General features: G+C 34.1%; 7 protein-coding genes and 1 long non-coding RNA gene across 9 annotated transcripts; 6 read left to right on the top strand and 2 right to left on the bottom strand.

Moving 5' to 3' along the window:
- Positions 1-14,317: 14,317 nt before the first annotated feature.
- LOC120206543 lies at positions 14,318-21,217 on the top strand. The gene is made up of 7 exons (XM_039206168.1): positions 14,318-14,874; positions 18,682-18,781; positions 18,917-18,982; positions 19,667-19,781; positions 20,050-20,132; positions 20,568-20,629; positions 20,808-21,217. Exons 1-7 carry the CDS (start codon positions 14,690-14,692, stop codon positions 20,911-20,913), a joined length of 717 nt encoding a protein of 238 aa, XP_039062099.1. The 5' UTR covers positions 14,318-14,689; the 3' UTR covers positions 20,914-21,217.
- A 688-nt stretch (positions 21,218-21,905) lies between these two features.
- Positions 21,906-23,278, top strand: LOC120206759. Its single transcript, XR_005524139.1, has 2 exons — positions 21,906-21,979; positions 23,061-23,278. It is a non-coding gene; the product is annotated as an uncharacterized LOC120206759 (long non-coding RNA).
- Positions 23,279-23,350: 72 nt separating this feature from the next.
- On the bottom strand, positions 23,351-27,534 carry LOC120206756 (probable dolichyl pyrophosphate Man9GlcNAc2 alpha-1,3-glucosyltransferase). Its single transcript, XM_039206345.1, has 6 exons — positions 26,930-27,534; positions 26,646-26,829; positions 26,450-26,557; positions 25,130-25,291; positions 24,231-24,483; positions 23,351-24,139 (listed from the first exon to the last, which is right to left on the bottom strand). The coding sequence occupies exons 1-6, from the start codon at positions 27,343-27,345 to the stop codon at positions 23,643-23,645; spliced, it is 1,620 nt and encodes a 539-aa protein (XP_039062276.1). The 5' UTR covers positions 27,346-27,534; the 3' UTR covers positions 23,351-23,642.
- A 7,208-nt stretch (positions 27,535-34,742) lies between these two features.
- Positions 34,743-35,964, top strand: LOC120206757 (B-box zinc finger protein 24-like). Its single transcript, XM_039206346.1, has 3 exons — positions 34,743-35,032; positions 35,256-35,555; positions 35,647-35,964. Exons 1-3 carry the CDS (start codon positions 34,850-34,852, stop codon positions 35,875-35,877), a joined length of 714 nt encoding a protein of 237 aa, XP_039062277.1. The 5' UTR covers positions 34,743-34,849; the 3' UTR covers positions 35,878-35,964.
- A 338-nt stretch (positions 35,965-36,302) lies between these two features.
- LOC120206614 (receptor-like protein kinase) lies at positions 36,303-37,535 on the top strand. Its single transcript, XM_039206212.1, has one exon. The coding sequence runs from the start codon at positions 36,303-36,305 to the stop codon at positions 37,533-37,535; it is 1,233 nt and encodes a 410-aa protein (XP_039062143.1).
- Positions 37,536-37,739: 204 nt separating this feature from the next.
- On the bottom strand, positions 37,740-39,605 carry LOC120206613 (fructokinase-2). The gene is given in 4 exon segments (XM_039206211.1): positions 37,740-37,905; positions 37,988-38,104; positions 38,187-38,474; positions 39,552-39,605. Coding segments are annotated over 4 exon segments (588 nt in total). The 3' UTR covers positions 37,740-37,776.
- A 3,117-nt stretch (positions 39,606-42,722) lies between these two features.
- LOC120206758 (defensin-like protein 1) lies at positions 42,723-43,116 on the top strand. Of its 2 annotated transcripts, none has more exons than XM_039206347.1 (2): positions 42,723-42,808; positions 42,901-43,116. In XM_039206347.1, the coding sequence occupies exons 1-2, from the start codon at positions 42,754-42,756 to the stop codon at positions 43,071-43,073; spliced, it is 228 nt and encodes a 75-aa protein (XP_039062278.1). In that variant the 5' UTR covers positions 42,723-42,753; the 3' UTR covers positions 43,074-43,116. The 2 variants fall into 2 exon arrangements, with proteins under 2 accessions (XP_039062278.1, XP_039062279.1); XM_039206348.1 differs by having other exon boundaries at positions 42,748-42,807; positions 42,912-43,116.
- Positions 43,117-51,226: 8,110 nt separating this feature from the next.
- Positions 51,227-52,840, top strand: LOC120206755 (flavonol 7-O-rhamnosyltransferase-like). Its single transcript, XM_039206344.1, has one exon. The coding sequence runs from the start codon at positions 51,256-51,258 to the stop codon at positions 52,651-52,653; it is 1,398 nt and encodes a 465-aa protein (XP_039062275.1). The 5' UTR covers positions 51,227-51,255; the 3' UTR covers positions 52,654-52,840.
- Positions 52,841-53,101: the final 261 nt, after the last annotated feature.

Below are 53,101 nucleotides of genomic sequence, written 5' to 3'. Positions count from 1 at the left end.
CGCCCTGCCTCAACGCATGAAGTCGCTGAAATAAGGTTTGCGTGTAGCCGAAGGGAAGGAAGTGGCCCTTCATCTTCTTTTTCATCTTCTCCCAATCAGTGATCTTGGCTTTGCCCTGTCTTTCTCGTGAACGTCGTAACTGTTCCCACCACGCAGATGCTCTGCCCTTGAGTTTGATGGCGATCAGTTTCACTTTCACACGATCGGGGACTTCCTTATATTCAAAAATACGCTCCACTTCATTAATCCAATCCACGAATCCCTCGGCCTGTAATGTACCAGAAAACTCAGGGAGATCGACCCGAAAACCGAGGTCTCCATGACGCTCCTCCCGACCACGGTGCTCCCGGAATCCTGCGCCCCGGAATCCTGCGCGATTGTGATATGGGTTTTCGAAAGTGGAATTGGTATCGTGATCAGAGGCCTCACGATCCTCTAAATCCTGCGCCGCCAGGCGCTGGGTTAATTCTGCGACTTGCCTCTGCAAATCCGCAATCATCACATCCTGAACGCTGCGATCACGGCGTTGGGCTTCCTCATTCGGAACCTGCTCACGACGACCACGACCTCCAGCCATTGAAACTGGTGAAATTTCCCAAGAAGATGTTGAAGCTCTGACACCAACTGACGCCAGACAGAATAGTGATTATCCTGTAGGCTAGCTCCGACAGACGATTCACAAGAGAAAATTCGCCCAAAAACCAGAGAAAAAAAAGTCTCTAGGGTTTAATAAAATATTATAAAATCAATAACCATCTCAAAAGCAGTCCACAAGCCGGACTGTTATAGCAAAAAAATCGTCTTTATTCGAATTTTGCCGAAAATAGCAAAAATCGTCTTTATTCGAATTTTGCCAAAAATAGCAAAATCCCGAAAATCACTCTAAATTGAAATTCGAAATAAAATAAGCAATCTCCCAAAAATCCGGTCTAAATCGGATTTAAATTGACTTCCTAATTAACAATCGAAATATTACCATAAATAGTAAAAGCAACCGGACGACCTGCCTGACTCAGAACACCACCAATGCCAACGCCAGATGCATCACAATTTACCTCGAACACTTTGTCAAAATCTGGAAGTGCCAAAACTGGAGCCTCGGTCATCTTCTGCTTGACCAGTTGAAAATTGGCCTCTGCCTCCTCAGACCACTGGAAATCACGCCCCTTGAGGCACTCTGTGATAGGGGCGATCAGAGTACTGAAATTTCTAATGAATCGACGGTAAAAAGACGCCAAGCCATGGAAACTTCGGATGTCATGTAAGGTTCTTGGTCTGGGCCACTCCAAGACTGCATCTATCTTTGACTGATCTGCATGAACACCATCAGTAGACACAACAAAACCAAGAAAAGTCACAGAAGTAGTGAAGAAAGAACACTTCTTTTGATTGACAAACAAGCACTTCGTTTTCAGCATCTCAAAAACAGCACGGAGGTGATCGAAGTGTGAAGTCCATGTCGGACTATAAACGAGGATATCATCGAAGTAAACTACAACAAATTTCCCCATAAAAGGCCGCAAGACCTGATGCATAAATCTCATGAATGTACTGGGTGCATTGGATAACCCAAAAGGCATGACCATCCACTCATACAACCCTTGTGGCGTTTTAAACGCCGTCTTCCACTCATCTCCAGGCCTTATTCTGATTTGGTGGTAACCGCTCTTAAGGTCAATTTTTGAGAAGATCTTAGAACCAGATAGCTGATCCAACATATAATCTAGACGGGGAATTGGAAACCGGTACTTCACTGTAATTCTGTTGATCGCTCGGCTGTCAACACACATACGCCAAGAACCATCTTTCTTTGGCACTAACAGAGCAGGGACTGCACATGGGCTCATACTCTCTCGGATATAGCCCCTCTCCAACAACTCTTCCACCTGTCGCTGCATTTCTTCGGCCTCCTTGGGACTGAGGCGATATGCTGGTCGATTTGGCAAACTTGACCCAGGAACAAGGTCAATTTGATGCTGAATATCCCTCATAGGTGGTAGTCCAGGAGGAAGATCCTCTGGCATCAAGTTAGAGAATTCTGCTAGCAACCGCTGCACCTCTACTGGTAAATCTGTATCCACGTCTACTGCATTGTTCTCGCAAGGTAGCAAGGCATAGACCACGTCGCCATGCTCAATCTCATCTAAAAACCTGGACATAGAAAGCAGATTAGTATTATGGGTTACTGGGGTAGGAGTAAGTCCTTCCCGCTGGGGTGCCAACACAATCTTTTTTCCCTTGATGCTAAGGGAATATGTATTCTTCCGTCCATCATGAATGACACTGCGATCATACTGCCAAGGTCGACCCAACAATATATGACACGCATCCATAGACACAACATCACACCAGGCATTATCAAAATATTTTCTACCAATTGAAAAAGACACGAGGCATCGCCTATCAACTGTTACCTCACTGTCTTTATTTAGCCATGACAACTTGTATGGCTTAGGATGACGGTCCGTCTTCAACTGCAATTTCTGGACAACCTCCTCGGACACTACATTCTCACAACTGCCGCTGTCAATGATCATTTTGTAGACTTTATCTGCAACTGTGCAACTCGTGTGGAAAATATTGTTTCTCAACCAATCGTCCCCTGAATCGCCCTTCGGGGTAAGTAGACTCTTACGAACGACCAGAGTCTCATGACCATCTCCATACAGCACATCATCAGTCTCATCATCGTCATACACGGGCTCGTCAATCTCCTCAGTCTCGTCTTCCACGTTTTCCTCAATCAACAAATTTTTGCCCTTTTGACTAGCAGGCTTCCTGCAATCAGTCGCCCTATGCCCTTGTTCACCACAACGAAAACATCTAATAGTAGGGTTAGAATTACCCTGCGGTGGCTGCTAAGCAGGACGGGACTCTTGAGGGCGAACTGGTCGACTGTTGTGATCGCTCCTGATCACTGGTCTCCTGTTTTGCTGTTTTTCAACAGCAAGTGCACGCTGGTATGCTTCCGAAACACTCCACAATGAATGAAGGCTGAGGACATCTTGCAAGGGCTGGCGTAAACCCCCCAAATATCGCACCACCATCTGCTCCTCCGTCTCAGATAAATCGTTCCGGGCGACCAATTGGTAAAACTCCTCCGTGTAATCATCGACTGATCGCGCGCCCTGCCTCAACGCATGAAGTCGCTGAAATAAGGTTTGCGTGTAGCCGAAGGGAAGGAAGTGGCCCTTCATCTTCTTTTTCATCTTCTCCCAATCAGTGATCTTGGCTTTGCCCTGTCTTTCTCGTGAACGTCGTAACTGTTCCCACCACGCAGATGCTCTGCCCTTGAGTTTGATGGCGATCAGTTTCACTTTCACACGATCGGGGACTTCCTTATATTCAAAAATACGCTCCACTTCATTAATCCAATCCACGATTCCCTCGGCCTGTAATGTACCAGAAAACTCAGGGAGATCGACCCGAAAACCGAGGTCTCCATGACGCTCCTCCCGACCACGGTGCTCCCGGAATCCTGCGCCTCGGAATCCTACGCGATTGTGATATGGGTTTTCGAAAGTGGAATTGGTATCGTGATCAGAGGCCTCACGATCCTCTAAATCCTGCGCCGCCAGGCGCTGGGTTAATTCTGCGACTTGCCTCTGCAAATCCGCAATCATCACATCCTGAACGCTGCGATCACGGCGTTGGGCTTCCTCATTCGGAACCTGCTCACGACGACCACGACCACGACCTCCAGCCATTGAAACTGGTGAAATTTCCCAAGAAGATGTTGAAGCTCTGACACCAATTGACGCCAGACAGAATAGTGATTATCCTGTAGGCTAGCTCCGACAGACGATTCACAAGAGAAAATTCGCCCAAAAACTAGAGAAAAAAAAGTCTCTAGGGTTTAATAAAATATTATAAAATCAATAACCATCTCAAAAGCAGTCCACAAGCCGGACTGTTATAGCAAAAAAATCGTCTTTATTCGAATTTTGCCAAAAATAGCAAAAATCGTCTTTATTCGAATTTTGCCAAAAATAGCAAAATCCCGAAAATCACTCTAAATTGAAATTCGAAATAAAATAAGCAATCTCCCAAAAATCCGGTCTAAATCGGATTTAAATTGACTTCCTAATTAACAATCGAAATATTACCATAAATAGTAAAAGCAACCGGACGACCTGCCTGACTCAGAACACCACCAATGCCAACGCCAGATGCATCACAATTTACCTCGAACACTTTGTCAAAATCTGGAAGTGCCAAAACTGGAGCCTCGGTCATCTTCTGCTTGACCAGTTGAAAACTGGCCTCTGCCTCCTCAGACCACTGGAAATCACGCCCCTTGAGGCACTCTGTGATAGGGGCGATCAGAGTACTGAAATTTCTAATGAATCGACGGTAAAAAGACGCTAAGCCATGGAAACTTCGGATGTCATGTAAGGTTCTTGGTCTGGGCCACTCCAAGACTGCATCTATCTTTGACTGATCTGCATGAACACCATCAGTAGACACAACAAAACCAAGAAAAGTCACAGAAGTAGTGAAGAAAGAACACTTCTTTTGATTGACAAACAAGCACTTCGTTTTCAGCATCTCAAAAACAGCACGGAGGTGATCGAAGTGTGAAGTCCATGTCGGACTATAAACGAGGATATCATCGAAGTAAACTACAACAAATTTCCCCATAAAAGGCCGCAAGACCTGATGCATAAATCTCATGAATGTACTGGGTGCATTGGATAACCCAAAAGGCATGACCATCCACTCATACAACCCTTGTGGCGTTTTAAACGCCGTCTTCCACTCATCTCCAGGCCTTATTCTGATTTGGTGGTAACCGCTCTTAAGGTCAATTTTTGAGAAGATCTTAGAACCAGATAGCTGATCCAACATATCATCTAGACGGGGAATTGGAAACCGGTACTTCACTGTAATTCTGTTGATCGCTCGGCTGTCAACAGACATACGCCAAGAACCATCTTTCTTTGGCACTAACAGAGCAGGGACTGCACATGGGCTCATACTCTCTCGGATATAGCCCCTCTCCAACAACTCTTCCACCTGTCGCTGCAACTCTTCGGCCTCCTTGGGACTGAGGCGATATGCTGGTCGATTTGGAAAACTTGACCCAGGAACAAGGTCAATTTGATGCTGAATATCCCTCATAGGTGGTAGTCCAGGAGGAAGATCCTCTGGCATCAAGTTAGAGAATTCTGCTAGCAACCGCTGCACCTCTACTGGTAAATCTGTATCCACGTCTACTGCATTGTTCTCGCAAGGTAGCAAGGCATAGACCACGTCGCCATGCTCAATCTCATCTAAAAACCTGGACATAGAAAGCAGATTAGTATTATGGGTTACTGGGGTAGGAGTAAGTCCTTCCCGCCGGGGTGCCAACACAATCTTTTTTCCCTTGATGCTAAGGGAATATGTATTCTTCCGTCCATCATGAATGACACTGCGATCATACTGCCAAGGTCGACCCAACAATATATGACACGCATCCATAGACACAACATCACACCAGGCATTATCAAAATATTTTCTACCAATTGAAAAAGACACGAGGCATCGCCTATCAACTGTTACCTCACTGTTTATTTAGCCATGACAACTTGTATGGCTTAGGATGACGGTCCGTCTTCAACTGCAATTTCTGGACAACCTCCTCGGACACTACATTCTCACAACTGTCGCTGTCAATGATCATTTTGCAGACTTTATCTGCAACTGTGAAAGTCGTGTGGAAAATATTGGTTCTCAACCAATCGTCCCCTGAATCGCCCTTGGGGGTAAGTAGACTCTTGCGAACGACCAGAGTCTCATGACCATCTCCATACAGCACATCATCAGTCTCATCATCGTCATACACGGGCTCGTCAATCTCCTCAGTCTCGTCTTCCACGTTTTCCTCAATCAACAAATTTTTGCCCTTTTGACTAGCAGGCTTCCTGCAATCAGTCGCCCTATGCCCTTGTTCACCACAACGAAAACATCTAATAGTAGGGTTAGAATTACCCTGCGGTGGCTGCAAAGCAGGACGGGACTCTTGAGGGCGAACTGGTCGACTGTTGTGATCGCTCCTGATCACTGGTCTCCTGTTTTGCTGTTTTTCAACAGCAAGTGCACGCTGGTATGCTTCCGAAACACTCCACAATGAATGAAGGCTGAGGACATCTTGCAAGGGCTGGCGTAAACCCCCCAAATATCGCACCACCATCTGCTCCTCCGTCTCAGATAAATCGTTCCGGGCGACCAATTGGTAAAACTCCTCCGTGTAATCATCGACTGATCGCGCGCCCTGCCTCAACGCATGAAGTCGCTGAAATAAGGTTTGCGTGTAGCCGAAGGGAAGGAAGTGGCCCTTCATCTTCTTTTTCATCTTCTCCCAATCAGTGATCTTGGCTTTGCCCTGTCTTTCTCGTGAACGTCGTAACTGTTCCCACCATGCAGATGCTCTGCCCTTGAGTTTGATGGCGATCAGTTTCACTTTCACACGATCGGGGACTTCCTTATATTCAAAAATACGCTCCACTTCATTAATCCAATCCACGAATCCCTCGGCCTATAATGTACCAGAAAACTCGGGGAGATCGACCCGAAAACCGAGGTCTCCATGACGCTCCTCCCGACCACGGTGCTCCCGGAATCCTGCGCCCCGGAATCCTGCGCGATTGTGATATGGGTTTTCGAAAGTGGAATTGGTATCGTGATCAGAGGCCTCACGATCCTCTAAATCCTGCGCCGTCAGGCGCTGGGTTAATTCTGCGACTTGCCTCTGCAAATCCGCAATCATCACATCCTAAACGCTGCGATCACGGCGTTGGGCTTCCTCATTCGGAACCTGCTCACGACGACCACGACCACGACCTCCAGCCATTGAAACTGGTGAAATTTCCCAAGAAGATGTTGAAGCTCTGACACCAACTGACACCAGACAGAATAGTGATTATCCTGTAGGCTAGCTCCGACAGACGATTCACAAGAGAAAATTCGCCCAAAAACCAGAGAAAAAAAAGTCTCTAGGGTTTAATAAAATATTATAAAATCAATAACCATCTCAAAAGCAGTCCACAAGCCGGACTGTTATAGCAAAAAAATCGTCTTTATTCGAATTTTGCCAAAAATAGCAAAAATCGTCTTTATTCGAATTTTGCCAAAAATAGCAAAATCCCGAAAATCACTCTAAATTGAAATTCGAAATAAAATAAGCAATCTCCCAAAAATCCGGTCTCAATCGGATTTAAATTGACTTCCTAATTAACAATCAAAATATTACCATAAATAGTAAAAAATAACTAAATCTAGTGATTCGGAGGGGAAAACGGCAGAATTTGAGGTTGAAAAAAAGGCCACATGGCTCCATGTGGAGAGCGTGCGCGTCGAAAAGAGCTTTCCGGATTGGGGTCTTATGCGCGATTCTGACACCTGTAGCCAAAGTTATGGCCAAAAGACTGAAACATACTCAAAACGACCCCAATGAGGAACATGTCACAATCAATTCCCGCCTTTGCGCTGATCTGCCAACTCATGGTATCTCAGCGCCATCAACGTGCAATCTGACAGCTCAGCATCATCTGTCTCGGATCCCCCTGCATCAGAAATGCATATTATTATAGTTTAGCAGTTGATTATGATCAATGAGAAAGAACATAGGAAAGATTCAGTTGATGATTGAAAAGTTAAACCCTTACAACCTCCCTAGAAGTAGATTGACTCACCAAAACTCATAATAACCCGAATCAGATGCAAATACCCAGCTAATATATATATATATATATATATGATGTTCATGCTATAGTTATGATTTGGGTTGTCTAAATTCGGGTTGATATTTGTATCTTTCAACGTTCTGAATCTTGATTTTTCCATACAACAACGAAATCTTCTCATAGGAGAATGAAATGTTAAGAATTATGCTTGATTGATCGGAAATATGGAGAGATATACAGTCAAGAATCACAATTTGGTGTCAGCCTAGATTTAGTTATTTGATTGAAATTAAAGAATATAGCTAGAAATAGTGAGTTCTTTCACAAAAAGCAAATTCTTGGTATAACAATTCTAGTGTAATTTCGGCCAGAGATTTAAATTGCGGTTGTGTTTTCAATTGTCTCAATTTTATCGCTATTGCAGATATAATAGATGCTATTACGGTCATTGCGCGTATTGCGGCCGTGCAACAACGGTTTTAGATGGCACCACTATTATGATAGCATACCACTATTTAAATCCCTGGTTTAGGCATGTAATGGGAAAGTCAAAACAGGAGCCTTTGTCTGTTTGGTTTTAACTTGGTCGGGATTGCGTTGAATTTTTGTCTTAACATCCGAAAGCTTAGAGATTTTTGTGGATCAAAGGGGTTTTTATGTTGAGTTAGTTGAAGCTTTCAATCAGTTGCAGCTCCTTTATTTCGAAAGCATGATTATGATGCACTGTTTGAGCTTTGAACTCTATGTTACTCAGACTCGGGTGTTAGTGTTGAATATTGATAGGCCTTCATGTTTGCCTCAACTTGTATTTGTGTGTGCTTTACGCGTTCTACGTACCATATGGCATATGTTCTTGTCTCTTTTGATGTCAGAATTCCATCAACTAGAGTTGATCTTGCCGTGGCACAAGGATGACGACTACAACTTGTTTTATCATCATTAGCCGAGATGGCATCCCGATATATGAAGCTGAAGTGGGTTCTACTGCTAAAGTATGATGTTCTTTCACATCCTTTTTTAGATATGTTTTTCCTTTTAACGGATTTCTTATGTATACCTCATTTTTCTTTCACCTGTTGATTATCCAAGAGTGATACTTCTGTTATGCTGACGAAAGAAATGAAGCTCATCGGCTGAAGAAAGAACGATCAAAAATTAATTATGTATCAGATTTCCTTAGTATTATCAGAACTTTAAATTGATAAAAACTGTTCAGTTCAACTAGGAAATATATCTTTAGGCCATCTTGTTGTTTTGTGTTTTTAATTAGCAATCTTTTTATATTTTGTATGTTCGGTTCGGTTCGATTCGGTTCGGTTCGATTCGATTCGATTCGGTTTTATTTTATTTTTTTTTTATTTTTTTTTTGAACCGAGCTTTCCCTTAAGAGAGGGTAAAGAAATGAAAAATGAGGGACAAAAGATGCTTTTCAAAAGTAATGTGTAGAAAGAAAGGTACTTTTCCAAAGCAAAAGTATATATAAAAGGCCTATCATTTTCATGTGAATCAGTCCATCAGATCGTTCGTGGGTTGGGTTAAGTTTAGGGGAGATTAAAACTCGATTCGACTCGAAAATTCGATTTCCCACAAGAAAAAACTCAATTCAAATTGACTTCGAGTTGTAATTTCATCAACTCGACTCGAAAAATTTTAATATCAAATCGAGTTGTAAAATACAGCTCGAATAACTTAAAATTTATAGTAATTAGTAGATATATATTCAAGTTTGAGTCAAAATTTGAGCCGACTCCTTTGACTTTATATGGTATGTAAATTACATATGAAAAAATACGAAAATTTATATATGTATTGTATATGGTTGTAAAATCTCATTTAAATTAGAATCAAATAATGTTATAATATTGTAAATATTTACAATTAAATTTAAATAGAAACTTCAAAATTTTGACTTTACTCTAATTTTATAAACTCGATTCGACTCGAAAAAATTTCAAGTCAACTCCCAATTATAAAATATAACTTGTCAACTCAAATAATAGACTTGTAAATGAACTGAACGTTCAGCGAACCGTTCATGAACCGTGCGGCAGAAAGTTCGTTTATATGCGTTTATTTATTAAATGAACGAACATGAACAAGATTTTGTGTTCGTTTAATTAAATGAACGAACATGAACATAGGTCTCGTTCGTTCATTTACGTTAATGAACGTTCGGTTATGTTCGTTCAATTATGTTCATTCGGTTATGTTCGTTTATGTTCATTCATTTATGTTTAACTCAATCTTCTTAAATCAATTTTGGTGACCAATTTGTAAGTATCTTAAAAATATTAATTCATCTGATATTCTGATGACCAACTCCATAATTAACCCAATTTTATTTGGAAAACCCAACAATATTAACATGGTTTAGTTCTTTTTGAACGATCCATAAGCTGCATACCCAGCACCGTCAACATCCACTGCGTCGGAACCCTATGTGATTGCGCCACCAGCTGGTTATCCGATGAGCAAAGAGAAGTCTCAATTTTCAACTTCTACATAGCACGAAGCTAAGGACATGTTTGTTTGATCCCCAAGGATTAAGGTCGGCAATCACATGAAACACAATCTGTGTTCATCTCGACTGTTGTTAAAGGAAGAGATGAAGAAAGAAAGTGGAGGAACGTTATGCAATCTCACATCAGTAGCAAACAAGTAGCTCGGGGTTGGTAACTTATGTAAAAGAAGATGGGGGAGAATAGGTTTAAGCATCTTTGCGCTTGGGGCAATGTCGAGCTTGAATCGAGCTCAGAATCGAGCTCGAGTCTCGAGTTTTAATTAAGCTCTTAATTTTTTTTGAGTTCGAGCCTTTTCGAGTTCGAGTCGAGTTTCAATATTATATTTCGAGTTCGAGTCGAACTTGATAATTTTAAGCTCGCGAGTTTTCGAGTCGAGCTGACTTTGAAAGTTTTAGAGTTTGAGTCGAGCTCAGCAATACTCGAGCTTGACTCGGCTCGTTTACACCCCTAGGTAGGGTCTCCAACGTTTATGTTCATGTTCATTTATGTTCGTGTTCGTTTATTTATTAAATGAACGAACATGAACAAGTTATATTCCTTAATAAACGAATATGAACAAAAAATAATTTTGTTCGTTTATGTTCGTGTTCGTTTATTTATTAAATGAACAAACATGAACATACATCCGTTCGTTTGCGTTCGGTTCGTTTACAGGCCTATCGAATAACTCTAAATTTTTTAACTCGATTTGATCGAATGTTCACTCCTAGTTAAGTTAAAGGATTAAACCTGATCTATAATAAATTTACACGAAAATGAAGGAATTCGAACATATTATTTTTCTCTGAAGACATGTTTAATAAGACTAGTAATAATATCATTCCTAAATTTTAAGTTTTTTTAACTATTTCTTTATTGTGTGATGTTCTCTCTCTTTTAATTTTGGGATGAATAGGTGTTTAATTTTTTTTTTGAATGATACTGATCTTTAATGTTATAAACGTTAACACTTTAGGTGTTAGGTGCTCAGTCCGTCAACGGCATTAATTTTATCCGTTAACTGACATGTTTTATAATCTTATAATTTTAAAATTTATTTTTTAAAAAATATTAAAAATATTATTATATTTTATAAAAAAAAACTTAATTTCTCTTAAATTATAAAAAAAAATCTCAAAATCCTTAAAATCTCAAAATCCTGACCCTAACCTACCACCACCTTTTCCGACCACTATCTTCGTCATCGACGTAATCTCTGCCATCCTCATACTCATACGTAACTCTTTTTCTGGGTTGAAATGAATGTTTTTGAACTTTTGGGGTTATTTTAAAATTTATGTTTTTTAAATATAATTTTTTTTTAAAATTTTAAATAAAAATTTTAAAATTATCATATTGTGAAACGTGTCACTTAACGGGTGAAATTAAAGCTATTGGTGGTCGGAACACATAAAATGGTAACAATTGTAACATTAGAAACCGAAATCATTCCCAAAATAATTTAAACACCTATTCATGAAAAGCGTTATATTTTATGCACTTATTTTATATTTAAACCTCAATTTTTGCAACGCTCTTATTACAAGTTTTTATCATGTTTAATCAATCTATTAGGGTAATACGATTAAAGAATCACTCTGATATTCGTGAAATCAAATAGTCAAAAATAATTTCGATACCATTTATACCGAGATCATTACTCTCTTCTCAAGAAATATTATAATAGGACTTTTAGTACCATCACTTTTACAATTTAAGATTTTTCTTTTTCTTTTTAATATAAATATTGACATTAATAAAATATAAATTTATATTGTTATTATATCAAATAATAACTTTTTTAAATTATCTAAAATCAAAACTAAAAATGAATGTGAAACAAAATTAAAATATGTTCCATATTAATAATTATAAATTTAGTTGACAAAAATATGTTTAATAACAATTAATTAAATATGTATATATTTTATTATTTTCAGAGGAGCAAAACAGTCATTTGGACTTAGCTTAGGTAAGTTCCTAAAGTCGGCTAATATGAAAACATCAATAGCTACCAAATGAATATATCAAATGAAAAATAAAATAAAATAACTAAGGGTCTGATTGTTTCTTTATTATAATTGGTTTTTTTTAGAAAAAAAAGATTTTATTTATTTTCTAACGTTTGTTCGGAAGAAAACAGATGATCAATGTAATTCATTTTCTTGTTCAACTAAATTTCCTTTAATTTTTTTAAAAATAATTTACGGTCTGATTTTTTGTAAGTCATCCTGTGAACTTTTCACTTTAAAGATTAAGAACTCAAAACATTATTATTTAATATTTATATATTATTTAATAAAAATTAAATATTAAATTATATTTATTGATAATTTTTATAATATTTTCTATTTTATTATTATATTATTATAATATATGGTATTATATTTTGTTTTAATAATATATAATAAATTATTAATAGAATATTATGTGTTAATTTCATAAAAATAAAATTATTAAATTATTAAATATTTAAAATATAATATAACATTTTACTTTACTATTATAATTTTTAATATTTTAATAATATTATTATTTTAATATATAATTAATAATCTATTATTTCTATTTCAATAAATAATTAATATAATAATAAATAATTTTATTTTATTTTAAAGCGTAAGAACTCAAAACATTATTATTTAATATTTTTATTTATAAAATTATAAATGTAATATTTTAATATAAATATTTACTTAAATAATATTAAATAAATTATTCTAAAATTTTAAAAATAATATTATTATTTTGTTAATGAACAATATTATATATTGTATTTGATATTTATAATAAAGAATTTTAAAAAATTTACTAGCTAATAGAAAATAAAATACTAATCAATTTACCTCAGTGATTAAAAAAATCGTAGTTATTACTAGATGTTATAAGTTCGAGCAGTATGAATTGCAGCAAGATAATTAGACATTTATAATTAAATAATTAAAAGTTTTTAAAATATATAATATTTTATAATTATCTTAACTTAGGGTCTGTTTGTTTCCCGTAATTGAAATTACGGAATTGGTTTTCCCCGAATTCATGTGTTTGTTTCACGTAATTCATTTTCCCGGAAAATGTTTTCCCGTGTTTGTTTCACGTAATTCGTTTTCCGGAAAACGTTTTCCTGTGTTTGTTTCACGTAATTCGTTTTCCGGAAAACGTTTTCCCGTGTTTGTTTCACGTAATTCGTTTTCTGGAAAACGTTTTCCCGTGTTTGTTTCACGTAATTCGTTTTTCGGAATGTAATTCATTTTCCTAGTAACAGAATTTCCTTTGTGTTTTCTGTAAAATGACTTATGGATTCATTTTCCGTAAGTCATTTTCCGAACTTTACACTTCAAAGCAAAAATACTCAAAATAATTTTATTTTATGAATTTAATATTAATAAAATATTTTAATATCATTTTCATCAAAATATTAATTATTAAAATATTTAAAATATATTTATTAATATTTATAATAATATAATATTATATTTTTAATATTATATAAAATAATCAATTATATTATAATAATATAATATATTATATTTTTATTTTAATAATATATAATAAATTTTTTTATATATTTAATAATGAATAATTTTATTTATATATTTCAATAATATTTTAGTAAAGATTAAAATATACTAATTAATATTTTTATAATATAATATAGTACTATTACTTTAATAAATAATTAATATAATTTATAAAATTTTATTTCACTAAAATATACCGAAAAAATGTTTAAATAACATCTTCCAAACATCATAAAAACGTTTTCCAGATGTTTTCCAGAAATGTAATTCATTTTCCAGAAATGTAATTCATTTTACAGAAATGTAATTCATTTTCCAGAATTCAAATTCCAGTAATTCATTTTCCAGTAATTCAAATTCCAGTAATTCAAATTCCAATAATTCATTTTCTGGAAAACCAATTACAGCTAAACAAACAGACCCTTAATAAAAATAATAATAAATAATATTCAGAAAATGTTTTTATGAAATATGATCCATTTCACTAAAATATATTTCCAGAATCTGTTTTTCGAAACGGATCTTAAATGTGCTTTTTGAACTATGTAACTTCAAATCAGAAAGCAACCTTTTGATTTTTGTCTCACAATTCAAATTCGATTATGATTTGATTTCACCTATGTTCCTACACTTTTCCGGTACAAGAATCTCTATTTGTCTCTCTCTGTCTCTCGAATTCTTAGTTTTTTTCTCCCTTTTCTTTTGTGCTGATTCAATTTCGAGTTAGAACAGCTCCCTTTAATCTAATATTTTCCCATATTTGAATTCTGATTTAGCTTTGATAATCTTTGATAGCTATTTCCCCTTGTGTGTGTTTTTTTTAATCTGGGTGTTGTTTCTTTAATGGCGGGAACGCTTCAGCTGATGGGAAGTAACCGATTCTCTTATCTCTGAAGGGTTGTTATCTTTTATTGTTTGATTCCCACTCTGATTTATGTAAAACCTAAAAAAAGTGGGGCGGGGTTGAAAATCGGAGATTCTTCTTTTGAAGCTAAATTTGATGGCGAACCCACCGGGGAACCATCAACAAGAAGCGAATCGCCCGTCCCCCTCTTTTAATGGAGCACACTTGAACAACGGGAATCCGGCACCCGACACCTTGGGTTCGGGTTTGAAGCATAACCCTGGTATTTCGATGGATTGGACATTAGAAGAGCAAGTTATACTCGAAGACTGGTTAAAAACGTGAGTACTCTTTTGTCTTTTGTTTTTCTTCTTTTAGTTTCGTAGAGTTTAGGTGGAATTATCTTTTGTAGATCTTTGTAGTTTTTAACGTAGATTTTTTTTTATTTTTTTATGCTAGAAATGCAAATTTTTTAGTTGGGTTCTTGTTTGAATTGTGGTTTCTTAGAACTGTTTGCAAATGATAAATAAGCCAATAGTCTGTAAATATTGCAGTGCATAAGTTTTTTAGAGGCCAGGGAAAAGTTGGTAGCCGATATGTATGGGAGCAACGTATTTAATTATATCCATCACTGTTCCATTCAATGGTTTGAGATGTTTTATGTATTCTCAACTTGTTTATCATAGTTGCAATCTGAGTATTTAAATTGCTGTAAGCTAAGTTACTCGAATGTGTCTGTTTCTGACATGGTTATGGTTAGACCTTTTTATATGGTTTTTCATGTATTCTGAGGACCTTGGATGTCATATCCCATATCTGTGTGTTGGACACAGGTATCGGACATGAGTATTTCAAGAAAAATGAAAAGCCAGAGCAACATAGGTCATAAACTAGGTGTTTTAAATGCTGTTTAGAAATCTTATGTTTGTCATTGTAGCTTTTTTGGTGCCAAAATACTGAAGGTAAAATGAAATATTGTGCTTGGAAGTGGATAGCGCTGACCTCAGATATTATATTTCCATTAGGAGGCATTTGAATAATGTCTGTTCTCTAACATTTGGGTTACTTTTGGCTTGAATTATATTGAAACTTATTGAATCACGATCACCTGTCTTTAAAAGGTGCAACGTGGTGGTTCCATAATTGAAAGTATAACTTTTTTTGTATGTTTTGCATCTTTCTTAGTGTCTGGACATCTAATCAAGTGGCTTACATATCTAAAGCATCTTACTTCCTCCGACTATTGTTCTTGTATTTGGAAATCATGGTATTCAAACTTTATCTGATCTGCTCATAAGAATGTGGTTCTCTTAAACTTCCTTTGTTTTCTGCATTTCTTTTCTTAATGGGACTAAATTTAGTTACATTTAGTTAGGTCAATAACTTCACTACACTAATTTAGACTTTTTTATATATAAATATTATAAAAATCAAATTTTCTCTTGTGATTTTCCATCCTTCTCAATTTTCATTCATTTTGCCTATCATGTCTCCTTTAATTTTTTGCTTGCTTCTTCCATTTTGCGTTCTTTTCCTATATCGTATCCCCAATCCATGTTTTTTCAATACCCATTGTCTTCTTCACAACACCCTTCCCAGTTCCCACAACCCACCTTGTTTCCCTTCTTGGAATCTCCAATCTTTACCTGTTAGCAATGGGGAAGAAGGAAAAGAAAATAAAAAGAATTTTGATCTTCTATATCTTACTGGCGCTTACCATTGGTAACCTGGAGACAAGCAAAAGTTTTTGATATTGGATCTTAAAGTTTCAAGAGTGAAATTTTCTATTTCTGTTGATGATTGAACCATTCATTATTTCGTTATATGTTTTTGTGTTTGCTCGATATGGTTTTGTTTTTAATCTTTTCTGTGGATAAAACCTTTATTTGGGCTAAGCTTCCCCATGTTTAGTAGTTACCGTGTGGTTTGGCAAAATAATATGTTATTTCTTTTGTGTCAAAAGAAGTAAAAGAAACATCAGGTGACTTATCTTGGTAAGTAATCTAAAAGTTAGGCGCACTATATGTAATGGATGATACTCATGCTCTAATTGGTATCATTGTCTTATTTCTAGTTTTCCTCCTGTATCGTGCTTAATTCAGAGGTAACTGAGAGTTTCGTTCCTAGCTGGTAGGCTTGTGAGGTAGAAGATTAGTTATCATATCCTAATGAATTATGACATGCTAGTATGTACCTCTTTTTGGAAAGAAATTAAATGATTTCCTTATTAAGGGTTCTTTATTCAGTATTTTATCCCTCATAAGACTAGATAAATGATATCATGATCTTTTATTCTCTTTAAACTGGCATTTGAGTAAAAAGCACTCGAGCCTATATCGATAAATCATTTTATTGAGTTAAACTCGTTCCTTCCTCCAAGCCACAATAGTATGAGAAGTTCTCTTGACTGATTTTCATTAATCAAACATGTAACTAGAAGAGGAAAAAAATTAGATTCGTCTAAAACAGAAAGAGAAGAAGCTGAAAAGTTCATTTTTAGAAATGTTTCTTAATAATTTGGTAGGCAATTAATGAGGTGAACAAACAAGAACAAGCAAGAAGAGCATTTCATAAATGTAAAGAAAGAAGAATAAAAGATACTTCTTTAGATATAGTTAAGGAGGTAGAGGGCAATGATCTTGGGCCTTGCATTATAGAAGGGTAGTTTTGGAGTTGGTGGGCTATGGCTTCATCCTTTATTTAGTAATAAGAGAGATATATTACAAATATGCATCTGGAAGCTTAAACAATAACTGGATTGGGTCCAAAGTGAAGCCTCCTACCCATTTTATTAGTAATAAATTTTAGATATTGTTGCTGCAGATAACATTTATTTCTCAAGTAACACATAAGAAGCGATACCTCACCTTGAGTCATCTGCTGAAGTTCTTAATTGAGTATCTGGAAAATGTTCATCCAGTTCGTTACACTTGTTAGGAAATGATGGCAAAGAACTGGTTGGACCCTTATATTGCGTTACTTGTCAGGAAAATGTCCATCCAGTTCATTACACTTGTTAGGAAATTGAAATCTGATTCCTCATTTATATATGTATAGTTTGTTGCACAAAAAACGTTTATTTTATGTAACTCATAAGGGGTAGCATGCATTGAGACTTCTGCTGGAGTTCATAAGAAGGGGAAGGGAATAGAGGTTGTCCAAGCATTGAACCCGGTACTGGTATCAGTTGATGACTTGAAAACAAGTCTTTTGCCACTTTTCTTGTGGTCCAGTCAACATAAAAGTCTTAGTGCAGGTAGTCTGTTGCGAGAAAGAACATTTACTGTTTTTAGTAACGCATAAGAAGGGGTATCGCTTAAGAACATTTATTTCTTAAGTAACGCATAAGAGGGGGCGTCATGCATCAAGGCATCTGCTGAAGTTCTTAATTAGGTAGTTGGCAATTGCCCATCCAGTTTGTTGCACTTGTTAGGCAATGACTGCAAAGAACAGATTCTCTCTTTCAACTGTTTCTTTTGGGTACTATAAAACGCTGATATTTGGTGTTGAGAATCACATTGGGTTCGCTGTTTATATGCATGTAGTTTCTTCTATTCCATACTTGGAGTCTCCAATTGTTTTTTATAATTTGGCAAGTAATTAGGATTGGTATGGTAGGATTTCTTTGAGTCAATTATTAGACAGAAATTGGTGAGTGATTTAATATGTTTAGATGTCACTTATGTTTTTCATTTTACAATATGTATTCTTTATAATCTAACTATTTTCCTTTTCTGTTTATTTTCATGAATGAGTTGATTATATTCCTTAACTTCGGTTAATTATAGAATCAAAGAAACAATTTTACCAAGTTTTTCAAACAACCATTCTTGGAGGAGGTATTACTGGTGAGATGGGTATCTAAGTTTCTCGAGGGAGAAAAACAAATGGAGAGACAATCGTCCCTTTCTTCTGTTTGCTCCCCTCCCTTTCATTTTTTTCATATTCCGTGGCTATTAACGAATACTGGATGATCATTTTTACTTCTGTTATTCAATTTGTCTTGTATTTTGTTTCTTTTATGCCAATTAATTGAACTACTTCACTTTCATGGTTAATTAGCTGAATTGTTTTTCTCCCCCCCCCCCGCGGGCGGAATTTAGTTCGTCAATTTAATTTTCTCAGTGGTGCCTTGGTATTTCTTGCAGATTTGCACTAGATCTGAGCATAACTCGTTACGCGAAGATAGCCATGAACTTGCAAAATAAGACAGTACGGGATGTGGCTTTGCGTTGCAGATGGATGAATGCAAGTTTTTTTCTCTTTTGATGAAGCATTTATGATTGGTCCAGAGGATATTTGCTCTGCTTTTACATAGTAAAATGTTGTTTATGCATGTATTTGTTTATTATAAGTGCATGACTTAATTTATGCTTTATGCAGAAGAAGGAAACTAGCAAGAGAAAGAAGGAAGAGCACTGTCATGCCAGGAAAAGTAAAGACAAAAAGGTATGGTTTCTTGTTTTTTTTTCTCTTTATGTGAGCAAAGTTGCACTAATTTGTTTTCCGATTGCTCCTAACAGCCTTCTTAGTTACTTCTTAGAATTCATAAAATTAGACATAAACTAAAAGTAAATTATCTCTCAGTGGAACTGTCCTGCAGAAGTTCTCTGTTTAACCATCTAACTCCTCTTCCAACCATGCACATCTGAAGAGATGTGAATGAATGCTTTCATTCACGATCGAAAACTCTCTTATACATGTGAGGTAGTCGAAGGAAACTTCTTGAACTCAAGAGAGTTATGGAGTAATAGTTTAATTTTTCTTAGTATAGATGTTGGATGAGGATTGAATTTCTTCCTTCTGCTAAGCAGTTATTTCTTTGGTGGAATTTTGCTCGGTTACCTTAGGTTCATACTTCATAGGAATCGCTTATCCTTGATAAACTTGCTTTGGGTCCATTGTTATCCGCGGTCATTCATATCTCTTCAGATGTGCCTCTTTGGTATGGTCATTTGTCTGATGATAAGTTTACCACTTTGGCTGATATTTAGACTTACCAGAAAGTTTTCTTTCATAGTTTCCAGTTCATGATAATATTGTCTATATGATGTGAAATAAGGCAATATTTTTATTTTAAGATCATATTTTGGGCCAATAGACACTTGACAATAATTTTTGTTTTTCTTTCAGGAAAGAGTAGTTGACCCTTCAGCAAAGCCTACTCATTTTGCTGGTCAATCTAGTAATCCCCCATATCCAACTCCAATGATTCCTGTGGACTACAATGATGGCATTCCACTCGGAGGTTGGATTTTATCTTTGACAATTTTTAAGTCGCTCGTAATATCCAAGTCTTTGTTGATTCTTACTAGCAAGTTTTATACTTTATTAAAAATACACCTTAATTGGTTTATCAAATGCCTTTTCTGTTCTTGATTATTGGTTTCGCAAACGAGGAACATGAATTTAGTGTTCTGGTTGCCGAAGTTTTCTAAGCATGAAAAACCCCTTGTCTTCCATGCCGTTATTGTTGGAAAATTTAATCTAAAAACTGCATTAATGCCATTTCACAGCCATCGGCGGGGTGGCAGGAGAACTTCTGGAGCAGAACGCTCAAGCCTTGAATCAAATATCTGAAAATCTTGCGTCATTTAAGGTAAGTAATTATGCTATTAGTAGATGAATTCTACCAAGTTAATCTCACTCTTCATTTTTCTTGAAGTACTCGTGTTTACACCAATGTCCCGATGTATATTCAGACATGAGTATGGGGTCGGACCTCCCAAATATCTGTTAGATACATGGAAAAACTGAGAATTTTGAACATGCCGGAGTCCTAGTAGTATAGCTTCAATTCTCTATCTATCTATTATAAAAACTATTTGGAGTCTCTCGTGTCGCCTGATATCTGCCATTACCAGGATTAAATGTTTTAAGTTAGCATATATTATGAGCATAGTTGCAATACGGAAAATGTAAAAGCGAATAGAGGAAGTGCGTTGGTGTTGGTGAAGCCAAATTTCCGTGTTGTTCAGTCGGTCTTGGCGGGTGCTAATGGAACATATCTCTACTCTCCTTTACCCTTTTCCAGATACAGGAAAATATCGGCCTCCTCTGCCAAACTCGGGACAATCTTCTCAAGCTCATGAACGAGTAAGTTCCGGTTTTTGTTAAACATCCCTTTCTATGGTACTCGAACTCTTAATTCGTTTGTCATAAAAGAAGAATCAAGTTCCTTTACAACTACCCTTGTTCATCATTGTGTTCGATGTACATCCGAACATGGGTATCGGTAGGATCCTTACATGCTTCTATTGATTTCCATTTGCAGGATGAATAACAACGTGCCGGATATAATGAAGCAGATGCCACAACTTATGAAACTGAACCTAGATCTCGCCAACACCATCCTCCCTCCTCCGCCCCCTCCCATGTAGCCGTGATCCTCCTTCCATCCCGTCAAGCTCGTCTATTCAGTTTCCCCTTTAATACAGTGCGGCTCCGCTGAACGGGAAAATAACTGCCCGTCGACGTGATCGTCGCGTTTAAGAAATGTAGAAGGCTTAGTGTTTTGTTTTTTATTTTGCTTCTGAACCCTCAGTAGATTTGTTTCTCGGTTTCATGCAGTACCTAAGGGCTTGTATAGGGTGGTTTGTGCATAAAGCAAGAGTTGAAATATAAATTTTATCTCTTTGCTTTAAATATAGTTTTTAAATATCTCATCATAATATCATAATGTACTATATATTATTAACAAGTGGTTGAGATTCAAGAATTAAAATCTGTACTTGTAAGGTTAAGTTCGAATCTTACCACCGTCACTCTTGGTGGACAATATGTAAATTCTTATTTAAATCTCAATTAGGTTTTAGATATCATATGCTTTGATCCTAGACTAAGAGAGTCATCGTTGACCTGAATTTATTTTTATAAAAAAAACTAAATATAAAGAAATATTAAATTTAAACGTCAATGTTTATCAAAATAATGAAATTTTAAGTAAACGAACTTAAATTAGTAAATATATTTAGAGTTCCTAATAAATTTTAGGATAAATTATGTGTTTAGTACTTAAACTATCACTTTTGATTCGTTTTAGTATCTAAATTTTTATTTTTTTCAAAAATTATACCTAAAGTTTAGTTTTTATTTCATTTTAGTACTCCGATCAAAATTTAATGTTGATTTGTGAAAAAATTAAAAATTTAGTTAATAAACGTGTTAAATTTTTTTAACGACGAATACTAAAATAAAATGAAAAACTAAACGTATTTAAATTCTCTGGATAATGTCTTGTGCTTACTAAAATTTAAAGTTATCTTTTAACCTATGTTGACTTGTAATTACATTAGATTAATAATACAAATAATAAAGCAATATAAACAAAGGAAATTCGCCCCGTAGGGCTTTGTAGCGAGCGTATTTAAATGATCGAATATCGCAAAAATTAGGGTTTGGAGCGGTCTTTCCTGTCTGGATTTCAAGCAGCTTCCATAGAAAATGGTTAAAACCATTTCTATCTTCAATTATCTCTTTAGATTTCTGAAAATTTTATTGATTTCATGTTCATTTCCTCCCCCTTGCGTGTATCTCTTTGCTAGCATTCTTTTCTTTAGATGGACAACGGATTACCTTTATTTATGTATTTTGAAATGAGAAAAAATTGAAGAATGTGAGCTTTGTCTTAAAGAGTTCTAGATACTGTACAATTATGATAATTAGTGCTTTCAATTGATGGGTTTGTCTTGTTTAGCAACATTGGTTTGGTTTGCTTAATATTGGTTCCATCTGTGAAAGATTTAGTATCATCAGTTAAACATAGATGTTTAGTTCAGTTGGAGTGAAATGCGGGTGCTTGATGTGATAATGAAGATGTTTGTGTATTGTAAGTGCCCATTGATTCAAGATTCTGAATGTGTTAGGTAGATTTTTGTAGTGGAAAACTTCAATAATTTGGGATCAATGATGTTTGAATGCCACCTACCTCATCATATTTGTTATTGTTGAAGAATGTGTTAAATTTTCTGGTCTTTTAGCATTGATTTGTGCTTTTTGCACTCTTGTTTGAGTTGTTTATTTGCTAATTAGCATCTCCTTATGTTTTACCTGGACCCGGATGGATTCAATTTTTCTTCAGAGTTTCATGTATTTACTCATATTTCCATGCATGTGATTGGATACATAGAATACGCTGATACTTTTAGGAAATGAGGAGTCGGTGTCACCGTTCTGCCTTTATGGTTATGATCTCTTCCTCCGGGTAGGTTTGTTATGCATGAATTAGAGTATCCTCTTATTTTCTTTGTTTTGAATGAACCAGCATGTTATAGAATTGTAGATAAAAAAAAATTAGTTTTCTATTTCCCGCAACATTACAATAGATCCTTTCGTTATTCCTTGTGTGTTAGTAACTTCTCAATGTTCTTGGCCAGCAGAAACATTATAGAATCGTACATGCGCAGCAGAAACGTGTCGTACTTTCCATTGCTGTCTGTATATGTGTGTTTCTTATCATATTGGTAACATTGAAATGTTCTCAGACGCCTTTTTTTACCATACAAATCATTATTTTTTATGTTTGCAGGTTTGAGTGTCAGAGACCTGTGAAAACAGGGCTGCGCCAAGTCTATCATTCTACCATTTGGCTTAGAAAGCTGGATTTTGATTGTTAGTTTTGCATTGATGTCATTTTACTCCCAATCACAAGAAGTATTTCTGTAATAGATTTATATTTGGTGTTCAGTGGATGACAATGTGCACTTTTTGATGATTAATGAAATGATTGTGATTATGTTCAGCTTAGAAGAATCTATGTATTTAGTTTGGTTTGAGCTATGAAGCTGAGTTACATAGCTATGGACAGGCAGGAACTGAAGATATATAAGAGATCATATTTAGAAAATTATATTAAAAATTTAGAGTACAAAATTAGATCATCAATAAGAAATACAAAAAACTTAAATTATATGAAAATTTCAAATTATCAAGTGGTGTGATCACACCCCTGCACCCCTCCGTCCATCCTGAGGCAGACCACTCGGCAAGCTCTATTCATCATGAAACATACATATGCACGCATGCAAAACCAATTACTAACAAATCAGTCTGCCGCTCCATTCCAATAAAAATCAGATGTGTTCTCATGTCACTAATGTTGGTGTAATGATCAAATAAGCTTCTGTTTATCTTGTGATGTTACATGTTTCGATAACATCCACTGCTTCGAATTGAAGTAAAGAGTGAATAAAACAAACTGAGAGAAACAGATAAGCATGATCACTGCTTCAAAGAGGAAAGGGTACCTATTCGGAGGATGCATGGTTAGATAAATAACATGCAGAATCAGAGAACACAAACCCAGAAAGCCCATTACAAACGGGTGGAAAGCGATGAAAGAAATGAATTCCATGCCTCTCCTGGTCTTCTTTGGGCTATGATCGAGAGTCTTGCTGCCATTGCATCGCGCACCTGGACCATCAGGTGCAAAATAGACAAGGATGAAGAGAGTGTAAATTGCCATGTACGGTAGAATCAGTTTGTCTCGATGTAAAAGAGGAAGCATAGAGAACATTGCAAAATGTGTTAGCCAGAGTAACGAGCGACGCTCTTCCAAAGCTAATAGGGCAAGAGGCAGAAGCGGAAGCAGAATAGACTTCTCATGCACTGCATATTTCAACGATAAGAAATGATGTCAAGAACCGTTACGAGAAAATAAATAAGGCCAGAAGGATGAAGAACGAAAGGAGATACAAACCTTGGTAAGAGAACAAGTAGAACGAGAAAGAACTATTAAGCAATGCATAGAGAAAGCCCTTACGACTCGGAACAAGGACTTGTTGAACCATTGAGGGCAGACATGTTAAAAGGGTTGCGGTAAGGCTAAAAATCCTTGATGATTGTGTAGTGTATAACTTTTTCCATTTCACCAGCACGGAACTGGTGCACCAAAAATTAGCCACGTAATCCTCGTATATCCCTCTCTCAAATGGTGCAAGACGAGATATAACCTGCAACAAGCACCAATATTATTTTCATTTGGAAAGAAAACCATTATGAAAATTTTCTTCGGACAAGATGCGTCACCTCTGGTAAAAAGCAATATAACAAATATTGGATGTTAGAATTTTTTCTATCCATTATGATGGGAATGATCCATAAGTTTCATTTAGTCCTCAAGCAATTATACTCCCCACTCTCCAGACAAGATTAATTACAATATGGCATACTTTGATGGGCGAATCTCAAGGAAAGGTTAATGCCCTAGGTTGATTATTGCCTTGAATACCAATCTCATTTAAAAGCTAGTTCCACACCAGCAAGATGCAGTATGAGTAAAAATTGAGAAGCATCTGGGCTCTTGTTTGACAAAAAAGATTAACAACCGATGTAGTTGCCAATCCAAAATAAATCCCATAAATTATATTCAATAAAAAAACGAAAAGGTAGTTAACATATGAAATACAAACAAACAGACCATCAACAACAACCATGATTTCTGCATAAATAACACAAACATACAAAAAAAAATGGAAAAGAGAAGTTCTATAATTATTAATAAGAGCAAACTAAGAACAGAAAGCTAATTAGAGAGTAAAGAAATTTAGAAAAAGAGAGAGAGAGTGAGGGAGGGAAGGATCTCATTCTGCAACTTACAGTCAAAGCAGCCTCTTTTGACTGAAGATATGGCCACCAGACAACAGCAAACGTTCCTATAACCATCAATCCCAGCTTTGCCAAGTCGACCAGTGGATTTTTATTCTTCAGGCATTTGCCCAACAGATAGCTAAAAAAGGCAGGTGCAAAATATGCACTCATCTGGAAAATATGAAAACATAGAAAGATCCATATTAAAATTCTAATCCTGAATAAATCAACTAATAAAGATCTTACATAGACCAAATAACAAATAAATTGAGTGGATGTAGTAATTTTTCATGTGAATTTATTTGATACAGTTGGATTCCTCAGCCGTAGTCTTTCATTTGTTGTGTATCCTCTATTCCTCTGTTAGCTTCTTAACTGAAATATAGATGAGACACTTCTTGGTAATAAGGAGATGGATAAGGATGGAAAATTGTTTTGTTTAATGGTTGAGCTATAAATAGGAATGTCACTATGAAATCTATCCACTAAAATACCTATTTCTATCTTTCCTACCAAGCAATACCCAGGAAATACATATATCCCGATTCCAGACGAAAGCCATATAATTATTCTAGAAAAGGATCAAATCTTCTTATACTCAAATTAGACTATTAGTTATTATAAAGCTAACTGGCTTTTTCAAGATTCCAACAGATAAGAAAATGAACCCTTATAAAACTATAATCAAAGGTTGCAGGAACAAAGATGGTCATGCTCTAATAACTTATATCATCATGGAAGGGAAAAGTAATTCCTATGTGCATGTAACGTGCGAATAGTGTCTAGTAATAAGAACTCTCACACAGCTAACAGCTTGATCGTGTCCAGAAGTTAAAGCATCTTTCAAAGTGTAATCAATAGAAAAGGCCACATGCGGTTGTATTTAACACATGCTCTTGAAACATTGAAAGTCTCCGTGCAACAAGGTTACCATTAAAAGGTATACTGAAACCTTGTCCCGCAAAAGCATCATATCTACAATTTTCCTTCTTTTTCATTTTCTTTTATCATCTCCTAATTATTCCCAATGTTGTTTAAATGATCAAATTAAAGAGAACAGCACAAAACTTCCTTTAGCAATGACCCAAATATAAATAGCCATACACCATTCTTTCATAAAAATGAAGTTAAAATCTCTTGAAAAGTTATCTTTGATGTGGTACCTCACGAATGATCTACACAGTTCTTATGTTCCATAAAAAATCCTCCCTTTCACATCTATTAGCATTTATCAATTTTCTCGAATTACATGACATCGCAAAGTTGTCCTTAAGATACATAATGGTGAACATGGATATGCAGCAAAACAAAAGCTAAACCATAAGACACCTGTTTATGGTTGAGAGCAAGACAATACAGCACAGAAGCCACAAGGTCCTTCTGAGAGAGTACTGCAGCAATGGCAGCCATGGTAAGACCCAAGCTGATACAATTATACTACAAAAGGAACCAAAACAAATATTAATACCCAATTTAATCTTTCATAATTTAGTAGAAATGGAATGGAAAAAAGGCTTGAAAATACCTGAAAATGACCATGGTCAATCAAGATCAGGCATGGGTTCAGCAGAACCATTGAAATGTGCCAAGCTACATCGCTGTTTCGGCCTGTGCCAAGCCGAATCGAATACACAAACACAAAATAAAGAGATGCCGGGAAGAATACCAGCACATCGGAAGATAAAACAGTCCACCTCATTAGCAATTTCCTGCCATTTTGTGCCACAAACACCGCAATCGGAAGTCGATAAATCGAAAATAAAAAATCCAAAAGAAGTAACACTGAAAACCCAGCAAAAAAACGCTCACCCAATGTAAGATTCATAGCCTCCTGAGGTGAAAAGTGCAACGGAATCGGGATCGAAGGTTTTAAGGAAAACCCCATGGATGTAACTTTGGTAGGCAGTTAATGGCGGATAATCAAGGCCCCAATAAGAAAGATCGTTAACACTACTGTTACGATACCAGTCTTTTGGTTGAAGATTAAGAGTGATTTCCATCCAATGCCTTTGCGCCTCGTAATCGCCGAACTTGGGTGGAGTATTGGCGCCGGAATATGGATGAAGCCCAACGGCGACGCGAACCAATAGAGCGAATATTGATATACAAAGGAACGAGGGTTTGATCCCGTTTTGAACTAGTGACCACCAAGGATCATCGTGTTCGCCATCGTGGACCTTGCCTTTCACCTTCTTAACCTTTTTCATTTCTCCTTTCTTCTTCATCCTTCGATTCCTATTTTGTAAACTTCATTTCTTCAGTAAAAGATCATCTGCGGCTGCCTTAGATGGTGTGTACAGAGATCTGAGTTGACTCGGAGAATGAATTGGAATTCAGGGTTGAAGTGTATATATACAAGATTAATTTAGACAGACTTTCACATTCTTGAACACTTTCTGGTCACTCGAAAGAAAATGAACAAAATTTGTTTCTTTCACAATACGGGTTGTGTGAACTAATATACGGTTAATATCCTATGTTACCGGAAATATAATAAAATACTTAATAAAGTTTGTTTACTGATCGAAAATGTTGATTAATAATAATGTTGTAGATGAAAATCATAGAAAAATATTAAAAAATTAAGAAAATAACCTCAGTGATCAAAAAATACCTTATAGTATACGATTTAACCAACTTTTTTTAGATTTTTCAAAATGACCAACTAAATCGCAATGTGATCGATAATTCGCAACGCGATCTCCGGTATATCAAACCAGTTTCCAGATTCGCAACGCGAACTTCGACTATCGCAACGCGAACTTGGACTATCGCAATGCGATTTACATATTCGCATTGTGATAGTCGAAGTTCGCGTTGCGATTTTCCAAATTCGTTGTGATAGTCAAAGTTCGCGTTGCGATTTATTTCAAATTCGTTGCGATAGTCCCAAATCGCAACGACTGGTGGTATTGCATGTGTTTTTTAAGAATTTTCTCTAAAAAGATAGTATTCGCGCAGACGTGTCGAAGACACGTATTACCACGACCAGACCCGAGACGAGACGGACGGCGGCGGCGCGCGAGAGTCCCCCTTATTCTCTATCACTCAACAAGGAAGTGGGAAAGCCAAGCCTTAAATACCATTCTCAATAGTGTTTCCAATACTATGTGGGATTGAGCATTACCAACACTTGTTTCCAATACAATGTGATTATTCAGGAAACAATTAACAATCATGCACCTTAAAACAACTAAATCAGCAACCAATTGCATTAGTATTATACGATTAAATATGTCATAATTAAAAGTCAATCTACAATCAATCGCGATTATTGCAATTTTAAGTAAAACATTCAAAAATAATATCATTATTTAAGGCTCAATCCCACATAGTATTGGGAACAAGTGTTGGTAATGCTCAATCCCACATAGTATTGAAAACACTATTGGGGAATGGTATTTAAGGCTTGGCTTTCCCACTTCCTTGTTGAGTGATAGAGAACAAGGAAGACTCTCGCGTGTCGCCGCCGCCGTCTCGGGTCGGGTCGGGTCGGGTCGTGATCGTGTTCGTGGTTAAAATATGTATATTATAAGATATTTTTGATCACTGAGATTATTTTCTCTGGAACTTATACAACATGGAGGGAGTAGGAGTGGTAGTTCTCATATGCTTCCACATTTGCTTGAGATCCTTGCTAGAAATTGGCAAGTCCGGTTGTCGTATGTGCCACACGAAGGGAATCAAGTTGCGGACGCTATGGCGAAACTGGCATGGAGTCTCCCGTTTGGTCTGGCTCCCTTCATGGAACCGGAAGTAAAAATAAAATAATTTTACAAGTAACCTTAAAACGATGACAAATATTTTAAAGAATTATAAATAAATATCACACTTGGGGTTTGTTTGTTTCATGGAAAATAGATTTTGGAAAAAGAATTCCATAAAATAAATTACATTTCTTGAAAAATATTTTTTGAAAATCATTTTACGGTGTTTGGATGGTGTTATGTAATTCATTTTCTACTAGTTGATAAATTTTTTAAATATTCTTTATTATAAACATCAAATAAAATAAATAATATTATTTATTAACAAAATAATATTATTATTTTTAAAATATTAGAATAATTTATTATATATTATTATTATAATAATAAATAATAATAATTTTATTAAAAATTTATTATATATATTAAAATAAACGTATAATATTATATATTATAATAATATAATTATAAAAAATATGTATAATAATATAATTATAACAAAAAATAATATTATATTATTAAAAATTATCAACAAATATAATTTAATAATTAATATTTTTATTAAAATGATACTAAAATAATAAATTAGTATTAAATATATAAAATAATAATATTTTGAGTGTTTATGCTTTGAAGTGAAAAGTTTGTAAAATAACTTACGAAAAAATCAGATGATAAGTAATTGTTCAGAAAACGCAAAGAAAATTCAGTTGACAAGAAAAATAAATTACATTGATCATCTATTTCCCGCCAACCAAACATTGAAAAATGAAGAAAACATTTTTCAGAAAACCAATCACAGGGAAACCGTTAGGATCTATGAAGCTCGTTCGATCAACCGAAATATGTTAAGAGGGGTGAATTGACTTTTTGAAGTTTATGGAGTAAGGAGTATAATGATAGTAAAATTTGAACAATAATTTATAGTGTTCAACTCCCTCAATGAAGTCTACATCCACTACCTAAGCTCCTTACTTAGGATTTTCCAACAAATCCACTAATTTGTTCTTTATTTTTCAAGGATCAAGAGTTACATTTACAACTCCCTAGTTTTTCACTTGGCTAAACTAGAACCAAAACCCCTTTACAAATGATAAAAAATGTGTAAACAATAAAACCTCTCTATGTTGGTATTTACAAAGATTTAGCTCACAAAAGTAATACCCGATGATATACAATTAAGCGCACAAATATTTATAAGAAAAAGAAAATAAGGATTGAAATTTTTTTCTCGTGTATGAATGCTTGTATAGGTGTTGGTCACCTTCTTCAAGTATCCTTAACTTGTTTTTATATGTTGGAATGAGTTACTAGTCATTTCTAGCCGTTGGGAGCTAAAAATCTCCAATTTTGTGTAGGAGTTTCAAAACCTTTAAAGGAGGTTTCAAAACCTTTATTTAAAATTATAATTGTTTGAACAGGGGGTTTGGAAACCTTTGGGGGTTTCGAAACCTGTAGGCCAGGTTTACATTCTGCCTCAGGGGTTTCGAAACCTCTTGCAGGGGGCCCAAAATTACATGTTTCACCTTTTAAAAACTTAAAAACTTTAAATTATTTTTTCAATGTTTGAACAAATTCAATTTGGCCCAAAAACATTTTTACCCTTATTTGTTATATCAAAATATTAGTTCTACAATCTCTCCCTTCTTTATATAACAAAACATTTGAAAAATAGTTTTTGAAGCTCCCCCTTTTCATAATTGAAGTTAAATTTTTAACTCATACTTCTGCCCTTTTTTTTATAAAAAATAATTACAACATTTAAGGTTCAAATATAACATTGGAGAGTAAGTAATAATTTAACATTAAAATCGTTTGAAAAATCAAAGTTCCTCTCAACAAATGCATTCCAAATAAAAATTTAACTTTAAAAGTTTGACACTTAAAAGACATTGAATTTCAACAAAGATGAACAAATAAGTTAGTAGCACAAGAAATTCAATATATTCAAGTCTAATATACTCTATGCAATACTAATTGTTGAAATTCAGTGCATGTGCATAAAGTTATCCAAAAATGTTATGCATTTGAAAAATTGATATAAATTGTTAGAGAGATATCATTTGTAATAAATCACATGCATAAACATCCAAAATGACACCAATAAAAAAGATTTAAAAACATTATCAAATTTGGCATCATAAGCTTAAAGTGATTCCAAATGTTAAAATTGTTCAATAAATTAATGATATCACTTGTTTTAAAAATAGTTTTCAATAAAGGCGCACTTTAAAGGTCAAGATATTTTGAAAGAACCATTTAAAACATAGAAATATAACTTGACCAAAAACATTATAATGAATTAAAATTGATAAAAAAAACTTTAAAATATGTTCATCATAACACATTTTCAACATACATGAGATAATAAATAACATATAATCATCCATACTCAATACTCATACATGTATAAACCAAATGAGCAAGCAATTATGCAAGATAATCAAAATAAACTTAGAGGTTACCCATTTCATATCAAGTGTGGCTAGAGTATTTGAATATCTTCACTTTCATCAGCATTGCTCACACACACCTAGAAGGAACTCATACTTGTATAATTTTAAAATGTTTTCATTTTTTTAAAGGACAAGTATGTTCCAAATGACCATGATAATGGTAATGTGAGCATTTTCCATTATTAAACTAGATGAATTATTTAAAATAATTTATTTTTTCTTTTGTTAAGCATTCAAGCTTAACTTTTAAATCAAAAATTTCTCTTTCAAAATTTTCATTTTTCATTTTTGAAAGCTCTAAATCTTTTTCAAAATTTCATTTTGATTTTTCAAAATCTATTTTAGCTTTCAAAAGAAAATCATTTTTAACTTTAAATTTAGAAATCAATTTCTTGTATTTGGAGTTCATGGTTTCAAACTCCAAAAATAATTCATCGTATGCATCTTGTAACTCATTAAAAGAATATGAATTAAATTCACTAAAATTAAAAGATACATTGGTTACTTATTAAAAGAGCCATTAAGCACACCACCTTTGTTGGTTCTTCTTTCTTGTTTCCATGTGTCTTTTCGACTTTATTCCAAAGCTATTTGCCATTTGAACAAGAAGAAATTGCTTCATATACATCGAGACCAAATGTACAAAACAACATGTGCATGGCCTTGGCATTTTGTTGAGCTTTCTTCCGTTCTTGGTCACTCCACTCCTTCGTCTTTTTCTTTGGAGAAGAGTAATCATTCTCGATCATATCTCATGCATCAAGATCATTGGATTGGATAAATATCTTCATTAATTTCTTCCAATGACGGTAGTTATTGTCAATCGATTAAGAGTCTTCCATATAGAATGAATCGAATGTGGAAACCATATTCTCGGTTGTGTTAGAAATGGATAGGGTTTTTTCAGGGATCATCTTAAGATTATTAGACCTTCTAATGAATCAAGCTCTGATACCAATTGTTATGACCTATGAAGCTCGTTCGATTAATCGAAACATGCCAAGAGGGGGTGAATTGGCTTTTTGAAGTTTAGGGGGTAAGGACTAGGGATGGCAATGGGTCGGGTCGGGTCGGGTCGGGTTTTTGGGCCACCCGACCCGACCCGAGAAGAAAGGATTTTTCACCCGTGACCCGACCCGACCCGACGAAATTAAGGTTTCACCCGACCCGACCTGAATATATGACTTAGAAACCCGACCCGACCCGACCCGAAATAATAATAAAAAAAATTTTATTCAATGAAAACAGTGACTTAATTGAAAAAAATTATATATGGAGGGACATTATTGTAATTATCCCTAAATATATAGGATAAAATTATATATATTTTTCGGGTAGGGTCGGGTCGGATTTTTTTCACCCTAAACCCGACCCGAACAGTACATTTAAAAAAAACCCGACCCGACCCGAACCCGAATTTTTTTAAAAAAAATCCGACCCGATCGGGTCGGGTCGGGTCGGAACCCGTCGGATTCGGGTTGAGTTGCCATCCCTAGTAAGGACTACAAAGACAGAAAATTTTGCATAATGATTTATAGTGGTTTAACTCCCTCAATGAAGTATACATCCACTACCTAAGCTCCATACTTAGGATTTTCCAACAAATCCACTAATTTGTTCTTTCTTTTTCAAGGATAAAGAATAATGTTTACAACTTCCTATTTTTTCACTTGACTAAACTAGAACCAAAACACCTTTACAAAGGATAAAAAATGTTTAAACAATAAGACCTCTCTAGGTTGGTGTTTACAAAGATTTAGCTCATAAAAACAAAACCTAAGGATATATAATTAAGTTCAAAACACAAATATTTACAAGAGAAGGAAAATAATGATTGAAATTTTTTCCTATTGTGTATGAATGCTTGGATAGGTGTTGGTCACATTCTTCAAGTGTCATCAACTTGTTTTTATATGTTTGAATGAGTTACTAGCCGTTTGGGATGATTTTGAGCAGTTGGGAGTTGAAAATTTTGCAATTTTGCGTAGGGGTTTCGAAACCTTTAAAGGGGTTTCGAAACCTTCATTTAAAATTATGATCGTTTGAACACGAGTTTCGAAACTTGTTGGCCATATTTACATTTTACCTTAGGGGTTTCGAAACCTCTTGTAGGGTTTCGAAACCATGCCCGAAATTGTATATTTCACCTTTTAAAAACTTAATAACTTTGAATTATTTTTATAATGTTTGAATAAATTCAATTTGGTCTAAAAATATTTTTACCCTTATTTGTTATTTCAAAACATTAGTTCTACATAAACAAACAGACCCTTATAGTCATCTTAAAATCAATCATGTATTAAATAATAATTTAAAAAAATAAGAGTCGATTAATATTATTATGATTTGAAATATCTAATCTTAAAATTAAAATGTGGCATTTTAATAACTCATACTTGAATATATGGCATTTTAATATTGGAATGTCTAATTTAAAAATTAAAATGCATTTGATTATAACATTGGGGTAAATTTGATGAGATAATAATTTGGAAAAAAAATAGTTTGGATGAACTTGGAGAATTTTTTTTTGGGTAAAATGAATTGTACATGAGAAGAGACGATCGTATTATTCGGTGCTCTTGAGAGGAAGCCTGAAAGAAACGACGTATTTTCAATGTCACAAGTAGTTTGGACGGTACACTTAGCAGAGTACTAACCTACAAAATGTTATATTTTTCAAGCATCTTTTCAAAAACATCAAATGGTCCGACCGACTTTCCCGTGCACTATTCATTTCACTCTACTTCAAAAAAATAAATTTTCCTCCCTCCTAGTTGAGCCATTATTTTTTTCATTGCATTATGTAATGAATTTTGACATTAATATTGTTATGAATTGAAATTTAATTTTCAAATCGATAGATTAAATTCTGGGGGGGGGGAGAAGGAGTATATTGTAATATAAAAAGAATAAAGGGACTGAAAACGTAATAATACCAATACAAAAGAATATCAGAGAATCTTAACTCACTAATAAAATCAACAATGGTGACCACAGAACACGTTCTCAGGTTGTAGCATGAAACACATTGCAGTGTTCTCAGCCACACAATCCATGAACATGGCGACCCCATCAATTGCATCGTTGTAATGCCTAAATTTCTTGATTTTGATTTCACAATCTTATCTCCAATCCTGTCCCCCCCCCCCTCTTTGATTTTTCACCATTAATTCTTCCACTTTTTTATCTTCCACTGATTCCAAGTTCTCTCTCTTATCTTCTCTTAAATCCCATATTTTCCCCCCAGATATTTTTTTGTCTTTTTCCTTTCCTCTTTTCTCAGGAAAAAAACTAGAAAGGAAACTTTTTTAAGGTATACCCAGATCTTGTTCACTTATTGGCTTCAGTTTTTCATCGTTTTCACAAGATTTTAAACTCTGGGATTCTCTTGGGTGTTTGTTTCTCGGGGGAAAAATATAACTTTTTTACTCGTTGATTTTTTTTTATAATTTCTCAAGGTTTTGAACAATGGGTTCCTCTTGAATTTCTGGAACAAGGGGAAATATTCGATTTGGAGAGTGACTTCAATCAAAAGATCCAAGCTTTAGTGAAAGAAAAAGAAAATGAAAATCCAGTGTGATGTCTGTGAAAGAGCACGAGCAACAGTGATATGTTGTGCAGATGAGGCTGCACTTTGTGCTAAATGTGACATTGAAGTTCATGCAGCTAACAAGCTTGCAAGCAAACACCAAAGGCTTCTCCTTCAGTGCCTTTCCAACAAGCTTCCTCCTTGTGATATTTGCCAGGTTCAAAATTTCACTTTTTTTATGGTTTTTCTCATGAAATTTTTCATATGTTTTGTAACGGTCGTCTCGTAAAGTTTTTTTTAAGAACGTAATTATTTTTAAGATACGAATCACGTCGTAACCGTGACCATCATTTAGTACTATGGATCTGAATCCTCTTAATACATGCTGAGTATGAATGTTGTAACGTAGACTGTGAATCTTGTGCATATATGTCATACAGGACAAAGCGGCTTTCATCTTTTGTGTTGAAGATAGAGCCCTTTTCTGCCGTGATTGCGACGAACCGATCCATCCGGCCGGCAGCCTTGCCGCGAATCATCAAAGGTTCCTCGCCACCGGAATCCGAGTCGCCTTGAGTCAGAGTTGCAATAAAAAGGCTGAAAGCAATGTGTTGGAGCCACCCAACAAGAGTGCACCTCAGACCTCACTGAAAACGCCACAACATCAGCACTCAAGCTTTGCTTCCCAATGGGCTGTTGATGATCTGTTGGAACTCTCGGACATTCAATCTCTAAGCAAGGTGAGAAACTATTATTTATCCAACACTCGGTTCGAGTTCTGAATTTTATATTCGTCTTCCTGTAATGTTTGTGTTCCCTGTTTTGTTGCAGAAAGAGCAGTCTGAGCTTGGAGAGCTCGAATGGCTAGCAGACATTGGTCTTTTCGGTGATCAATTGCCTCAGGAGGCTTTAGCACCGGCCGAAGTCCCTCAACTTCCGATGCCGCGGTCGAACAATACGAACTTGTACCGACCTACCAAGTATTCCATGTCTCTTAAGAAGCCTAGAATCGAGATCCCGGATGATGACGACGAGTACTTCACGGTCCCTGATCTAGGATGAGGTTGGTGTATGTGATGTGATCAAACTATATGTTTATAGTTTCATATGTACGCATACCTAAGCCCGTATGCATTTCGTCTTGCTTTCCGATTATGTTGCCTTTGTTTTTCTTTATATGTACAAGTTTTCGATGCGCATTCGAAGATGAACATACATATATGATCTTCAAGTTCATAGGAAATCATATTACAATGTCATTCAGATTTACAGAATTTTTTAATAATATTTTTGTTGATAGAAAGTAGGTTGAAAGGAGTAAAGATCAAATTCTGTGCCTAACATAAAGAAACCAGTTCACTATCTTTCTACCTGATGTTCAGCGTCTTTACTTTATAATCTTCATGGAAATTATACCATCTAAATGTAACTATTTGTACCTTATTCCCCCCTTGCTTACATTACCATCAAACGGAATCTTCAAAGAAATGGAATCGATCTCATCGTCTTCTTCGAATTTCGTTGCCGTTGCAGTGGTTTTAGCTTCGGTGTTTGCACTCGTTCATTCGATGACGTTGAGGTCGGACACCGAAGCACTTCAAGCGTTGAGGCGTTCTATTGATCCCAACATGATCCCACCGTCGTCGTACATCAGTTCGTGGGATTTCTCGGTGGATCCATGTGATAGTACCGGCGCGAAATTCTTGGGGATTTTGTGTTCGAATCCTGGAGATAACTTGACGAATCGGATTGTGTCGATCGAGCTCGATAGTGCGGGATACGATGGTTTTTTAACGCACAATATAGGGAACCTCGCCGAGTTAACATTGCTTGATCTCAGTAGGAACCAGTTTAGAGGGCCGTTGCCGGATTCTTTAAAGAATCTCAAGAAACTAACCATGCTTTCTCTTTCAGGGAATTTCTTCACAGGTGGTATTGGAGGATGGATCAATGGATTGAAGAACATTGAATCGATAGACTTATCGGAAAACCTCCTCTCCGGTCCGATACCAACGAGGACATCCGAGTTAAGAAGATTGACACGAATGAGCTTAGCAAACAACGAATTCTCTGGAAGGATTCCTGACATTAATGGACTATGGAAATTGGATACATTAGACCTTGGATCCAACATGTTTGTAGGAAGCTTACCAAAGCTTCCAACAAAACTGAGATCCTTAATATTGTCCCACAATCAACTTGCAGGACATATTACAGAACTGGGGTCACTTAAAGAGCTGAGACATATTGATCTAAGTGACAACAAGTTCACAGGTTCCATTAGTCGGTCGATTCTCTCATTGCCGTCCCTGAATAAACTCAACATTTCCTTCAATCAACTCACTTCGATCGAAGTGAACACCCATCTCGGGAGCAGTTCGCCGCTTCAGGTGCTGAATGCGCAAAGGAACCGGTTGCAGGGTCATCTGCCAGTGGGCCTGGTGAACTTTGAGAACTTGCAAGTGATCAACTTGGGGTACAATGGATTGACCGGTCGAATCCCGCTAGCATACGGACAGCGGTTGGGGAGGCCGTGGAGAAGCTTGTTCCTAGACGACAACTTCTTGTCGGGTCGGATACCGCGGCAGTTCAATAGCAGCGGCAACAGGATCAGCGGCAACCTTGCGAATAATTGCCTGAGTTGCCCGTCAACGATCCCTATTTGTGGCGGAGGGCAGAGGCCCGCTTCGGCTTGCATCGGCGAGATTGGTAACCAGTGATTAAAAGATGAAATAAACGACAGAAAAGTAGAATTTAAGTCTCTATACTGCAATCATTCAAAGATGAACACTATTGTTGAACTTTCTCGATAAATAAAAACCGTTTTCGATGAATACAATAGACATGAAAATCATTCATTTCATTGGAGTTCATATGCTAATGCTTACAGATACAAAGCTCATCGTAATGTAGAGGGGAAAAGAGAGAAAACAATGAGAAAATGAAGATATTTGAAGGCCTCTAAGGTGCATTGATTAAGGCAAGGGCATCGGCTTCGGTTGGAAGTGCAGGGATGGCTCCCTTTTTGGTTGTGGTGATGGCTCCACATGCATTTGCAAATCTCAATACTTCCCTTAATCTTGATTCATCCTGTCAAAAGCAACCCTTTTTTAGAACAAATTTAGATTTAAGAAAAAATAATTAAAAAATGTGAATACGTATTGCGTGTAACCTCGAGAATGGTAGGGTCGTCGACGATCTTGCATAGCAAAGCACCGACGAAGGAATCACCGGCGCCGGTTGTGTCGATAGTATTGACATGGAATGCATCCACTGCCCCATGGAATTTCTACAATTTCATTATAAACAAGATCATTAAAGGACCATATCGAAAACAAAGCATACTAAAAAGAGGCGGAAATTTAGCATACCTCGGTCTAGTATCGGTCACCCCTTTCACCAAGGGTGACCAAGAGCAGGGTAAAGTTTGGGCGCCAAAGTTTCATTGCAGTTTCGTAGTCGACTTTGTCGCTGCCGGTGAGGAAGTCGAGCTCGACGTCGCTGACCTTGATGATATCCGCCTTATCCCAAATGGACAAAATCTGGTTCCTAGCCTCGTCGGCCGAAGGCCAAAGTGGCAGGCGGAGGTTTGGATCATATGAGAGCAATGCACCTGCTTCTTTGGCGAAAATTCCATGGAAGAATTTGTCAAAATTTATCTATTCAGAATGGATATATGACGAAATCCATGAAACGATTCGGTTATGAATTTGTCATAATATATGTTATTTCAAAGGAATTTCATTAGAGATCATTAGACAGAAAATTTACTATAAATTGATCCTTTGTTGTTTCATTTAAAGTGGTATTGTTTATTTTTCTTTTAGAAATGAAAGTAAATCATTAGTGTTACTTAAAACGGTTTCAATTGTTTAATGTTTAGATATGACATTCCAAAATTGCTCGTAGGAAAGGGATAGTTTCGTTGTACGATAGTCTAATATACGGTTAAAGAAAAACTGAAAATGTTATTATTTTTTTCGATAAAACGCTACTTAAAACATTATTTTTTTTTCTACCAAAAATGTTAATTTTGCTACCTAATTTCAGGTAGAAAAACAGTAGAAAAAATAACATTTTTCCACCCCGATTACCCGGCCCAATACCTTACCCGATAAATATTAAAAATAATGATTATATATATATAATATTAATAAATTTAATTTAATTTAAAATATATATATAATATTTATATATTTAATTTAAATATATATACCCGGTCCGATACCTGTTTAAATAACCGTTTATGCTAAACGGGATACCCATTCTCCGCGATTTTCACCGATTATCCGATGGGGATCCCCGTTTAAATCCCATACAATAATTTTAATCCTTAAGACATATATTCTATTAAATTTACTATACTTCAATAAATTTTTAGTTCAAAATTCTGATTAATTTAATTTATTATTAATTTAATAATTCTGTTCCCTTTAACCCCATTTCATCATCGCCCCTAAATCAACTGAATTTATTATGATTAATTTTTAAACATTAAAAATTTATTAAGTTATTTTGAATTAAAATTAATTTAAAAGAATGGATAAGTTATGGGACTAAAACTATTATTATACTGTGTTATATTATCATTTTTATTAAGTCAATAATCAAACTTAATGATGTGTATAAATAAAATTTGAATCAATTTAGTTGGATAGAGGGGTGGCCTCTGATTCGTGTAAGGCTTTATTCCGTCTTATTCTTTGCATCATGTTGATCATGCTTTCTCTGATCACTGTCCATTGCTGCTGGATACGATGTTTCACAGCGGTGTAGCTCGACGCTGACATTTTCGGGTTGAGGCATCTTGATTGTTGGAGGATTCCTGTGAAGATGAGGTTAGACGAGTTACAGAAGAAACTGGCTGACCTTGTGGAGTTACAGCGGACTGATGAGGTTCTGGGTGAGATTGTTGATACGAAGTTGCAGCTGAATCAATTATTTGAACTTAAGACATATCACAAACATATTCAAACATTTAACCAATAAATCAGATTAAGAATTGATGTAATACACACCAAAATTATTATTTATCTTATAAAATATTAAATTAAAATTAAATAGTTTCTCGTTTCAAATTAAAATAAAAAAATATTCAAATAAATATTTATATATTGTATAAAATTAATATTAATTTTTAAAAAAAATTAAATTTAGTATATTTATTATAATAGATGCAAGTTTTAAATTATTTTAAATAACTTCTTATTTTAATATTAATTTTAAATTATATTATGTTAAAATTATATTTAATTAAAATAAGAAATTATTTATAATAATTTAAACCAAAATTCCTGTATCTTCACACGTATGGTACGTGCGTGCATATGGTGAAAAACCGAAAACAAAATGGGAAACACAAGTGTCGCATAGTGACGGAAAAGTATAACGACGCTGTTAGAAATATGTTATTGGTTTTGTTATTATTTTTTTAACAAAATTTATAAAAAATTTACCGAAAATATTATTATTTCTACCGGTTTTGTTATTATTGGACGTTTTACAAGGTTTGGTAAAGCACTACCTAAAATATTATTATTTTTCTACCAGTTTTGTTATTATTGGACAGTTTACCGGAAATATTAAAAACATTAATATTTTAAGAAAAAATAATAATGTTTCTAGTAATTTTTTATCGGATATATTAAAAAAATAATAATAAATTCAATATAATCTTTCTTTAACTGTATATTAAAACGTCGTACGATATAATTTTCCCATAATGAGGATCTTGAAACGAAAAAATTATTAGATAGATATGTTTATTACGTCAGTGGTTTTAATTAATAGTATTTTTATCTCATGTTTTTTAAAGTAATTTTTTACTTTTTTTCATACGTATAAATAAAGAAGTGAACAGTTATTTAAAATTAAAATATTAAATTATTATAATTATAAATAATGTGATGAATCGGATCTATAAAATAATTTCTCTCGAAACGGGAGCAAGGAGATTTTATGTGGACGAGATGGGCGGTTCACCACTTTCTGCACTGATCACGTGATTACATTCATTTCTCCTGCTTTGCTTTCAGTCTGTCATCCTTGACCTTTCCCTCTCTGTCAGACTCTCACCCGACACCTTCTGCAGTAGGATTATAGACGAGCTAAATCGAGTTGGTTGAACTCGATTTAATTTGAAAATTTTTAAATAGAATTCAATTTGACTTAAAAAAATTATAAATTTAAAATTTTTAAATATAATCGAAATTCGAAATTATAAATTGAAGTTCGAATAAATTAGAAAATGCTCGAAATAAAAAAAATTAAACTTAATTTGATTGAAACTTTAAACTCAAACTCGAAACTAAACCTTAATAATACGAAAACTGTATACTATATTTTAAAAAAAAACCAATATATAAATATTAATATTATTAATAATTTAATTTTTTTAAATCTTAATATATTATATTTTCAAGTTGCTAATAAGTTTTTCGATCGAGTATCAAGTAACTCGTTTTGACTCGTTAGTCGAACTCGAGATGAGTCTACTCGAATCGAGTATTTACCGAATTTTGATTGAATCGATCTCGAGTAACTCACAATCTGTCTCGTTTTATTTTTAGTCTACTTCTGACCTTGATTAACTCACAATATTTATTTTCTCATCTTTTTCTTAAATATCGTTTATTTAAGAATTTAATACGAAGCGGGTAAGTATATTTACTCAGTTTATTAAATTATTTATTTCTATTCTTTCATACTTATAATAAATTTTAGACTTCTTTTCTTAGACTTTTATCCCATTTCTCTTTATATAAAATTAGAATTAAATTTAAAATTAATAAAAAAAAATCATCACGTTACCTCAATGATAAAAATAATAATGTTATTTTCCCTAAAAAATACAATCATCCAAACTATTAAGAAAATTAATTATAATTTTGATATTTATTTCAGATTATTTATTAAAATAATATTATTTGTACCACAAATAAAAATTATATAGATTTTATCCAAAAAATAATTTAAAAAAAATTAAATTTCAGGTTTATGAACATATATTCATCTTAAAATGTTTACAAATTCGTCACTAGATAATTATGTATTAATTTTATATTTAATCTTTTAATAAATTTGTATTTAAAATAATATATTTAAACACTTAACGTATTTATATAATATAAAATTTTAAAAAATATTTTGAATTTCATAAATCATTGTAGATTTTTTAATGTTTAAATATAATATATTAAATATGTTTTTATTAAGTGAATGAAAGTGAAATTAATATATATATATATATATAATCAACAGAGATTGCAAGTGATAAGTAACTTAATATCGTTTAAGTAAAATCTTGAGTTCAAGTCTTTGTGTTATGCATAAAATCTCTAGAGACTCACTCACCAAAATCAGGTATGCGACGCGAGTCAATCTAAATTAGTCAATACAAAGTCTTAAAATCGGGAGAGTAACCATATATATATATAATTAGCTGACCCTTATTCTCATATGTAATGGGATAAGGGGAGGTAGGATAATAGGCTGCCCCCAACACCAGGTTGAGATCAGTTTCCGTGAGAGACCTCCAAATTATGAATTGCCCACCGTGAGACTTGATCCTACGACCTCAAAGTTAAGAACCTTGTGCTCTACCAACTAATTTGAATAGACAATCCATATATATATATATATATATATGTAATTACGTGTCTTTAACATATTTTATGTGACTTTTCTTTATGTGCCCGCATTATCGTTACGCACGTATAATCTGAGATGAATATCATCATATTGGTAATTAATTTTTAAATAAATATTATTGGGGTAAAAATTTATTATTTTCTGAATTTATTTTTTTGTTCTAAGCTGAGTAGCTGACCCCCATCATGAACCCTCTAGAATTATTGGATTGCTGCCTTTTCTATATATACCGGGTGCACAAGACCTTAATCGTAAAGGTTTAATCAGTATTGGTGGAGCTACCTTAAGATGATGAAAAGATCGTTGGGGATTTTCTTTCTGCTCCTCATTGTCTTAGCCTCCGGTTAGTATATATATCATCTTCTTCATGATCATCTGAGTCTTGTTTCCTACATTATAACATGCATGTATGAATGGGTGGGTATGTGGATGCAGAATGGGCGGTGCAGCCGGCGGAGGGGAGGAGGGTTTGCCAGTCACAGAGCCATAAGTTCAAGGGAGCGTGTACGAGTAGCCACAACTGCGGCCTCGTCTGCAGGAACGAAGGCTTTTCCGGCGGCAAATGTCGAGGCTTCCGCCGCCGGTGCTTCTGCACTAAGCTTTGCTAGCTGATATGGAAAGGAAGGGATGTTTTAATTTTGGGTTTTTCATGCCAAATGTTTAAATAAGGCATATATGATCTCCCTATCAGTTCCATTCTTGGGTGATCCCTACTTTTCTTCTCCTTTTTAATGTCTTCAGTTGTGCTTGTGGTTTTCCATGTACTAAAATGGCATTTTCAGCTACTTTCATGAATGGATCTGCTCTCGTTTTTAATATCATTGTTGTGTAACGTTTAATCAATAGCGGCTGGAAATACTTTTAAGATAAGTACAACATAAAATTTTTAAAAGGAGTACGTACAAATAAAATTTTACGACGAAAAATTCAGATTTTAAAATATACATGAAAAATTTTAAAATAAATATTATTAATAAAATAAGTAATTAATCGAAAAAAATCTTATATTTCAAACTCCGTCACAGTGTACAATAATTAACCAATTTACCCTTAATATTGAATAAGTTTACCCTAATATCTTTAGGCGTTTTCATCTTCATTATCGTTTTATTTCATGCAAGAAAATGGTATTAAATTATACATTTAACGTTTAAACTATTAATTTTTTTATTTTAATACCTAAAGTTTATATGTTTTCAAAGTTTAATTTAAATTTTATTTTAATATCTCATTATTAAAAATAAAATAATGATATTGACATATAATCATCAAATATTTTTAAAATTTTAATTTTATTTTATTTTAATATCTTGTTATTAAAAATTTAATAATAATATTGACATATAATCATAATAAAATTTTATCTTACTATTAAAAAATATTTGAAAATATAACGTTTAATTTTTTTTTACCGATGATATACTAAATTGAGATTTAATAAATTTAATTTATATATTAAAATATAATAAAAAATAGTAATTTCTTTTGCTTTTTGAACGGTGCATATAAGTTTTGCAGCTTCAAATCTCTGGACTTCAGCCAGAAATAACTTGGGAGTTTAGGAGAAAGGTTGAGAGATAATGTTGGTTATTTTATCTCTTTTTTTTGCATTGGACCGACCCAGTCGCACATCTGAGTTAAGTGTAGGGCTGTAAATGAGACGAGACAGATCGCGAGCTATTCGAGATTGATTCGATCAAAGCTCGATAAATACTCGGATTGAATGGACTCGACTCGAGCTCGGACTCGACTCGAGCTCGAGCTCGACTCGAGTTCTTAACGAGCCGAAACGAGCTACTCGATATTCGAATCGTAAAGTTCGTGAGCAGCTCGAAAATATATAATATATTAAGATTTTATTTTTTTAGAAATAAATTATTAATAATATTAATATTTATGTATTGATTTTTTATAAAAAAAAATACAGTAAGATTTCTTGTATTTAAGGTTCATGTTTGAGTTTGAGTTTTAGGCTTCAATCAAGTTAAGTTTAATAATTTTTTTCATTTCGAGCCTTTTCGAGCTGCTCACGAGCTTCAGTTTAGGATTTCGAGTTCGAGTCGAGCTTGAAAATTGTAAGCTCGCGAGTTTTCGAGTCGAGTCGAACTTCATTTCAAAGTTTTCGAGTCGAGTCAAGCTCAGCAATACTCGAGCTCGACTCGGCTCGTTTACACCCCTACTTAGGTGAGTGAGTCTCTCAGCGGAGATTTTCTATATATACAAATACTCGAACTTGAAACTTTACTTAAGCGATATCAAGTTGCCTACCACTTGAACCAACCCCGTTAGTTTTATACACTATAAGATCAATCACTTTTATTTTAATTTTATACACTTTCTTATTAATTTTAAAAATCATAATATTTTGAATGTTCTTATTTTTATTTAATTAAGACATAATCACTTTTATTTTATCATTAATGTTAGTTAAAATTTCAGTTAGGAATCAATAAGATAAGTGATTATATCTTAATTAAATAAAATCGAACATGATCACATCTTAATGAACTAAAATAAAAAATGATCAAGTATTATATTTTCTTGAATTCGGTGAGAAAAAGTAAACATAACCTAAACAAAAGTTACTAATCTTGTAATTTACTCTTAACTTTAACGTATGTTTTGACTGATTAATTTCTGATAGGATATGTTTCATATTCATTGTAGGCTTAATACATTAGGCTCAGTATGAAGGTTTAATATAAAAATAAGTGTTTAAATTATATTTTTTTTAATTTAAGTATTTAAATTTTTTCCCCATTAATTTAGGTGTTTAATATTTTAAACATTATACGTTTATGTATCTCGATCGTAATAAACATTAAAATGAGGTTAAATAACACATATCATCCTTAGATAATTTTTTAAAAAAAATATAAATTTTTAAAATTTTATAAAGACTACACGTGTGAGTTGTACTTTTTATGTCTTTTAAAGTTTTAAGTGTTGAATATTCAAAGATATTTTTGGAGTAGTTATGTTGTACGACATTCTAATATAAGGCTAAAGAAATGTGTTACCGGAAATGTTAATATTTTCGGTAGAACGCTACCTAAAATGTTATTTTTTTATCGAAAATGTTAATTTCGTTACCTAAACTGAATATTTCCGATATTAACACTTCCAGTAGAAAAATAACAATTTAGGTAGCACCCGATATTAATATTTTTGGTAAAAAAAATAACATTTTAAATATTACTCTACCAAAAATATTAAAAAAAATATTAATATTTTCGATAATATTTTTTTTAGTCTTATATTATATTATCTTTCCTTAGACATATCTAAGTCTTCGATAGTTATAAAATGCAAGAAGGGTGAATGGAAAGGCCTATATACAGATAATAATTCATCACTTTACCTTTAATATTATATATAAATTTAGAGATTTTAATATAAAATAGTTACTTAAATAACTTTTTAAACTCTTTCTTAATTGAAGTAAGTCATTTATAAAAAAATTAATGACTGTGTAACATATGACCCTCAATCATATTCTTCATTTATTTATTTTTTATTTTTTAAAAGAATAAAACAAAAAATTCAAAATTTAGTTCGTTTGTAAGAAATCAAACAATTTAAAGTCTCAAATAGGGCTGTAAATGAGACAAGATAGATCGTGAGTTATTCGAGATCGACTCGACCAAGGCTCGATAAATACTCGGATCGAATGGACTCGACTCGAGCTCGACTCGAGTTCTTAACGAGCTAAAACAAGCTACTCGATATTCGACTCGAAAAGCTCGTGAGCAGCTCGAAAATATACTATATTAAGATTTTATTTAAAAAAATAAATTAATAATAATATTAATATTTATGTATTGATTTTTTTTTAAAAAAAATATAGTAAGATTTCATGTATTTAAGGTTCATGTTCGAGTTTGAGTTTGAGGCTTCAATCGAGTTAAGTTTAAGATTTTTTTTTTCATTTCAAGCCTTTTCGAGCTGCTCACGAGCTTCAGTTTAGGATTTCGAGTTCGAGTCGAACTTGAAAATTTTAAGCTCGTGAGTTTTCGAGTCGAGTCGAGCTCCATTTCAGAGTTTTTGAGTCGAGTCGAGCTCAGTAATACTCGAACTCGACTCGGCTCATTTACACCCCTAGTCTCAAACACTTTGATTATAAAATAAAATATTTTTTTTATTAATCTGAGATAAGAACAAGTCAATATCTGTTCATAGATAACTCTCCATCTGTTAAAAAATAATTCAATTTTATTTCATCTGAATATGTACATTACATATACTGATAACACTTATTTATTGAATCTCTAAATAAATAAACTAACTACTTAACTTTTGTACAACAAACTTAAAAACCAACTCTGTAACTACTTTTAAATTAAATTAGCTGACCCTTATTTCCATATATAATGGAATAAGGAGGATGTATGATATTAGTCTGACCCCAACGCCAGGTTGAGAGCAGCTTCCGTGAGAGACCTCCGAATTATGAATTGCTCTCCGTAGGACTCGATCTCACGATCACAAGGTTAAGAACATTGCGCTCTACCAACTGAGTTGGATAGTCATTTCAACTCTGTAACTACTTTTAATACTATCATTTGACATTGAACGTTTATGCCACTGAGATTTCTGATGCTCCCGAGACCTCAAGGAATAATAACAATTTCATCGAAGTCGCTTGGCTAGTACATAAAATATTATTTTACCAAATTCATAAAATAACTTTTGAAAAATATTTTATGTACTCGAAGTGGGACTTTTTTAATAAGCGGTTTTAATGCTGTAAATATTATATTTAGAATATAAGACATAAATATCAAAAAATTTAATGTTTAGAATATTAAAATAAAACATATACTAACATTAGAGTAAACTAAACATTTAGTATTTAAGTTATTATTTTTATTTCATTTTAGTATCTAAACTTTATTTTTTTTCAAAATCATACCCACTTTTTAGTTTAGGTTTTAGTTTGGTATCGAGCCATTAAAAATTTAACGGTCACATTAATATATTACAATAAAATAATGCACATCAGCATTGATAAAAATTAAAAGATGTAACGTTAACAGTGAGTACCAAATTAAAACTTAAACTAAATGGTAGGCATGCTTTTGAAAAAGAATAAAGTTTGAGTACTAAAACAGAACAAAAATAATAGTTTAGATACTAAATGTTAAATTCACCCATAACATTAAAATTTAATTTATTAAAAAATAGAAAATTCCACCGAATACATGGAATAATTACCTATAATTTATAGTTAAATATTTTATTATTTTGTATTTGTAGTTTCTCTCTCTCTTAACTTCTCGTGACTCCATGATTGACATTTGAGAAGTGCATATTTAATTAGTTAATTTCATTGTTAAAAAATTAATTAATTTAATTTTTTTAATTAGTACATAATTTCATTTTAAGACGTATTTATATTTTAATTAGAGAAAATCGCCTCAGTGACCAAAAAAAAGTTATAATATACGATTTTAACCAACTTTTTTTGGATTTGCGAAAATGACCAACAAAATCGCAACGCGAAATAAAAATCGCAACGCGATTTAGAAAATCGCAACGTGATTTAGAAAATCGCAACGTTGAAAAGAAAATCGCAACGGTCAAAAGAAAATCGCAACGCGATATTCCAAGAATCGCAATGCGATTAAGAGAATCGCAACGCGATCTTCCAAGAATCGCAATGCGATTCAGAAAATCGCAACGCGATTCCAAGAATCGCAACGCGATTAAGAAAATCGCAACGCGATTCCAAGAATCGCAACGCGATTCCAAGAATCGCAACGCGATTAAGAAAATCGCAACGCGATTAAGAAAATGAGTAAATTCTTTCAAAAGCTATTGTATTTGTTTCTTTCTTAAGAATTTTCTCTAAAAAGATAGTATCCGCGCGGACGTGTCGAAGAGTCCCCCTTGTTCTCTTTCACTCAACAAGGAAATGGGAAATCCAAGCCTTAAATACTCTTCCCAATAGTGTTTCCAATACTATGTGGGATTGAGCATTACTCAACACTTCAAAGAAAATATAGCAATTTTTGTAGCATGTTTCCCGCTTAATCCATATTTAAAAATATTAAAACATTTTATCATATTAAAACTATATATATAAGTTTGAATTGAAATGTAGATATCTACAACTCTTTTAATTCTCTTGATAAAATGTTTTAATATTTTTAGATATGGATTAAGTGGGAAAATACTACAAAAATTGCTATATTTTCTTTGAAGTGTTGAGTAATGCTCAATCCCACATAGTATTGGAAACACTCTTGGGAAGTGTATTTAAGGCTTGGATTTCCCATTTCCTTGTTGAGTGAAAGAGAACAAGGGGGACTCTCGCGCGCCGCCGCCGTCTCGTCTCGTCTCGGGTCGTGGTCGTGGTCGTGGTCGTGGTCGTGGTCGTGGTCGTGGTCGTGGTCGTGGTCGTGGTCATACGTGTCTTCGACACGTCCGCGCGGATACTATCTTTTTAGAGAAAATTCTTAAGAAAGAAACAAATACAATAGCTTTTGAAAAAATTTACTCATTTTCTGAATCGCGTTGCGATTTTCTTAATCGCGTTGCGATTTTCTGAATCGCGTTGCGATTTTCTTAATCGCGTTGCGATTTTCTGAATCGCATTGCGATTCTTGGAAGATCGCGTTGCGATTCTCTTAATCGCATTGCGATTCTTGGAATATCGCGTTGCGATTTTCTTTTGACCGTTGCGATTTTCTTTTCAACGTTGCGATTTTCTAAATCGCGTTGCGATTTTTATTTCGCGTTGCGATTTTGTTGGTCATTTTCGCAAATCCAAAAAATGTTGGTTAAAATCGTATATTATAACTTTTTTTTGGTCACTGAGGCGATTTTCTCTTTTAATTATTAGGTCATTTACAACCCTCATCTCTACTCTACTACATCTTTATCTCTACTTTAAAGATGAAATAGTAATTTATCTCCAGCAATATCTCTACATTACCACTAACTTTACTGTATTCACAATATTTAACTATTAGTATGTTTATTTATCTAATTTCAATGTATTTTTTCTATCTTGCAATTTAATCTACTTGAATTTATTATATTATGTTTAATTTTTATTTTATTGTGTGAAAATTACAATAAAAACATAAAAAATAGAATAAAAGAAAATAATGTAACAAAAAAAGAAAAAGAAAATAACAAAAATAACAAAAATAAAGAATCATAAAAATAACAAAAATATATATATTATGTAGCACAACTACAGTACTGCGCCAGATGTAGAGTATCACTGTAGCATCTCCACATTCCAGACTCTACTCTAGAGATGAGCTAGAGTTAAAATTCATCTCCAAAGTGAAAATTTTCTCTACTTTGGAGATGCACTGGAATTGGTCTTATAATCATTTCAAATCTTTAACTCTAAAACAATTATCCTTAGGGGGTGTTTGGTTCAAGGATTGTGGGATCTCATTCCCATGTTTGGTTGGCCGGGAATCTCATTCCCAGTAATATTTTATTACCAATAGTAGATTTTTTGGGATATATTACCGGGAATGTCATTACCTCCATTCCCTTAGGTATTGTAACATTACCGACATTTTGGACTAAAATGCCCTTAAATTTTTATTTTTTTTTTCAAAAATATCATTCTTCTAATAAAAATTCTACGAATTTTAAATTGCAAATTTATCCTTAAATTATTTTAGATTCACAAAAAAAAAGTCTATAATTAAAATTTTATATGAAGTTCAGGGGTTAAATTTTTTTTACCCTTTCATTAAACATTTTTATATTTTTAATTTTGTAAAAAAAATTATATAAATATTATGAATTAAATTTTTTAAAGAAAATATATAAACATTTTACAATTTGTAATATTATACAAATATATAATAAGGACAATTTGGTCAAATATACATTCTAATAATCTTTTATTCTTTTAATCAAACACGGTAATCTTACATTCCTGCTTAACCAACCAAACACAAAATACAACATTCCTAGTAATCCTATTCCCTGATAATCTTTTATTCCCACTGGTAATCTTACATTCCGTGAACCAAACGCACCTTAAGTTTATTCCAACACACAACCTCTAAAACTATATTAAATTGATATCATATATTCAAATTTTAATTTTACAAATGTGGTCAGTAAATCCTCAAATTTCTTATTTTTGAATGAATTTTAACATATATTATATTACTAATTTGTTGTTTGGAATAAAAATATATAAAACACTAGCAATAAATTAATAGTAGGTGTACCTAATCATTGTCATTAGCTTTGTAACATAGCGTTTTCAAGATAATGTAAACAATTAGTTGATGTATAGTTTAAATTTTTATATCAATTTTATTAATTAAATATAATATTTTGAAATCCATTTATCAGGCTTATTCAACTTCTATTTTCTCAATCAATATTTTTATTTTACAAGCATACAAAATAGTAAGGCTTAATACCATAGAGGAAGAGGCTCTATATTATTTAATATCTGAACTTGTTATTTTTTAAATATGCTATTTGTATATTTTTATTATTTTTTGATTGTCCCTCTGTTTATAAAATTTTATCTTGATTAAATCGGATCGAATTAAATCACAAACCTGGATAATGTTTCTTTTAAATTTAATTAAAATAATACGATATAATTAAAAAATAATATTTATTTTGAATTTTCTTAATCTACCTAATAAATACATTTGTTCGAACTTAAAATATTTAGGATCATATATATCCAAGAACAAATTCAAAATAATGAAAAGATTTTGTCACTATTAAATCCAATTCTCTATATAAGAAAGGTAAAAATACAACAACGAACCAATCATAGAATTAGCAAACATGGAGGTCAATGGCGTGAAATATTCCGGCAAAGGTTCAACCTGCGCCGCCGGTGGCGGCGGCGTACACATCTGCGTCATCCCATTCCCAGCATGTGGCCACATACTTCCTCTCATGGACTTAACCCATCAGCTTCTTCTTCGTGGCTTAAAAGTGACAATCATGGTCACACCAAAGAACCTTTGCTATCTGAACCCTCTTCTTCTTCTACACTCTCCTAACGTTCAACCTCTGGTCTTCCCTTTCCCCTCTCACCCTTCACTTCCTCGTGATGTCGAGCAAATGCAGGATCTTCCGATCTCGTTTCTTCCTCACATAGTCGAGGCGTTGGGAAAATTACAGCAACCCTTACACCAATGGTTCCGAGCAAAAAGATCGGGAAAATCTCCTCCGGTTGCCATTTTTTCCGACATATTGCTCGCTCCTTGGACTGTTAATCTCGCTATGGATCTCGATATCCCGAATATCTGCTTCGTTCCGTTCAATGTTGCTGCGGTTTATTTCTGGCTTGGAAAACCCAGTTTCTTGTTACCCTTTTATAGGGAAGCTTTCGGGGCGAGCATGGAAAGCAAGGGGTTTGTTTTCAACTCATTTAAAGACTTGGAAGGGCAAAAAATGGGTTTAGTCGAGAAGAAGTTCGTTAGACACGGCCGTGTTTGGGGTGTCGGACCTCTGCCGCCGGTGAATGAGAGAGGTGCGATTACGTCAACTTCAACACGGCCGAATGAAGTTCTTGCTTGGCTTGATTCTTGTGAAGTTGATGATTCGGTTGTCTTCATCGGATTCGGGACACAGATTACTTTAACGAAACATCAGATGAAAGCGGTGGCGGCGGCGCTGGAAGAGAGCGGCGTTCGTTTCATTTGGTCCGTGAAAGAGCCGATGAAGCGAGCCGAAGACGGTGACGATGATCAAAGCATGATCCCTCAAGGGTTCGAAGATCGAGTCAAGGGAAAAGGCCTAGTGATCAAAGGTTGGGTACCCCAAGTGACGATTCTCAAGCACCGAGCCGTCGGTTCTTACTTGACTCACTGCGGGTGGAACTCGGCGTTGGAAGCCATTGTTGCCGGCGTGTTGTTGCTCGCTTGGCCGATGCAAGCCGACCATTTTCAGATCACGAGCCTGTTGGCCGACGAAGTTGGGGCGGCAATCAGAGTCTGCAAGGGGTTGAGAACTGTGCCCGATGCGACTGAACTGGCTAGGATCCTTGTGAAATCGACGACCGTGAAGCAAACGCAAAGAGTTCGAGCCATGGAGTTGCAGAAAACAGCATTGGCCGCCATTAAAGAAGGTGGAAGTTCTTACCAGGCTCTTGATGAACTAGTGGAACAATTTTCTGGGTTTGGAATTGATTGCGGTAAAACTGACAAGATGAATATACTAAGATCGTCTATGTAATATATGGCGGCCGTTATTGTTGCCTAGTGGTTGTCATTCACAGAGCCACATTATTCCTCTGCTTCTTGTAAACTTGGATTCGTTTGGTTTACGGAATGTAAGATTATGAGAAAGAACGTAAGATTACTAGAGAATATGATTTCTGAGAATGTTATTTTGTTGTATTTTGAGAATGAATGTAAGATTACCGGGGAATATGATTTCTGGAAATGTTTTATTTTGTGTTTGGTTGGTTTAGCAGTAATGTAATATTACCGTGTTTGGTTAAAGGAATAAAAGATTATTAGAATGTATATTTGACCAAATTATCCTTATTATATATTTATTTTTTAACAAGTTGAAAAATATTTATATATTTTTTTTAAAAAATTTAAATTAATAATATATATATATATATATATATATATATATATTTACAAAATTGAAAATATAAAAAGGTTTAATGAAA

Source organism: Hibiscus syriacus, unplaced genomic scaffold, assembly GCF_006381635.1.
Source record: "Hibiscus syriacus cultivar Baekdansim isolate YM2019G1 unplaced genomic scaffold, ASM638163v2 tig00013960_pilon, whole genome shotgun sequence".
NCBI classification, from domain to species: domain Eukaryota; kingdom Viridiplantae; phylum Streptophyta; class Magnoliopsida; order Malvales; family Malvaceae; genus Hibiscus; species Hibiscus syriacus.
This window is presented reverse-complemented; position numbering and strand designations above follow the sequence as displayed.

Excerpts from the sequence above, each read along its gene's own strand:
- LOC120206758 (XM_039206347.1), top strand. The coding sequence starts at position 42,754 with ATGATGAAAAGATCGTTGGGGATTTTCTTTCTGCTCCTCATTGTCTTA. Across the intron at positions 42,809-42,900 it reads CCTCATTGTCTTAGCCTCCG|AATGGGCGGTGCAGCCGGCG; the intron begins GTTAGTATATAT and ends ATGTGGATGCAG.
- LOC120206755 (XM_039206344.1), top strand. The coding sequence starts at position 51,256 with ATGGAGGTCAATGGCGTGAAATATTCCGGCAAAGGTTCAACCTGCGCC.
- LOC120206614 (XM_039206212.1), top strand. The coding sequence starts at position 36,303 with ATGGAATCGATCTCATCGTCTTCTTCGAATTTCGTTGCCGTTGCAGTG.
- LOC120206543 (XM_039206168.1), top strand. The coding sequence starts at position 14,690 with ATGGCGAACCCACCGGGGAACCATCAACAAGAAGCGAATCGCCCGTCC. Across the intron at positions 14,875-18,681 it reads CTCGAAGACTGGTTAAAAAC|ATTTGCACTAGATCTGAGCA; the intron begins GTGAGTACTCTT and ends TATTTCTTGCAG. Across the intron at positions 20,630-20,807 it reads CTTCTCAAGCTCATGAACGA|GATGAATAACAACGTGCCGG; the intron begins GTAAGTTCCGGT and ends TTCCATTTGCAG.
- LOC120206757 (XM_039206346.1), top strand. The coding sequence starts at position 34,850 with ATGAAAATCCAGTGTGATGTCTGTGAAAGAGCACGAGCAACAGTGATA. Across the intron at positions 35,033-35,255 it reads CTCCTTGTGATATTTGCCAG|GACAAAGCGGCTTTCATCTT; the intron begins GTTCAAAATTTC and ends TATGTCATACAG. Across the intron at positions 35,556-35,646 it reads ACATTCAATCTCTAAGCAAG|AAAGAGCAGTCTGAGCTTGG; the intron begins GTGAGAAACTAT and ends GTTTTGTTGCAG.
- LOC120206756 (XM_039206345.1), bottom strand. The coding sequence starts at position 27,345 with ATGAAGAAGAAAGGAGAAATGAAAAAGGTTAAGAAGGTGAAAGGCAAG. Across the intron at positions 26,830-26,929 it reads GGCTATGAATCTTACATTGG|GAAATTGCTAATGAGGTGGA; the intron begins GTGAGCGTTTTT and ends ACAAAATGGCAG. Across the intron at positions 24,484-25,129 it reads CAAAAGAGGCTGCTTTGACT|GTTATATCTCGTCTTGCACC; the intron begins GTAAGTTGCAGA and ends TGCTTGTTGCAG.